General features: G+C 35.3%; 4 protein-coding genes and 1 pseudogene across 4 annotated transcripts; all 5 read left to right on the top strand.

Moving 5' to 3' along the window:
- Positions 1-4,865, top strand: part of LOC120204969 — a 7,335-nt pseudogene extending 2,470 nt beyond the window's left edge.
- A 29,876-nt stretch (positions 4,866-34,741) lies between these two features.
- LOC120204919 (1-aminocyclopropane-1-carboxylate oxidase homolog 8-like) lies at positions 34,742-35,182 on the top strand. Its single transcript, XM_039204911.1, has one exon. The coding sequence runs from the start codon at positions 34,742-34,744 to the stop codon at positions 35,180-35,182; it is 441 nt and encodes a 146-aa protein (XP_039060842.1).
- Positions 35,183-43,019: 7,837 nt separating this feature from the next.
- On the top strand, positions 43,020-43,460 carry LOC120204918 (1-aminocyclopropane-1-carboxylate oxidase homolog 8-like). Its single transcript, XM_039204910.1, has one exon. It carries the CDS (start codon positions 43,020-43,022, stop codon positions 43,458-43,460), a length of 441 nt encoding a protein of 146 aa, XP_039060841.1.
- A 1,115-nt stretch (positions 43,461-44,575) lies between these two features.
- LOC120204917 (probable 2-oxoglutarate-dependent dioxygenase At5g05600) lies at positions 44,576-45,388 on the top strand (the record flags this gene model as incomplete). The annotated part of the gene is made up of 2 exons (XM_039204909.1): positions 44,576-44,914; positions 45,027-45,388. Coding segments are annotated over 2 exons (642 nt in total), but the record flags the coding sequence as incomplete, so codon positions are not given.
- A 7,182-nt stretch (positions 45,389-52,570) lies between these two features.
- Positions 52,571-54,941, top strand: LOC120204967 (protein DMR6-LIKE OXYGENASE 2-like). Its single transcript, XM_039204944.1, has 3 exons — positions 52,571-53,049; positions 54,140-54,467; positions 54,580-54,941. Exons 1-3 carry the CDS (start codon positions 52,586-52,588, stop codon positions 54,880-54,882), a joined length of 1,095 nt encoding a protein of 364 aa, XP_039060875.1. The 5' UTR covers positions 52,571-52,585; the 3' UTR covers positions 54,883-54,941.
- Positions 54,942-72,089: the final 17,148 nt, after the last annotated feature.

The following is a 72,089-nucleotide window of genomic DNA, read 5'->3' as shown; positions in this document are numbered from 1 at the left end:
TCAATTATGGCTGCAATGATATATTGGGATTTAGGCTTCGTATTCTTGTTGACCTTCAGAGTTGAGATTGTAGAATTGATTCTTCTGTTTTACTAGGCCCACATTCTTCATTTGGTTATTGAAACACGCAGTTTTCCAAGGATTCTGAGTCACTCTTTGTTCGACATCATCGCCGTTTGGATCTCCTGATTCATCTGAACTTGTTTGGAGTTTAACAGTATGATCCCCCATTTTTTGTTGTAGCTTGTCTCCAAATTCTCTCAAGTCTAGCAACACCTCTTTCTCTGAGGACCACCAAGAAGATGTTTCATCAAATACCACATTTCATGATGTGTATCATCTTCCACTCATTGGATCACAATATTTACACCCCTTTATCTGGCTGTCATATCCCACAAAGACATCTAACATCTTCTTCTCAAACTTGCTCCGTTAATGATCAGAAACAAACACAAACATACACAACCAAATACTCAAAAGTAGCTAACTGTAGGTTTCATGTTCCATAGTTTCTCAAAGGGTGAAACAAATCCTAACCTTGGTTGAGGAAGTGTTAATCATAAAGGCTGCAGTCCTCATTGCTTCAGCCCAAAACCTTCCCCATACGTTATTTGTATGTAGCATACTTCGACAAATTTCTACAAGTTGTTAGTTTTTCTTTCCGCTACACCAATCTGTTATGGTGTGTTGGCACAAGTGTACTGATGACATATTAGACATACCCTTAGGTATTGAGAGAACTCGTTTGAGCTATATTCTCTTCCTTTGTTTGTGCGTAAGCAACATATCTTCTTTCTCACTTCTCCTTCAGCTGACTCTCTGAACTCTTTAAACTTTGAGAATTTGTTAGATTTTCTTTCATAAAGAAAACCCACACATACCTGGAGAAGTCATCAATGAATGTTACCATGTACCGCATACCGAACACATCAGATTGAACTAATTCCAACGGTTCTTTTGCTTAAACTTTGACTCGTCATATGGTAATTGGTGTGCTTTACCATACTAGAATCCCGCACAGACCGTGTCTGTTCTCACGTCTAGTTGAGGAAGCACCTTAATCATCGACTTCTTCACCATCACACTTAGCTTGAAATTGCTAACGTGACCTAACCGCATGTGCCATAGATCTGATGTCTCATTTTTCTTGTCATGTCTACATATGCAGACTTTGCTGAAATCACGTAGATTGACTCCAAACGTCATCCCTCCATTGTTGGTGTTTTTGATATTTTGAGGTCACGATAAACCTTCACGTCTTGGGAACCAAATAAGAATAATGACCTGATGATATCAATTGAGCCACAAATAGCAAATTTTTCTTCATTCCTGGGATATGGTAAACATCTTGAAGTTGCACCTAGTTAGAATTATATCGAGGCATAACTATCGTCTTACCGATGTGAGTTATCGGTAACCTTGAGTTGTCAGCTGTCACCACCACATGACCTTCATTGTACTCAGACAGGTTTTCAACTTCTTTTTGTCACCTATCATATGATTTGAGCAGCCCAAATCCATAATCCAATCTTTCTAGTAGTCAATATGTTCTGGTGTTGTTAACGTGAGAGCTAATTCTTCTTCCTCTAGCAAATATCGCTCCACCATCCCTATCATCTTCACTATTCTCCTTCGAGCTGGAAGTAGCAATATTACTTTCAACAGGTTTTTCTTGGTCCAACAGTCTTTTTCCATGTGACCCATCTTCCGCAGTTGTAGCACTTGCCATCGAACTTTCTACAATTACCGTGATTCTTGGAAGCTTCCCCTGAACGAGAGTCATTCCTTCCCCGATGACTTTTGTCTGTTTACCAGTCTTTTAGATCCGCCTTTGTTGTGTTGTCTTGAACCACCTCTGCTTTGGTTGATGTAAAGTGCTTCCTCTTCACACTTTAGTGAGACTCCTCTCATTTGCTTGGCCATAGCTTCTTGGCCTGTCAGCAAAATTTCAACTCAACAACTGATGGTTGTGTCGGCCCATCCTTGTACAGCGGCTACAAAGCTTCGGTATTCAGGTCTCAAGCCATGGACAATTATTCTTTTTATCCTGGTTTCCCCAATAACAGCTGTCAGATCTAATTTTGAAATTTCACGGCATATCGACTTCACCTTGTGAAAGTATTGGGCAACCGCCATGTCACGTTGCGTCATTGATAGAAGTTCATTCTCTAGAAGTTGCAATTTTGTATCGTTTCTCTTTGAAAGGAGTGTAACGAAGGTGTCCCACGCTTCCTTCGGTGATTTAGCATCCCGAATGTGCTCCAACATTTCTTCTATTGTGGTCTTAAAGCAAACATTGCTTTGATTGCTTTAATTTTCCACTTCCGCAAGATGCCGTTAGCATCTTCCGCTGCCAGTTGTGTAACTTCACTACCACCACAACCTCCCACAAGTCCTGACCTTGAAGGTAAGACTCTATACACGTTTCCATGTGTTATAGTTTTGGTTGTTGAGCTTCTTGATTCCTCTAACTACTTCAAGGTTACCCATCGTAACGGCAAGGCTTTGACTACACCGAACAAGCTTGAGTAACAAACGTGCAGAGTACTAAATTACTCTAAACACAAAGAAGCTCCACAAGGTTTGTAATAACCCCGACAATAATCTCAAGAAATATTTTCTGATGTGGATGATCAGTTAAAATTGCATCCACAGAGCATACTCGAAATTTCAAGAAACCTTATAATGTGGTTCTGTTGTCAACTGAATCAAAATAGAGTAGGAACTCTAATTGATCGAGAAGAAGAAAAAACTCTCTTTAGAATAATCTCACAAAATTGCAAAAGATGAAGAACTCTTAAGAAAGCTTTCAAATGCTTATAAAGATTTTATTGTTGGATGATAAAACTCAAATACAAGTAGGGTATTTATTGGTTAGAAACAATCTAAACTACTCATTAAAATAACCACAAATTAATTTAAACCATTGAAATTAAAAATGAGAAAAATACCTAATTTTTCACGTAACTAAATTGATGTAAGCAATGACATAAAAACTAAATTGATGTAAGCAATGAAATCAAATTAATTTAGGTGTGAGCTTATTTAGGCTAATATTGACTCTCAACATTGTGATGAAATGGATAAAGTTATATCATTTAGATGAGAACTATTAATGTTTAAAATGATGTCATTTTGATGACTAAACTTTAATGGTGTATCGATTTTGTGACTAAACTTTTAAGTAGTTCATTTTTTGTCACTACACTTTTTCGACCGTCGTTGATAGTCAATCACCTTCTGTTATCGGTCATCTTTCACGGCAAGTTTGATACCAAAATGTTTGTATTTCATTGTTCTTTCTTTTTCAAGGATGGTTTTCTATGAAACTCAAAATCGATGAAATATATTTGAAAGTTCAAATGCTGACACCATGATCTCTTTATATGATCGTTTAATGACTCTAGTTTTGAGGTATGTTGTTCATTTTTTCGAAATAATGCTTCTCACCATTTGAGTTTTTGAACAAACACCTCAAATCCCTCAAAACTAAGAAAGCCCCAAACCCCAAAAATGTTAGATTTTTTTTAATTTCCTCGACTTTAAGTGGATTTCAAGGAAAATTAATCCTAGGAGAAGAAAGAGGGGTGAAACAAGATCATTTCTGTACAAAATTTATTTTGAAAGACGGTCAATGGCAGACAATGATTGATTATTGACGACGACCGAAATAGTGCAATTGTAAAAAATAAAATATTCAAATGTTTAATGACCAAAATTGGTATACTACTAAAGTTCAATTCTTAATGACATTATTTTAGGCATCAATAGTTATCGCCAAAACATTGTGGTTTTGTTCAGGTCATCACATTATTTGGACTTTAATGACCTAGTGACATAATTGAATTTAAAATCAAATTCTAATGCTATAATTAAAAAAATTAAAAGTTCAATGTATAAACAATACATCACCTAAAGTATAGTGGTATCTGGTATAGTTTATCCTTATTATTATTGTGTATGAAATTTATCGAGACTTTAGCACGTACTTACCATTTGTGTATATGTTTATGCATTGAACATGTATCGAATACGTGTTTCATACAACTTGTGACATGTAATTGTTTAACAGAGAGGCGTGCGAAGAATACGCAGGGGAAGTGGAAAAATTATGTTTCAATCTGATGGAACTTATTGCCTTGAGCTTAGGCTTGCCGGCAGATTCTTTAATGGCTTCTTCAAGGACCAAACCAGCTTCGTTAGGCTTAACCACTATCCACCTTGCCCTGCTCCGGAACTAGCTCTTGGCGTTGGCCGGCACAAGGATATCAGTGCTTTAACTGTCCTCGCTCAAGATGACGTCGGAGGGTTGGAAGTGAAGCGGAAATCAGACGGAGAGTGGATCCGAGTTACGCCTACTACGAATGCATTTATCATTAATGTCGGTGACATAATCAGGTAACTCGAATCAACTAAAAATAACGAATGCGTATTTAAGCTTGATTTGAACCCGACTCGATCCATGAACAGATCGTACAAAACTTATGATATAATTTTGCACATAAACAGGTTTGGAGCAATGAAAGATATGAGAGCGTGGAGCATAGGGTGATGGTGAATTCGGAGAAGGAAAGGTTTTCGATCCCTTTCTTCTTTCACCCCGCTCATTACACCATGATTAAGCCATTGGAAAAACTGACAAGTGAAGAAAATCCAGCCAGATACAGGCCTTACAACTGGGGAAAGCTTCTTGTGACAAGGAAAGGAAGTAATTTCAAGAAGCTTGATGTCGAGAACATCCAAATCTACCATTTCAGGGTTTCGGAATCTGAGTTAGCCAACCGCCTAGAAAAAACAGTATCTGTGGCATAGACAAGATGCAGTATCTTAGCTATTTAATTGCATGTAATTAATAATTATAAGTATATTGCTCAGCAGGGCCGTGCTGGGGGCTTCGCGACAGCGCAGGGCCCAAAAAATGGGGCCTCAAAAAAATATATATATAGTAGCGTTTTACCAATAAACGCCACTATAGATGGACCTATTGCGATATTTTTTTAAAAAAATACCACTATTATTGTGGCTTTATTGATAAAACGCCATTATAGATGGATCTATTGCGGCGTTTGTCAAGAAAACGCCACTATTGTTGCCCCGAAATCGAATATATCTAAAAATAGAAGTCCCTTTATACGAATTTGTACTTGGCCCCCGAAAATCCTACCACGGCCCTGTGCATAGTATAACACTTTGATAACATATGGTTTGAATAATAATATTATAATATCTTATCTTGATTAATAGATCTATAAATCAAATAGATAATCCCAAGAAGGGTTATGACATTTCGTATTTACTTATCCTACCAAGACCTATGTAAGCACAAACGCCCCACCGCCTCTCATTGGTCTCTTAATCTTCTTCTCACAAGAATGGTTATGACAATGCATGCTTGGAGTTATAATATAAGAGGTTAGTTCACAATCACATGAGCATGAAAGGATTGTAAATCATAGTCTGAAAGGAGCTTCTTCCCGAAGTAAAGGGTAAGTCACTTGAATATATAACATAGAGTTTCATTTTGTCGAGGATATGAATTGCATAGAAGAAACCATGCTATTGATTTACCACACACTGATGTTTGCTCAATGTCTAAAGCTTCTCTTGGTAAAGCTTTTATAATTTTACTTTTATTGATGTTAATTCGAGAAAGGTTTGAGTATACTTGTTGAAAATAAAAGACCATGTGCTTAGGGCATTCAAAGAGTTTCATGCCAAGATAGAAAGTGAAACTAAAAAAAAGCCTAAATGTGTGAGAGTAGACAATGGTGAAGAGTATCGAGGCCCTTTTGAGACATATTGCAAGTGTTTGGTATCATGCTCGAAAAGACTCCACTTAAGACATCGTAATGAGAGAATGAATCGGACCATTGAAGGAGTTCAAATCATGCTTTCAAATGTCTAAGTGTTCAAGTCATTTTGGGGAGAGACAGTAAAAACAGGGGTAAACTACATAAATTACCATCCAATTAAGTGTTGGTCTCAAAATGACCACCATTTTCAAATTTACGTCAATATGACCACTGAATTATTTAAATGGTTTCAATATAATCATCTGTCGTTAACATTTAACGAAAGTGTTTACGTGACAGTTAATAAAATTGGTATAATTAGGGCGTGGATCCTTGTAAAGCTACGTATTCATGGCGCTAGAACCCTACTTTGTTTTCTTCCACTTTGGTCACTACATATCTATGATTTGTTTCCTTGGATTTTTCATTTAATGCAATTTGATCCTGACTCTATTTTTAATTTTTTCTGATACCTTAATTTGTAATTTTTAATTTGGTCTTTATATAAAATTTTAATTATAGATTTTTTTGTAAATCTAAAATAGTTTAAAGATAAATTTGTAATTTAACTTTCGTAAACTTTTTATTATTCAATGACAGAAGACAAATATTTTTGAAGAAGAAAAATTAAGGGTATTTTAATCCAAAATGACGGTAATTCAACAATACCTAAGGGAATGAGTAATGATATTTCCGGTAATATACCTAAAAAATCCACTGTTAGTAATAAAACATTATCAGGAATGAAATTACCGGCCAACCAAAAGAGGAACGTAGATTTTATTCCTCTGGTAATCTCACATTCTCCGAACTAAACACGCCCTAAATGAACACCATTAAGAATTAAATTCAAAAATTAAAACTTTAAAGTCCATTATTTCCACGGCCTCTCAAATTCAATTACTATAAACAAACAGAGAATCAAACATATGATTTAAGTTCACAAAGAAACAAAAAAAAAATCTTAGAATTCAAACAAAAACCTTGGGAGAAAACAAAAACATCTTGATAAAAAAGAGAAAACAACTCTCAAGAAAACTCTCTAAATTCTCTAGTATTGGGAGAAAGCTAGAATGATTTGGGATGATTTTGAAGCAAAATGGGTTAAGGTATTTATAGTTGAAGCTTAAAGACTAATCTTGTAAATACCCTAAAGTATAACGACTAAATTCAATTATACCATCACAAAAATTATTCCCGGTAATTTCTATTAGATGTATGGAATTTGAAGCCAAACATTGTATGGAATTAGTCCAAAATGCCGGTAATTCAACAATACCTAAGGAAAGGAGTAATGATATTCCCGGTAATATACCTAAAAAAATCCACTATTAGTAATAAAACATTACCGAGAATACGATTACTGGCCAACCAAACGGGGAATGTTGATTTCATTCCTCAGGTAATCTCACATTCGTCAAACCAAACACGTCCTAATTTAACTCTATTAGGAATTAAATTCAAAAATTAAAACTTTAAAGTCCATTATTTCCACGGCCTCTCAAATTCAATTACTATAAACAAACAGAGACTCAAACATATGATTTAAGTTCACAAAGAAACAAAAAAAAAAATCTTAGAATTCAAACAAAACCTTCTTACAAACGGTATTCTAAAACCTCGAAGAACAAAAATACAAACAGTTGGAAGAGAAGGATTATCTGTTTGTTTCACGAAAGAAAAAAAAGAGAGAGCTCAAGTCAAGGAAGAAAGCCGACAAAGGGGACCGAAGGAGCCGCGGAATGAGACAGGCGAGGCATCATCGTTATGACGGAGCGGTTACTATGGTCTTGGTGAATGACAATTCCGACGGCTTCAGCCACGACCACCACAAACTCACCACTAATTTCACCATCCCCACGCATATCTCCAATCTCTGCAGCGCCATTGTTGCATTTCTCTTATTTTGCTTTTATTTATTAACTTAGATTTGTGTGTGTGTGCGCGCGTGTGGTATTTATATATGGAAGAAACAGCGTGGGTGACTGGGAAGAAAATGATTGCTTACAAGAGTGTGTTGTAGATAATACAACCTTGAAACACCCAAAGGCCGTTTTGCCTTTTTTTGTTTCTTTCTCGGAAACTCCCATTTTCACTGACCTTGCTCACCCGTTTTCAAACGTCACAAAGCTCAACACATCTAAATTCTTTGGCTTGGCTAAGTTCAATTATTCACTTGTTTTCAAGTTCCCACCGTGGATGATGATATAATAAAGGATTTTGTTGATTCTTTTAAAAAAATTAGCTAGTGGTGAATTTTTAAAATTTGAAGAACGAACGAAAATAATTATGAATAAAAATAAATAATATCTAAAATATAATAAATTAAATTTTTCAAGAAGGCTATTATCCTGTTCCTTCCCCTCTTTGATCCATTCCTACTTCAAGTGTCTCTCATCATCTAGAGTATACCGATATTTATTAACTATAAATTTAATTGAAAGTATAATAATACTTTTCATATTATTAAACTTTTAAATATTTCTTGAGCATAAGGTCATAAGATCATAAAATTGTGAACTTGAATACTTAGAAGCAAGATGAATGTGCTTATATGCTAACTAATTATACAGTGTAGTAAGGTTTGAGAATATGCCTTTCAATTGATTGAAATAAGATTAGATGTGTGTACAATTAATTGGAAAGACTTATGATGTTTCTTAACCACATTCTGATGCAAAATTCTTAAATCTTGACTAATCCAGTAAGAATATTTTGTATAAGTTTTGATGATACGAGTGTATGACAATGAAAGCATATTTAGTATGTGTACACGATATAAGTGTATAATATGTATAGTGATGGTTGATATGTAAATAAAATTAAAACACATAACTGTTTGGCAAGATGGAAAGGTCATTTTTGTCTTTTGCTGGGAGAACTATCCCCTCATATGCATGCAAACTACCTGTCTTCCAAAGAATATTTGTGATTCCATTGAGCTTAATACGCAATTTCATTTGGGGTAGAATGGAAGATAAACGTGTTATGCATCTTGTGAAATGGGAGGATCTTTGCAAACCTATGGAAATTGGTGGCCCTGGCTTAAAGCATGTTCAGACTCAAAACAAAGCATTATGAAAATGGCGTACAATCTTATTCATGATCATGGCCAACTCTGGCGCAAGTTTTACGTTCAAAGTACAAAATTCATGAGTTGGCCCCGGAGAATCTTCACCGTTTGGGTTGTTCAAGGCTTTGGAAGGGGATGTTGGTAGTGTGGTCCGATATAAAGCCAAACATTGTATGGAATTTACGGAATGGGGCGATGATAGATTTCTAGTAAGATGATTGGCTAGGTGATTTGGGACCTTTGGTCAATTATCATCTTTTGCATGATGAGCTACCCACCAAGGGTTCAACTGTAAGCGTGATGGTCGCTGATAATGGGGAATAGGATTGGGACTTGTTACGTTTCCTTGTCCATGATGTTGTCTGCCTATCTTTCCTTGTCGTCCGACCACCACTGACCAATGGAGGACAAGATACGGTTGGCTAGAAGTGTGGACAATGGAGAGAACTTACAATGGCATTGACGTATAAAGAAAGAATGCAATACGGTTTGGTTGATCTGATGATTCCATGGACCATAACTGTGAAGTATCAGGGATTGCCTCGGATTAGAATGCTTCTTTGGAAGCTTTGCAAATGGTGGTTGCTTTCAAATGAAGACGACACATTTCAGGAGATCCTAGTTGTAATATTTGTGGAGCTTTGGTCGAGAGCACCTCTCATGTTTTCTCGGAGTGTCCATTGGCGTTATCGGTTTGGACAGCTTTGATCAAACCCATTGTTGATTGCTGTGAGTACTATAAATTGGATACAAATTATGTGCAAGTATACACAATCGCACAAGTAATAAAGAGTGAGTGAGTATCATTCTCATGAGGATTGAAGGAAATTGCAAGTTGAGTTAAAGCACGAATACTAAATTATCTAAGTATAGTCAGTGTGGTGGTATACACAAATGAAAGTATTGTGGTAAAATGGATTGTGCACAAATGTTGGTTTAATGGCATTGTGCACTTCTGATGGCAATGTGGCATGTAGCAAATGGATATGTCGTGACAATTAAATATGTATTTGAAATGTAAACAACTGAAAATGTCAATGCAAAACGAGTTGAGAATTCGAAAATAAGTAAGCATACTTAATAATCCTCACAGAACAAGTTACTATAGGAATGAATGGTGGGGTTACTAAGGAGTCCTAAGTCTTGCTTCTCATAATGATTCAAGCTTCTATGGTCTATTTTCTCGACAGAGTTTATTAAGAGTGCCCATACGCTATCTCTAGTCATGTGACCTGACAGATAAAAATATCACGGCAATACCTCTTGGTGTGAACAGTAACATCAACCTATCGAATAATCACTACTCCTTTTAGTCTTTAAAATCATATCATTCTCTCTACTGTGGATTAGGTCTTAAAAGCTAAAACCTATTGCTCTCGTTGATCCTCCCTTAGTTTCTTTCGAACACTAAAGATCATTCACCTAGTTTCTCTGGAACACTAAGTGATCTACCTAAGAATAGGCTACTCTCATAGCTCTTACAATATTAAGTTATTAAGCACAATGAGCAAAACAATAGATAAAAATAAAAACTCAAATCATTCATTAAAGCAACAAACCAACCAAGTGTGAGAAAGCGGTCACGGTGGTCGGAGATGTACCGGTGGTGAACTCTTGTTTAGTAATTAATTATAATAAAGAGATCTTAATAGGAATGTGTTTTTATACCCAAAGACCCAACTTCAGTAAACTCATTTAAAACTATAAGCACAGTTGATAACCAACTAATAACTAATTAACAAATTGTAACAAATCAATTGTATACTCTAACATCAAGATTAACTAACAGTTTTTCAAGTTTTTTAGCTGAAAAATATTCACTTTGATGATTTGACCATGTAAACAATAAGCCTTAAACTAAAACTGATTGAAGAGCAACTTATGAACAATAAAGTATAAACCTTTTCTCCCCTATCATCTAGAATAATTCCAGTTTGTACATAACCATCTGCAGAAGAATTGTGTTTCTCATTTTTTTTCCATTTTCTTTTTTAAATTTTCACCTTTGTTTGGACAAGCATTCTCTGGATGCGAGAAAAAGTACTACCATGATTTGGGTAGCGTATGAAATTACCACACCAACACGTACAATAGTTTCATTATGGGTTTAGTGAACGGTGACGTTGGGTAGCGTATGAATGTGAGTTTGTGTTGATAGAGGTTGATGGTAGACATAATGGGCCTGACCATGATTTGGTTGAGCGAATGAAAGATGGTGAAGGTGATTTTGTCCAAAGGTTGCCTTTGGTACAACTTTGCCAAAAATTCGCTGGGGTAAAAACCACGGGCAACAGTAGAAGAATTTCACTATGAGAAAATAGGAATTACAACCTCTCTCGATCTACCAAGGAGAAAACAATAATAATTCTCTCTTGATAAAAATGAGAAAATAACTCTCAAGAAAACTCTCTAAATTCTCTAGTATTGGGTGCAAGCTAGAATGATTTGGGATGGTTTTAAAGCTAAATGGGTTAGGGTATTTATAGTTGAAGCTTAAGGACTAATCTTGTAAATACCCTAAAGTACAATGACTAAATTTAATTATACCATCACAAAAATTTCAACAATTACAGCCATTTGTTGACTTCATCATTCGGTGGAATTGATTTATGTTTTCAACATTCGGTGCAACTTGCACATTCGGTGCAACTTGCACATTCGGTGCAACTTTCAACAATCTCTCATTTGAAGATTTGTTTGGAACAATCATATCTTTACACCATTATTTCTACCTTGTACCATCATGTTGCTTACATCTCTGACAGGCCACAAGAGGATCGACACAAAGTAAATTTATCAACGTTGATCGCCTTCGTCATAAAATTTGCTATGTTGTCTTTGGTATGGATCTTCTGCATATCTACCGTTCCTTCTTCTGCCTTTTCACGAATGAAATGGTATTGAAATCGTATGTGATTTGTCCTTGAATGAAATGATGTATTCCTTGCTAAATGCAAGGCGCTTTGACTGTCACAAAACAGAGATACATACTCTTGATTGTGCCCAAGCTCCTCCAATAGTATCTTCAACCAAATTGCTTCTTTACTGGCTTGTGTAGCCTCTACATATTCTTCCTCTGTTGTGGACGTAGCCACAACTTACTGTAATTTTAAAACCCATCTTACAGCTCCACCAGCAACTTTGAACACATATTATGTAGTAGATTTGCTTTTATCCAAATCTCTTGCAATGTCAAAATCGACATATCCATTGATAAGTAAGTTTGATCCTCCGTAATATAATGCAATATTTGAGGTCCCTTTGATGTATCTCATAATCCTCTTCACTATATTTCAATGCTCTTTGCCTGGATTCGCCATGTAACGACTAACCACTCTCACTGCTTGTGCAATGTCTGGTCTTGTGCATATCATAGCGAACATTAAACTTCATGCTACTGATACATATGGTACTCGAGACATCTCCATCCTCTCTTGTTCACTGCTAGGACTCATACTGGAGGATAATTTGAAGTTAACAGGAAGAGGGGTAGAAATTGGCTTACAATCTTGCATGTTGAATCGTGACAAGATCTTCTTCAATTCTTTTGTGAAAGCCAAATCTTCCTATTACTTCTGTCTCGGTGAATTTACATCCCTAGAATCTTGTTTGTTGATCCCAAGTCCTTCATTTCAAATTCCCTAGCCAGTTGTGCCTTCAATTCTTCAATATGATCTTTGTTGGGTCCTGCAACCAACATGTCATCCACATACAACAGCAATATAACAAAATAGTTATCACCAGACCTCTTGAAATAAGCATAAGGGTCTGTTGTATCCAAGGCACATAATGAAGGAATCAAATCTCATATACCAAAACCTCGGCGCCTACTTTAGACCGTACAGAGATTTGTTCAACCTGTGAACCAAGTTCTTCTTTTCGTCTTCTTCAAAACCTTCAGGCTGGAGCATATAAATCTCTCTTCTTCAAGATTTCCATAAAGAAAAGTTGTTTCAACATCTAGCTGCTCTAGATGTAAATTTAATGTAGAACACATTGCCAAGATTACTCGAATTGTTGTTAGTCGAACCACAGGAGAAAATATTTCATTGAAATCAATACCTTATTTTTGAGCATATCCTTTGACCACCAGTCTTGCACGATACCTCTCTACTTGATCGTCACCATTTCGCTTGATTTTAAAGACCCATTTGTTACCAATTGGCTTCCTTCCTTGTGGTAGTGACACAAGGTCCCATGTATTATTTTTATGAAGGGCTTTAATTTCTTCTTGCATCGCCATCATCCACAGTGAGGCATCTGAGCTGTTTATTTCCTCCTGGTATATTGATGGCTCACCGTCCTCTGTTAAAAGGCAGTATGCAACCTTTCCTTCTATAACATAATCTGAGTGCTAATTGGGACGTCTTCTCACACGATCTGATTGATGAGTTGTTGGAGCTTCAGAACTCTTTGGTTCTTGTTCATCATGTGCTAGTTCTGCTTCAGAAGAATCTCCTTATTCAACCTCCTTTTCCACATGTATCTATGTAGTCTCTGACTTTTCAACACTATCATCGTATTCTTTTCTTTGTAGTTTATATTCTACAAAGATAACATCCCTGCTGATGATCACTTTGCGGGTAGTGGGATCCCACAAGCAATACCCCTTTACACCATCAGCATACCCCAAGAATTTGCATTTCCTAGATTTTTGATACAGCTTTGAAATTTCTTGGGAGTTGTACATCACGTACACAATACTTCCAAATATATGGAGGTTTGAATAATCAGCTGGTTTACCAGTTCACATCTCCATTGGTGTCTTCAGCTCTATTGCAGTTGATGGAGCTCGATTCACCAAATAACAGGCGGTATTGACTGCTTCTGCCCAGAATGATTTTTCTAGGCCTGCATCCCTCAACATTGCTCTTGTTCTTTCTAACAAGGTTCTATTCATCCGCTCTTCCACTCTATTTTGTTGAGGAGTGTTCGCCACTGTGAACTGTCTTTTGATACATTCTTTCCTGCAAAAGTCATCAAATTCTTCGCTTGTGCATTCTCCTCCATTATCTATTCTGAAACACTTGATCTTATTTCTAGAATCAAGTTCCATCCGTGCTTTGAAGTTTTTGAAAGTTGAAAACACGTCTGAATTCTTATTAATAGGGTACACCCAACATCTCCTAGAGTAGTCATCAATAAATGAGACAAAGTATTTTGCTCCGCCTAGGGATGTAACTGGTGCTTGCCATACGTCAGAGTGAACCAATTCTAGAACACTTTTGCCTCTAGAATTTGACGTATTGAATTTCAACCAGTGTTGCTTACTTGTTATGCAATTCTCACACAAAGTAAGTGATACATTTGTTAAGCCTGGAAGTAGCTTTTGCTCCACAAGGACTTTTATTCCTTGTTCTGACATGTGTCCAAGTTTCTGATGCCATAGCATTACAGAACCTGAACTACATGAGGCAACAGAGGCTTCTTCTTCTAGCAAAGCCTCTCCCTTCAGCATGTACAAGTTTGTTGTTATCCTTTCGTCTTTCATCACCACAAGCGCTCCACGGAACACCTTCATGATTCATTTCCGTGTTTCAATCTTGCTTGATTTATTATCAAACAATCCACAGGATAATAAATTTTTCTTCAGGCCTTTCAAGTGTCGCACATCTCTAACAACTTTAATTGCTCCATCATACATCTTCAATTTGATGGTTCCCATGCCAACGATCTCTAAGGCATGATCATTGCAACTATACATAGATCCTCCTAAGACGGGTTCATAATGATGGAATCATTCTCTTCTTGAAGTCATGTGATATGTTGCTCCCGAATCAATGAGTCATATATTTGCAAATCTTTTTATCTTCCACGGTGGTTGATGCTTCACAGCATAGAGTATCTCCATCATTTGAAGTGTTTGCGATATTGCCTTGTGGATTGAAGTTTTTATTTAGACTCCAACAATCCTTCTTCAAGTGATCCTTCTTTCCACAGTTGTAGCACTTTAAATTCTTCTTGCTTCTCGACTTTGATCTACCATATTTGTGACTGCTGCTTTGGCCAAGTTCTGTTGATCTCCTTCTCATCGTTGTCAACGCTTATGCTTGTTGCAGATTTACTTGTCTGTCTTCCTTGTTCTTGCGTCGATTTTCTTCTTGTAGAATAGCAGCTGCAACGTCATCGAAGACTAGACTGGTGACATTACTGTTTGTCAAATTGATAATGAGCTGATCATACGAATCAGGTAGACTTTGAAGTAGAAGTTCATCACGTTCTTATTCTCCTATTGTACATCTTAGGGATGTAAGCTAAGAAAATAAAGTGTTCAACGTGTTTAAGTGCTCCGTCACTGAAGTAGATTCTGGTATCCGGAGAGTGTACAATTTTCTTTTAAGGAAAATTTTATTGATCAGCGATATGGTCTCGTACAGTTTGGTGAGATGATCTCATATCTTCTTAGATGTCTTCTTCTCCTCGATGCTTGACAATACTTCATCTTCTAATGTTAGATGAAAGTTTGCCATAGCATTCCTGTCCATTTCAATCCATTTGTTGTCAACTGTGAAATCTACCGGCCTTTCACTGACAGCTGCTAGACAACCGTCTTTCCTCAAGATAACCTTTATCTTCAATTTTCACACTAAGAAATTTCTCCCATTGAATTTTTCAATATCAAATTTCATTGTCATAGCTTCTATTACGGATAGCTCCCACTATTTCACTATCGTGAATAATTCTCTGAAACCTTCAAAGAATGTGTAATACCTTCTTACTTTTTTATGTTGGAGGATCCACCTTTTGGTGGCAACCACAAAGACAATAAACAGATATTACACACTCAAATCTAGCTCGGATACCAGTTGTTGCGGAAGACGACTATCGGATAGAACAAAATCGCAACTGATAATTTAAGAAAATAAAAAATAGAGATAAAGAAGACATAAATTTTACGTGGAAAATCCTTAAATAATATAGGGTAAAAACCACGGGCAACGGTAGAAAAATTTTACTATGAGAAAATAGGAATTACAACCTCTCTTGATCTACCAATGAGAAAACAATGATAATTCTCTCTTGATAAAAAAGAGAAAACAACTCTCAAGAAAACTCTCTAAATTCTCTAGTATTGGGAGAAAGCTAGAATGATTTGGGATGATTTTGAAGCAAAATGGGTTAAGGTATTTATAGTTGAAGCTTAAAGACTAATCTTGTAAATACCCTAAAGTATAACGACTAAATTCAATTATACCATTACAAAAATTATTCCCGGTAATTCCTATTAGATGTATGGAATTTGAAGCCAAACATTGTATGGAATTAGTCCAAAATGCCGGTAATTCAACAATACCTAAGGAAATGAGTAATGATATTCCCGGTAATATACCTAAAAAAATCCACTGTTAGTAATAAAACATTACCGAGAATACGATTACTGGCCAACCAAACGGGGAATGTTGATTTCATTCCTCCGGTAATCTCACATTCGTCAAACCAAACACGTCCTAATTTAACTCTATTAGGAATTAAATTCAAAAATTAAAACTTTAAAGTCCATTATTTCCACGGCCTCTCAAATTCAATTACTATAAACAAACAGAGACTCAAACATATGATTTAAGTTCACAAAGAAACAAAAAAAAATAATCTTAGAATTCAAACAAAAACCTTCTTACAAAACGGTATATTCTAAAACCTCGAAAGAACAAAAATACAAATAGTTGGAAGAGAAGGATTATCTGTTTGTTTCACGAAAGAAAAAAAAGAGAGAGCTCAAGTCAAGGAAGAAAGCCGACAAAGGGGACCGAAGGAGCCGCGGAATGAGACAGGCGAGGCATCATCGTTATGACGGAGCGGTTACTATGGTCTTGGTGAATGACAATTCCGACGGCTTCAGCCACGACCACCACAAACTCCACCACTAATTTCACCATCCCCACGCATATCTCCAATCTCTGCAGCGCCATTGTTGCATTTCTCTTATTTTGCTTTTATTTATTAACTTAGATTTGTGTGTGTGTGCGCGCGTGTGGTATTTATATATGGAAGAAACAGCGTGGGTGACTGGGAAGAAAATGATTGCTTACAAGAGTGTGTTGTAGATAAATACAACCTTTGAAACACCCAAAGGCCGTTTTTGCCTTTTTTTGTTTCTTTCTCGGAAACTCCCATTTTCACTGACCTTGCTCACCCGTTTTCAAACGTCACAAAAGCTCAACACATCTAATATTCTTTGGCTTGGCTAAGTTCAATTATTCACTTGTTTTCAAGTTCCCACCGTGGATGATGATATAATAAAGGATTTTTGTTGATTCTTTTAAAAAAATTAGCTAGTGGTGAATTTTTAAAATTTGAAGAACGAACGAAAATAAATTATGAATAAAAAATAAATAATATCTAAAATATATAATAAATTAAATTTTTCAAGAAGGCTATTATCCCTGTTCCTTCCCCTCTTTGATCCATTCCTACTTCAAGTGTCTCTCATCATCTAGAGTATACCGATATTTATTAACTATAAATTTAATTGAAAGTATAATAATACTTTTCATATTATTAAACTTTTAAATATTTCTTGAGCATAAGGTCATAAGATCATAAAATTGTGAACTTGAATACTTAGAAGCAAGATGAATGTGCTTATATGCTAACTAATTATACAGTGTAGTAAGGTTTGAGAATATGCCTTTCAATTGATTGAAATAAGATTAGATGTGTGTACAATTAATTGGAAAGACTTATGATGTTTCTTAACCACATTCTGATGCAAAATTCTTAAATCTTGACTAATCCAGTAAGAATATTTTGTATAAGTTTTGATGATACGAGTGTATGACAATGAAAGCATATTTAGTATGTGTACACGATATAAGTGTATAATATGTATAGTGATGGTTGATATGTAAATAAAATTAAAACACATAACTGTTTGGCAAGATGGAAAGGTCATTTTTTGTCTTTTGCTGGGAGAACTATCCCCTCATATGCCATGCAAACTACCTGTCTTCCAAAGAATATTTGTGATTCCATTGAGTGCTTAATACGCAATTTCATTTGGGGTAGAATGGAAGATAAACGTGTTATGCATCTTGTGAAATGGGAGGATCTTTGCAAACCTATGGAAATTGGTGGCCCTGGCTTAAAGCATGTTCAGACTCAAAACAAAGCATTTTTTATGAAAATGGCGTACAATCTTATTCATGATCATGGCCAACTCTGGGCGCAAGTTTTACGTTCAAAGTACAAAATTCATGAGTTGGCCCCGGAGAATCTTCACCGTTTGGGTTGTTCAAGGCTTTGGAAGGGGATGTTGGTAGTGTGGTCCGATATAAAGCCAAACATTGTATGGAATTTACGGAATGGGGCGATGATAGATTTCTAGTAAGATGATTGGCTAGGTGATTTGGGACCTTTGGTCAATTATCATCTTTTGCATGATGAGCTACCCACCAAGGGTTCAACTGTAAGCGTGATGGTCGCTGATAATGGGGAATAGGATTGGGACTTGTTACGTTTCCTTGTCCATGATGTTGTCTGCCTATCTTTCCTTGTCGTCCGACCACCACTGACCAATGGAGGACAAGATACGGTTGGCTAGAAGTGTGGACAATGGAGAGAACTTACAATGGCATTGACGTATAAAGAAAGAATGCAATACGGTTTGGTTGATCTGATGATTCCATGGACCATAACTGTGAAGTATCAGGGATTGCCTCGGATTAGAATGCTTCTTTGGAAGCTTTGCAAATGGTGGTTGCTTTCAAATGAAGACGACACATTTCAGGAGATCCTAGGTGTAATATTTGTGGAGCTTTGGTCGAGAGCACCTCTCATGTTTTCTCGGAGTGTCCATTGGCGTTATCGGTTTGGACAGCTTTGATCCAACCCATTGTTGATTGCTGTGAGTACTATAAATTGGATACAAATTATGTGCAAGTATACACAATCGCACAAGTAATAAAGAGTGAGTGAGTATCATTCCCATGAGGATTGAAGGAAATTGCAAGTTGAGTTAAAGAACGAATACTAAATTATCTAAGTATAGTCAATGTGGTGGTATACACAAATGAAAGTATTGTGGTAAAATGGATTGTGCACAAATGTGGGTTTAATGGCATTGTGCAATTGTGATGGCAATGTGGCATGTAGCAAATGGATATGTCGTGACAATTAAATATGTATTTGAAATGTAAACAACTGAAAATGTCGATGCAAAACGAGTTTAGAATTCGAAAATAAGTAAGCATACTTAATAATCCTCACAGAACAAGCTACTATAGGAATGAATGGTGGGGTTACTAAGGAGTCCTAAGTCTTGCTTCTCAGAATGATTCAAGCTTCTATGGTCTATTTTCTCGACAGAGTTTATTAAGAGTGCCCATACGCTATCTCTAGTCATGTGACCTGACAGATAAAAATATCATGGCAATACCTCTTGGTGTGAACAGTAACATCAACCTATCGAATAATCACTACTCCTTTTAGTCTTTAAAATCATATCATTCTCTCTACTTTGGATTAGGTCTTAGAAGCTAAAACCTATTGCTCTCTTTGATCCTCCCTTAGTTTCTTTCGAACACTAAAGATCGTTCGCCTAGTTTCTCTGGAACACTAAGTGATCTACCTAAGAATAGGCTACTCTCATAGCTCTTACAATATTAAGTTATTAAGCACAATGAGCAAAACAATAGATAAACATAAAAACTCAAATCATTCATTAAAGCAACAAACCAACCAAGTGTGAGAAAGCGGTCACGGTGGTCGGAGATGTACCGGTGGTGAACTCTTGTTTAGTAATTGATTATAATAAAGAGATCTTAATAGGAATGTGTTTTTATACCCAAAGACCCAACTTCAGTAAACTCATTCACAACTATAAGCACAGTTGATAACCAACTAATAACTAATTAACAAATTGTAACAAATCAATTGTATACTCTAACATCAAGATTAACTAACAGTTTGTCAAGTTTTTTAGCTGAAAAATATTCACTTTGATGATTTGACCATGTAAACAATAAGCCTTAAACTAAAACTGATTGAAGAGCAACTTATGAACAATAAAGTATAAACCTTTTCTCCCCTATCATCTAGAATAATTCCAGTTTGTACATAACCATCTGCAGAAGAATTGTGTTTCTCATTTTTTTTCCATTTTCTTTTTTAAATTTTCACATTTGTTTGGACAAGCATTCTCTAGATGCGAGAAAAAGTATTACGGCTAATACATCTTGTTGGAAACCATGAAATTACCACACCAACACGTACAATAGTTTCATTATGGGTTTAGTGAACGGTGACGTTGGGTAGCGTATGAATGTGAGTTTGTGTTGATGGAGGTTGATGGTAGACATAATGGGCCTGACCATGATTTGGTTGAGCGAATGAAAGATGGTGAAGGTGATTTTGTCCAAAGGTTGCCTTCGGTACAACTTTGCCAAAAATTCGCTGCCTGGTTTTGCTCACGAGAGATTTATCGGACATGGTGTTGCGGAAGACGACTATCGGATAGAGCAAAATCACAATTGATAATTTGAGAAAATAAAAAATAGAGATAAAGAAGACACAAATTTTACGTGAAAACCCCTAAATAATATAGGGTAAAAACCACGGGCAACAGTAGAAGAATTTCACTATGAGAAAATAGGAATTACAACATCTCTCGATCTACCAAGGAGAAAACAATAATAATTCTCTCTTGATAAAAATGAGAAAATAACTCTCAAGAAAACTCTCTAAATTCTATAGTATTGGGAGCAAGCTAGAATGATTTGGGATGGTTTTGAACCTAAATGGGTTAGGGTATTTATAGTTGAAGCTTAAGGACTAATCTTGTAAATACCCTAAAGTATAATGACTAAATTTAATTATACCATCACAAAAATTTCAACAATTACAGCCAATTGTTGACTTCATCATTCGGTGGAATTGATTTATCTTTTCAACATTCGGTGCAACTTTCAACAATCTCCCACTTGAAGATTTGTTTGGAACAATCATATCTTTACACCATTATTTCTACCTTGTACCAACATGTTGCTTACATCTCTGACAGGCCACAAGAGGATCGACACCAAGTAAATTTATCAACGTTGATCGCCTTCGTCATAAAATTTGCTATGTTGTCTTTGGTATGGATCTTCTGCATATCTATCGTTCCTTCTTCTGCCTTTTCACGAATGAAATGGTATTGAAATCGTATGTGATTTGTCCTTGAATGAAATGATGTATTCCTTGCTAAATGCAAGGCGCTTTGACTGTCACAAAACATAGATACATACTCTTGATTGTGCCCAAGCTCCTCCAATAGTATCTTCAACCAAATTGCTTCTTTACTGGCTTGTGTAGCTTCTACATATTCTGTCTCTATTGTGGACGTAGCCACAACTGACTGTAATTTTGAAACTCAGCTTACAGCTCCACCAGCAACTTTGAACACATATTATGTAATAGATTTGCTTTTATCCAAATCTCTTGCATAGTCAAAATCGACATATCCATTGATAAGTAAGTTTGATCCTCTGTAACATAATGAAACATTTGAGGTCCCTTTGATGTATCTCATAATCCTCTTCACTATATTTCAATGCTCTTTGCCTGGATTCGCCATGTAACGACTAACCACTCTCACTGCTTGTGCAATGTCGGGTCTTGTGCATATCATAGCGAACATTAAACTTCATGCTACTGATGCATACGGTACTCGAGACATCTCCATCCTCTCTTGTTCACTGCTAGGACTCATACTGGAGGATAATTTGAAGTTAACAGGAAGAGGGGTAGAAATTGGCTTACAATCTTGCATGTTGAATCGTGACAAGATCTTCTTCAAGTAATTCTTTTGTGAAAGCCAAATCTTCCTATTACTTCTGTCTCGGTGAATTTACATCCCTAGAATCTTGTTTGTTGATCCCAAGTCCTTCATTTCAAATTCCCTAGCCAGTTGTGCCTTCAATTCTTCAATATGATCTTTGTTGGGTCCTGCAACCAACATGTCATCCACATACAATAGCAATATAACAAAATAGTTATCACCAGACCTCTTGAAATAAGCATAAGGGTCTGCATTAAGTCTGTTGTATCCAAGGCACATAATGAAGGAATCAAATCTCTCTTATACCAAAACCTTGGAGCCTACTTTAGACCGTACAGAGATTTGTTCAACCTGTGAACCAAGTTCTTCTTTTCGTCTTCTTCAAAACCTTCAGGCTGGAGCATATAAATCTCTTCTTCAAGATTTCCATGAAGAAAAGTTGTTTCAACATCTAGCTGCTCTAGATGTAAATTTAATGTAGAACACATTGCCAAGATTACTCGAATTATTGTTAGTCGAACCACAGGAGAAAATATTTCATTAAAATAAATACCTTATTTTTTAGCATATCCTTTGACCACCAGTCTTGCACGATACCTCTCCACTTGATCGTCACCATTTCTCTTGATTTTAAAGACTCATTTGTTACCAATTGGATTCCTTCCTTGTGGTAGTGACACAAGGTCCCATGTATTATTTTTATGAAGGGCTTTAATTTCTTCTTGCATCGCCATCATCCACAGTGAGGCATCTGAGCTGTTTATTTCCTCCTGGTATATTGATGGCTCACCGTCCTCTGTTAAAAGGCAGTATGCAACATTTTCCTTCTATAACATAATCTGAGTGCTAATTGGGACGTCTTCTCACACGATCTGATTGATGAGTTGTTGGAGCTTCAGAACTCTCTAGTTCTTGTTCATCATGTGCTAGTTCTGATTCAGAAGAATCTCCTTGTTCAACCTCCTTTTCCACATGTATATTTGTAGTCTCTGACTTTTCAACACTATCATCGTATTCTTTTCTTTGTTTTTTATTTCTACAAAGATAACATCCCTGCTGATGATCACTTTGCGGGCAGTGGGATCCCACAAGTAATACCCCTTTACACCATCAGCATACCCCAAGAATTTGCATTTCCTGGATTTTTGATCCAGCTTTGAAATTTCTTGGGAGTTGTACATCACGTACACAATACTTCCAAATATATGGAGGTTTGAATAATCAGCTGGTTTACCAGTTCACATGTCCATTGGTGTCTTCAGCTCTATTGCAGTTAAACAGGCGGTATTGACTGCTTCTGCCCAGAATGATTTTTCTAGGCCTGCATCCCTCAACATTGCTCTTGTTCTTTCTAACAAGGTTCTATTTATCCGCTCTTCCACTCTATTTTGTTGAGGAGTGTTCGCAACTATGAACTGTATTTTGATGCCTTATTTCCTGCAAAAGTCATCAAGTTATTTGCTTGTGCATTCTCCTCCATTATCTGTTCTGAAACACTTGATCTTATTTCTAGAATCAAGTTCCATCCGTGCTTTGAAGTTTTTGAAAGTTGAAAACACGTCTGAATTCTTATTAATAGGGTACACCCAACATCTCCTAGAGTAGTCATCAATAAATGAGACAAAGTATTTTGCTCCGCCTAGGGATGTAACTGGTGCTTGCCATACGTCAGAGTGAACCAATTCTAGAACACTTTTGCCTCTAGAATTTGACGTATTGAATTTCAACCGGTGTTGCTTACTTGTTATGTAATTCTCACACAAAGTAAGTGATACATTTGTTAAGCCTGGAAGTAGCTTTTTCTCCACAAGGACTTTTATTCCTTGTTCTGACATGTGTCCAAGTTTCTGATGCCATAGCATTACAGAACCTGAACTACATGAGGCAACAGAGGCTTCTGCTTCTAGCAAAGCCTCTCCCTTCAGCATGTACAAGTTTGTTGATATCCTTTCGCCTTTCATCACCACAAGCGCTCCACGGAACACCTTCATGATTCATTTCCGTGTTTCAATCTTGCTTGATTTATTATCAAACAATCCACAGGATAATAAATTTTTCTTTAGGCCTTTCAAGTGTCGCACATCTCTAACAACTTTAATTACTCCATCATACATCTTCAATTTGATGGTTCCCATGCCAACGATCTGTAAGGCATGATCATTGTAACTATACATAGATCCTCCTGAGACGGGTTCATAATGATGGAACCATTCTCTTCTTAAGGTCATGTGATATGTTGCTCCCGAATCAATGAGTCATATATTTGCAAATATTTTTGTCTTCCACGGTGGTTGATGCTTCACAGCATAGAGTATCTCCATCATTTGAAGTGTTTGCGATATTGCCTTGTGGATTGAAGTTTTTATTTAGACTCCAACAATCCTTCTTCAAGTGATCCTTCTTTCCACAGTTGTAGCACTTTAAATTCTTCTTGCTTCTCGAATTTGATCTACCATGTTTGTGACTGCTGCTTTGGCCAAGTTCTGTTGATCTCCTTCTCATCGTTGTCAACGCTTCTGCTTGTTGCAGATTTACTTGTCTGTCTTCCTTATTCTTGCGTCGATTTTCTTCTTATAGAATAGCAGCTGCAACGTCATAGAAGACTAGACTGGTGACATTACTGTTTGTCAAATTGATGATGAGCTGATCATACGAATCAGGTAGACTTTGAAGTAGAAGTTCATCACGTTCTTATTCTCCTATTGTACATCTTAGGGATGTAAGCTAAGAAAATAAAGTGTTCATCGTGTTTAAGTGCTCCGTCACTGAAGTAGATTCTGGTATCCGGAGAGTGTACAATTTTCTTTTAAGGAAAATTTTATTGTTCAGCGATATGACCTCGTACAGTTTGGTGAGATGATCCCATATCTTCTTAGCTATCTTCTTCTCCTCGATGCTTGACAATACTTCATCTTCTAATGTTAGATGAAAGTTGGCCATAGCATTCCTGTCCATTTCAATCCAGTTGTTGTCACTGTGAATTCTACTGGCCTTTCACTGACAGCTGCTAGACAACCGTCTTTCCTCAAGATAGCCTTTATCTTCAATTTTCACACTAAGAAATTTCTCCCATTGAATTTTTCAATATCAAATTTCATTGTCATAGCTTCTATTACGGATAGCTCCCACTATTTCACTATCGTGAATAATTTTCTGAAACCTTCAAAGAATGTGTAATACCTTCTTACTTTTTTATGTTGGAGGATCCACCTTTTGGTGGCAACCACAAAGAAAATAAGCAGATATTACACACTCAAATCTGGCTCGGATACCAATTGTTGCGGAAGACGACTATCGGATAGAGCAAAATATCAACTGATAATTTAAGAAAATAAAAAATAGAGATAAAGAAGACACAAATTTTACGTGGAAAATCCCTAAATAATATAGGGTAAAAACCACGGGCAACGGTAGAAGAATTTCATTATGAGAAAATAGGAATTACAACATCTCTTGATCTACCAATGAGAAAACAATGATAATTCTCTCTTGATAAAAAGGAGAAAACAACTCTCAAGAAAACTCTCTAAATTCTCTAGTATTGGGAGAAAGCTAGAATGATTTGGGATGATTTTGAAGCTAAATGGGTTAAGGTATTTATAATTGAAGCTTAAGGACTAATCTTGTAAATATCCTAAAGTATAACGACTAAATTCAATTATACCATCACAAAAATTTCAACAATTACAGCCAATTGTTGACTCCACCATTTGGTGGAATTGATTTATGTTTTCAACATTCGGTGAAACTTGCACATTCGGTGCAACTTGCACATTCGGTGCAACTTTCAACACACGGACCTCTTAGTGGATGTGTTGGAGCAGTCAAACCACTTCCATTTCGATGTTATCCTCCTCAATTTCAAGATTTGGTGAATCCTATTCTCTTTGCATGGCCAATAGCTTCATGAAGTACCCAAACTTTCAATAACATGACCGAATATTTGCCCAAGCTCTAAGAAAATCCAAACAAATAACATCATCCGTATTAATTTTCTTCCAGTCTTCCATTAATAGTTGTCCTATTGGCTTATCTACTTGAATGCAGTCATCATGATGCCAATTCTATCTTCATGTGCCTCCCTCAGATAATTGTTTTCTATAGCGATCTTAGTCATTATGCTCTGTCCTGTTTATAACGATCTTAGCCATTATGAAATTAAACTAATGTTTGTATATATATATATATATATATATATATATATATATATATATATGTGTGTGTGTGTGTGTGTGTGTGGGGAAGTACACAGATGATCCCCTGACTATAGGGAGTTACTTTATTAAGTTTCTTAATAATTAAAAATTATAAAATAGTCCTCCGACTATAGAGTGTTACTTTGTTTGAGTCCCTCTACTATTAAAAGTTACAAAATGATCACCCAATTATTTATTATGTTTCAAACTCATCAGTTTCTATTAAAAAGTAGACGATAATTTAAGATGAATATTAACATGTTTACTGTGATGTGATAAAATCTAATCTTAGAATCTCAAACGACTATCATATCTCAATCATTATGTTAACGTACAGTTTAAATAATTGTCTAATTTTAACAGAAATGGAGGAATTTGAAATATAATGAATAATAGGATGATAATTTTGTATATAAAATAGGCCTATTTGAAAACATCTGGAAATTGTTAAAATATGTATTTTTTTCTCCCGGTTTCGTAATCGAATTTTGTTCTCTTGTTGCTATTTTTTCACATTCCGTAGTCAATTATACTATCGAGGCCTACGCAAGCACAAACGCCACTGCTACTCACTGGCCTCGCACGAAAGTTCAGTAATAGGATTTTGTCCATATTTTCTTTACCTAGTGTCGCAACCGTCTTTCGGTTGGTGCGCATCCGGGGAATTGGGCTTCGACTTGGCATAATTAGGTTATAGTCGCCACCGACCATTTTAAAACGAATTTAGGTGGGTCGGACACCATCTTACCTGATCTGCGTTGTACCAGAAACGTGTCGGGTTCGGGAGTCGGTTACGATCAAGGAAGGATTAGCACCCTTGAACCGCCCTTTCGGTACCAATTAATTTTTCGGTTGTCTTTAATTGCGAAAATTAAATAATTTAATTAAAATTTAAAATATTCGATTCGAATTACTTATCTCTGATTGGTTGGAATTACTACCGAAAAAAGTCAAAAAATATTTGATTTAAACATACCCAATTTCAACAACATGCATCAAATTAAGGCCAAAAGAGAGATAATTATTGAATCATCAAATTATTTCCCTATAGTCCAATTACGAATAAGAATAAGTAATGTGAGTGTATAGGTATCAAAACTAAAGTCAATTAGAACCAATTAATAAATAATGTAAGTTTAGTAACAACAGTTATCTAAATTTACAAAACAATTAATCAATTAACAAAACGTTCAAAAAAATCTGATCTAATTACTAATAATTTATTAATCAAACATGGGAATTTATCACGCTAATTACTAGCCCATTAAAACAGTCAAGACCCTAATTAACCAAATTATAACCCAACCAAAACAGTACAATTAGGCAATTAGTGGTCGCATTTTGCAGGCAAGCAATCTAGGAAATAGAACAACACCTAATCATGTAGTCAAGGTAAAATTAATCCAATTAACATTAGTATATGTTTTAATTAAATTGATTAATGCAAAAGTCAAAACATGGAAATTAAGGTATGCCAAATGTGAAAAAAAATAAGCCACATATCGATCAAATTCAAATGCAATCCCAGTTCACACCGATAGAAGCCATGAACGAAGACAAAAATTTATATAAATCGCTCATTTTGAACAAGTAAAACCGTGAAGAAGACCAGAACCTATCTCCATGGAGTACATGGTTGGACTTGCAGGTGTCACAGCTCCGGGTTTGTTTCAGCTGCAGTCTGAGTAACGGCTTTTAAGTCGTTCTTTTTCGCCTTATGTGTCCAACGCTTTCTTGTTGAAGTTCCGATCCGCTTCACGGCGGCAGGGCGCAGTTGACTTCGAAAATAGCGAGCAGCGAGTATTGGTTTCTCACATGCCAAGTACGACAACCCACACTTATAAGTTATGAGGAGGGATTTATCCTACGAGAACGTTAATAGCTTTACAAGCTTCTCCTTTTGAAGAGATGAACAAATACTTAGTGTTTTGGAAAAGAAAACTGCAGACGAATGATACTTCCCAAGTTTATAGTAAATACAACCCAGGTTATGCTAACATGCTTGAAATTGCGGCATCTGTCCGAGTACTTGATGCCATCAACAACCTGATGGCTTTTCGATGGTTTCCACGAGTATACTCAAGCTGAGCCTTCAAGAGGAGCGCCATTGATGAATCTCTCCCTCGAGCAATGTTCATTGCATGCTTGACTTCACACCTTGTTAGCTTTAAATTTCCAGTGAGTAGCAAAAACTGAACCTTGTAAAATTGCAACTTGAGCTTCAAACCAACACCAGAGATAGATCTATCAACTTGGCGTTTCAGGTTGAGGCGATGGCGAAGGAGGAGGGAGCATTCGGCGTCGGGTTCTGGGCCTCCGTCGGTCGTGGATGCACCTTCAAACATGTTACACGATTGACCAACACAGCTGTCCACTTGCTTGCAGCAGCTTCCAGCGCATACTCTGAGGATCGGTACTGGATCGACGAGAGTCCTTGGCAAGCAGAGAGTTAGGCCTCGGAAGACAGGCGTTGGATAGATCCGCCTTAACCCAGCTTCAATTTGAGTCTCGTGTTCTGATTTGTTCATAACTTCTCTGTGCTGGGCATTCCCCCCCTTTTCCTCCTTATTTTGCCTCAATTTATAGCCATGAAACTGGCTATTTTAGATAGATTTGTAGAGTCCTATTCAAACTGAAACGCTCCTTTATTCAGTTTTAGAGTCCCACTTGGACTCAAATGCCTTGATTTAGTATTTTGACTTGGTTGTTATTCTTGTTACTGAGAAATACGAGGATAGTATTGTTGGGCAAAAAATTAGTGTCTACAGTTGCCCCTCTTTGTCATTTTTCGTGGAATGAAAAATAGGACAAAGATAAAAAGACACAAATTTTGTCCATATCGAACGTCTTCTGCCGTAGAGTTGAATCCGATGCAATGACTGATCTGTTAATTTAAATTGAATCACAAAATGACTCCCTCGTCGTGAGGTTGAGTTGAACTGGAAACTTCTGAGTACGATATCCTTCGTTGTGAAGTTGAAATCAAACTCAAAGCTTTTGGCAAGTGACTCATGGATCGTCTTCTGGCTCAAGATACTTCGTCGTGAAGGTGGAACTTGACCTGAAGACTTTGGTGTTGATGTGTTACAGATGACTCATTCGTTGTGAAGTAAGGTCAACCTATTAGGGTATGATACCCTTCGTTGTGAAGTTGTATATGTATATGGCCCCTTTGTCGTGAAGTTGAGCCTGAGAATGGGATATCCTTCGTCGTGGAGTTGAAATCCAATGTAAGTTGCGTTGTTTCGAGGCCAATATCCTTTGCTGCGAAGTTGAAATTGACTCTGAAAATGGAAAGTGTGTTGACAGACATCTTCTTTGAGTTGAATATCCTTCACCGTGAAGTTAAAATCCAATCTAAAGATGGATGTTGCTTGTGTGCACGATTCCCTTCTTTGTGAAGTTGAAACCGTTGGTGACCCCTTCGTCGTGAAGTTGAGTCTGGAATTGGATATCCTTCGTCGTGAAGTTGAAATCCAAGTAAGTAGCATTGTTCCAAGTCCAATATCCTCCGTCGTGAAGTTGAAATTGGCTCTGGAACCGGGAAATTGTTTGTTGACAACCAGCCGTCCCTTCGTTGTGAAGTTGAACTTGTGTTGTCTCGAGTCCAACATCTTTCGTTGTGAAGTTGAAATTGATTCTGAATGAAATTTTGTTGACAAGCAGCGGTCCCTTCGTCGTGAAGTTGAACTTGCGTTGTCTGGAGTCCAATATCCTTCGTTGTGAAGTTGAAATTGGCTCTGAGATTGGGAAGTTATTGTTGACAAGCAGCGGTCCCTTCGTCGTGAAGTTGAACTTGCATTGTCTGGAGTTCAATATCCTTCGTTGTGAAGTTGAAATTGGATCTGAGATTGGGAAGTTGTTGTTGACAAGCAGCGGTCCCTTCGTCGTGAAGTTGAACTTGCGTTGTCTGAAGTCCAATATCTTCGTTGTAAAGTTGAAATTGGCTCTGAAATTGAGAAGTTGTTGTTGACAAGCAGCGGTCCCTTCGTCGTGAAGTTGAACTTGCGTTGTCTGGAGTCCAATATCCTTCGTTGTGAAGTTGAAATTGGCTCTGAGATTGGGAAGTTGTTGTTGACAAGCAGCGGTCCTTCGTCGTGAAGTTGAACTTGCGTTGTCTGGAGTCCAATATCCTTCGTTGTGAAGTTGAAATTGGCTCTGAGATTGGGAAGTTGTTGTTGACAAGCAGCGGTCCCTTCGTCGTGAAGTTGAACTTGCGTTGTCTGGAGTCCAATATCCTTCGTTGTGAAGTTGAAATTGGCTCTGAGATTGGGAAGTTGTTGTTGACAAGCAGCGGTCCCTTCGTCGTGAAGTTGAACTTGCGTTGTCTGGAGTCCAATATCCTTCGTTGTGAAGTTGAAATTGGCTCTGAAATTGGGAAATTGTTTATTGACAACCAGCGGTCCCTTCGTCGTGAAGTTGAACTTGCGTTGTCTAGAGTCAAGATCCTTCGATGAGAAGTTGAAATTGGCTCTGAAATTAAGAAATGTTTATTGACAGCCAGCGGTCCCTTCGTCGTGAAGTTGAACTTGCATTGTCTGGAGTCCAATATCCTTCGTTGTGAAGTTGATATTCTGAATTGAGAAATTGTTTATTGACAACCAGTGGTCCCTTCGTCGTGAAGTTGAACTTGCGTTGTCTAGAGTCAAGATCCTTCGTTGAGAAGTTGAAATTTGCTCTGGAGTTGAGAAATGTTTATTGACAACCAGCGGTCCCTTCGTCGTGAAGTTGAACTTGCGTTGTCTGGAGTCCAATATCCTTCGTCGTGAAGTTGAAATTGGCTCTGAAATTGAGAAATTGTTTATTGACAACCAGTGGTCCCTTCGTCGTGAAGTTGAACTTGCGTTGTCTAGAGTCAATATCCTTCGTTGAGAAGTTGAAATTGGCTCTGGAATTGAGAAATGTTTATTGACAACCAGCGGTCCCTTCGTCGTGAAGTTGAACTTGCGTTGTCTGGAGTCCAATATCCTTCGTCGTGAAGTTGAAATTGGCTCTGAAATTGAGAAATGTTTATTGACAACCAGCGGTCCCTTCGTCGTGAAGTTGAACTTGCGTTGTCTAGAGTCGAGATCCTTCGTTGAGAAGTTGAAATTGGCTCTGAAATTGAGAAATGTTTATTGACAACCAGCGGTCCCTTCGTCGTGAAGTTGAACTTGCGTTGTCTAGATATTTGGCTTCGAGCTAGATATCCTTCATTGTGAAGTTGAAATCTACTCTCGAGCAAATTGTGAGTTCGAGAGAAAATTTTCAATCTGTCGAGTTGGTCGAAGTGTAGCTTCTTGCTGTCGAGCTAAGCAACCACCATCGTTCTTTAAAGACGCTTACGAATCAAGTATCCTTGACTCTAAAAGCTACAAAAATCATGTATGCTAAAATGAGGAATGTGATGCACCTAAGTATGTCTAAGATGCATGCAACATGAATGAATTATGTGTTATCTCTTCGTGCTTTGTTTGCCAATCTGGTCCATGGAATCGATCGTGCCCCATTTGCTTCTCGAGCTTGGGCTTTACAGACATTTCATATCTGAGATTGTTCTGTTTGAAAATGTTTTTCTCATTTTTCTTGTTTCAGGAGAGAAAATGATAAAAATGATGTAAAATATTATTCGTAATTGAATCAAGTTATAAACGTGAGTTCAAAGAATATCAAAGGAATCAATAGCTCTTTTAACGTTTTCAGAGTTACAGCTCTTTGACAAATGTTCAAATGGATGGGTTGGCTTTAGCTTGACCTCCTTTCTAAGGTTTTGGAAAAAAATGTCATTTTTTTTAAATATCTTGACATGCTTTGGCACTTCAATTGGGTGCGGACAAAATGACGCAACTAGCATGATCACTTACTAGACCTTTTATTTCAGTCCTCTGAAATCTTCTATTTGTTCAAGCTTTGTAGGCTCCTCTAATAAAGGCAGTGCAAAAACATCGGTCTAAAAACGAAATTCTTGAGTGCTCGTGTGTAGTTGACTATAACAGGTGTTCCTTAACTCCCTTAGTCCATTTTACCGAAAATTTCTTGCTTAGATAAATTTGATTTAACTTGTCATTATCTGGCTAGCTGAATCCATAAAGCCGGGGCATTAAACCAATTGCTTTAGAGGGACAACTTAATATTATAATCACTCTTATCAAGTTAACTGAAGGGTTCATCTCATCACAGAGTCTTCGGCCTGACAAGAGCAATGGAGCAAACACCGAATTGCCAAGTGTCCGAGCAATGTCATGGTTTGAACGTAATCTACTCATAAGGCCAGGGCTTTCAAGTTTCCTCTATAACCAATTGCCTTAGCGGAATAGCTCAGTTTTTACGGATTTAATTTCTTAAGATTGTCAAGAAGAACCTGTCATAGTCTAGGTGTTTTTGAAAGTCAAGGAATCTCATCTTTAGAGTTCAATTTTCAAACAACTGACCTAAACTGGATTCACCTACTCGACTCTTTCATTTGTAAAGATCATCATCGTCATTGAACGTCCTAAATAAAAAGCATAGTAATGGTCATATGCAAATGATGCCCCATGTTGTTCGCACCTTATGAAGGGAAAGGTTACATTGGTTAATTGCAAGAGCATGGTATGGTGTTTGAGGGTATATTTTGGATAAGGTCAAAGTCCTTTTTTTTTTAAATCATGTTACTTTGTCAAAGATCCGTAACTTTGAACCATTAACAGAGTTTCTTAATTCAAATGATATTCAAAGAATTGCAAGTTTGCAAATGTGATTCATTGTTTAACATCTTTAAAGTAACATAAATTTATTTAAAAGTCCTTACAAAAACTTGAGAAAAAATGAAAAAACAAATTCAAACAAAATGTCTCAAATGATGAAATGGTCTTTCTCACTTGGATGCCCCCAAGTTATTGAAGTCGATCCGATTCTTGTTACGTATTTATGTATGATTCTCTTGATTGTGGAGTAATTCTCGATAGTGCGCCCTGGGACTCTTCTATGATTTTCGCAATGAGCGTTCTCATCATACTACCTGGGGTACGGGGCTTCATGGATTTCTGGATATGGTGACACCACGTGTGCGTCAAACAACTGTTGGTAAAGCTCCTTATATGTCATAGAATCAAAATGTTCTCATTTTTGATGAGGCATGTGAATGTAAAAAAAGGAAAAATAATGCGAATGTAAAGAAAAATAACAAAATGCACAATATGTCTGAATGCATGATGCATGAAATGTTCGAGGCATTGATCCGAAAAATGTGCCTATTATTCTGAATAATCCTTATTGGGGACAAAAATGTTACGTCTGAAGAGACAAAAATCTTTTTGATGGTATAGATCCCGCACAGTCTCTGGAAAGTTGATTCGTCTTCTGCCTTTTCACCGGTTGAATATCCTGTCGAACCATTCCGACTCCTTTGGCTAAACTTGTGCGGGTGATTAGTTGCCTGCCCCAAAAAATATCTCGAATGACTGCATCTCCGGCCTTCACTCTATGCCGAGCTCGTTCCAAACGAAAGTGCCATTGGAGCCCTCCATCCGGAGTTTGTCGACTTATTTTTGGAATTCATCAATAATGGTCTCCAGCTTAGCTAGGGTTTCACCATCTTGTTCTCGTAATTTTCGAAAGGACTCTCCGGGTCATTAACTATTTCCTCGTCTTGCCCCTGAAACCTTTGCCTCTAAGTATTCTTTGATACCGGTTGGACTTCTGAGCTTTTTATCTCTTTGTATTATAACCCCTTTGTCCATTAATGCAGATTATTCATGTTTTAACAAACACATTTTTGGTGGATCAACACCTCGTTTTAATGATGTGAATGATGAAAACAAAATGAAATAAAACAAAAAATAAAAGGGGTTAGTGAGGTAAATCAAAATAAAAAAAATAAAAATCCTACCCCACATGATATCTACCCCACATGCTTTAATTCCTACCGGACATGATCTCTATCCGTACTTAGTGTTTTGAAGAGATGAACAAATACTTAGTGTTTTGGAAAAGAAAACTGCAGACGAATGATACTTCCCAAGTTTATAGTAAATACAACCCAGGTTATTGCTAAACATGCTTGAAATTGCGGCATCTGTCCGAGTACTTGATGCCATCAACAACCTGATGGCTTTTCGATGGTTTCCACGAGTATACTCAAGCTGAGCCTTCAAGAGGAGCGCCATTGATGAATCTCTCCCTCGAGCAATGTTCATTGCATGCTTGACTTCACACCTTGTTAGCTTTAAATTTCCAGTGAGTAGCAAAAACTGAACCTTGTAAAATTGCAACTTGAGCTTCAAACCAACACCAGAGATAGATCTATCAACTTGGCGTTTCAGGTTGAGGCGATGGCGAAGGAGGAGGGAGCATTCGGCGTCGGGTTCTGGGCCTCGTCGGTCGTGGATGCACCTTCAAACATGTTACACGATCGACCAACACAGCTGTCCACTTGCTTGCAGCAGCTTCCAGCGCATACTCTGAGGATCGGTACTGGATCGACGAGAGTCCTTGGCAAGCAGAGCGTTAGGCCTCGGAAGACAGGCGTTGGATAGATCCGCCTTAACCCAGCTTCAATTTGAGTCTCGTGTTCTGATTTGTTCATAACTTCTCTGTGCTGGGCGTTCCTCCCCCCTTTTCCACCTTATTTTTGCCTCAATTTATAACCATGAAACTGGCTATTTTTAGATAGATTTGTAGAGTCCTATTCAAACTGAAACGCTCCTTTATTCAGTTTTAGAGTCCCACTTGGACTCAAATGCCTTGATTTAGTATTTTGACTTGGTTGTTATTCTTGTTACCGACAAATACGAGGATAGTATTGTTGGGCAAAAAATTAGTGTCTACACCTAGTTATCCTCTTAATTTTTCCTCAAAAGCAGTCCAGGTTCAATCTACGTTAAAACCCATATAAACCACTCTTCTTATCACTCGACTTACCATGTTCAACTACTCTTTTATTGCAAAAAAAAAAGCAAAGACAATGGGCGAAGTTGATCCAGCTTTCATCCAAGACCTCGAGCACAGGCCAAAACTCCCCACCATCGAAGCTGAAGGAATACCCTTGATCGATCTTAATTCGGCGTTGAACTCAGCTGATGCAGTTCCGGACGCTAGTCTGGTTTCCGACATAGGTGACGCTTGTAAGAAATGGGGTTTCTTCCAAGTGATAAACCACGGGGTGCCATTGAAGAAACGTGAGAAGCTTGAGAAGGCAACCAGGGAATTTTTTTACCAGCCTTTGGAGGAGAAGGTGAAGGTTAGGAGAGATGAAATGAGGGTTTCAGGGTATTATGACTCCGAGCATACGAAGAACGTTAGAGATTGGAAAGAGGTGTTTGATTTCACAGTGCAGAATCCAACCATAGTTCCAGCTTCTACTCGCCCTGATGACAAACAAGTGGCTGAGTGGCATAATCAATGACCTGAATACCCTCCCCAGCTAAGGTATATAACTGGACTATTAATTTCTTTAATTATAACATTAAATTTAGTTTTAATTTAAATTATATCATTTGTCGTTAAATTTTAACATATGATAATGTGGATAGATCTTTTTATTATTGTAATGATATGGATAAATTGATATCATTTTGACGGAAATTATTGATGATTAAAATGATGTCATTTTAACTTTAATAGTATATTGATTTTGTCACTAAACTTTTAAATAGTTCATTTTTGTCATTACATTTTTTCGACAGTCGTTGGTAGTCAATCGCCTCTTGTTATCGGTCATCTTTCACGGCAAGGTTGATACAAATTCAAAACATGGAAATTAAGGTATGCCAAATGTGAAAAAAAATAAGCCACATATCGATCAAATTCAAATGCAATCCCAGTTCACACCGATAGAAGCCATGAACGAAGACAAAAATTTATATAAATCGCTCATTTTGAACAAGTAAAACCGTGAAGAAGACCAAAACCTATCTCCATGGAGTACATGGTTGGACTTGCAGGTGTCACAGCTCCGGGTTTGTTTCAGCTGCAGTCTGAGTAACGGCTTTTAAGTCGTTCTTTTTCGCCTTATGTGTCCAACGCTTTCTTGTTGAAGTTCCGATCCGCTTCACGGCGGCAGGGCGCAGTTGACTTCGAAAATAGCGAGCAGCGAGTATTGGTTTCTCACATGCCAAGTACGACAACCCACACTTATAAGTTATGAGGAGGGATTTATCCTACGAGAACGTTAATAGCTTTACAAGCTTCTCCTTTTGAAGAGATGAACAAATACTTAGTGTTTTGGAAAAGAAAACTGCAGACGAATGATACTTCCCAAGTTTATAGTAAATACAACCCAGGTTATTGCTAAACATGCTTGAAATTGCGGCATCTGTCCGAGTACTTGATGCCATCAACAACCTGATGGCTTTTCGATGGTTTCCACGAGTATACTCAAGCTGAGCCTTCAAGAGGAGCGCCATTGATGAATCTCTCCCTCGAGCAATGTTCATTGCATGCTTGACTTCACACCTTGTTAGCTTTAAATTTCCAGTGAGTAGCAAAAACTGAACCTTGTAAAATTGCAACTTGAGCTTCAAACCAACACCAGAGATAGATCTATCAACTTGGCGTTTCAGGTTGAGGCGATGGCGAAGGAGGAGGGAGCATTCGGCGTCGGGTTCTGGGCCTCCGTCGGTCGTGGATGCACCTTCAAACATGTTACACGATTGACCAACACAGCTGTCCACTTGCTTGCAGCAGCTTCCAGCGCATACTCTGAGGATCGGTACTGGATCGACGAGAGTCCTTGGCAAGCAGAGAGTTAGGCCTCGGAAGACAGGCGTTGGATAGATCCGCCTTAACCCAGCTTCAATTTGAGTCTCGTGTTCTGATTTGTTCATAACTTCTCTGTGCTGGGCATTCCTCCCCCCTTTTCCTCCTTATTTTTGCCTCAATTTATAGCCATGAAACTGGCTATTTTTAGATAGATTTGTAGAGTCCTATTCAAACTGAAACGCTCCTTTATTCAGTTTTAGAGTCCCACTTGGACTCAAATGCCTTGATTTAGTATTTTGACTTGGTTGTTATTCTTGTTACTGAGAAATACGAGGATAGTATTGTTGGGCAAAAAATTAGTGTCTACAGTTGCCCCTCTTTGTCATTTTTCGTGGAATGAAAAATAGGACAAAGATAAAAAGACACAAATTTTGTCCATATCGAACGTCTTCTGCCGTAGAGTTGAAATCCGATGCAATGACTGATCTGTTAATTTAAATTGAATCACAAAATGACTCCCTCGTCGTGAGGTTGAGTTGAACTGGAAACTTCTGAGTACGATATCCTTCGTTGTGAAGTTGAAATCAAACTCAAAGCTTTTGGCAAGTGACTCATGGATCGTCTTCTGGCTCAAGATACTTCGTCGTGAAGGTGGAACTTGACCTGAAGACTTTGGTGTTGATGTGTTACAGATGACTCATTCGTTGTGAAGTAAGGTCAACCTATTAGGGTATGATACCCTTCGTTGTGAAGTTGTATATGTATATGGCCCCTTTGTCGTGAAGTTGAGCCTGAGAATGGGATATCCTTCGTCGTGGAGTTGAAATCCAATGTAAGTTGCGTTGTTTCGAGGCCAATATCCTTTGCTGCGAAGTTGAAATTGACTCTGAAAATGGAAAGTGTGTTGACAGACACTCCTTCTTTGAGTTGAATATCCTTCACCGTGAAGTTAAAATCCAATCTAAAGATGGATGTTGCTTGTGTGCACGATTCCCTTCGTTGTGAAGTTGAAACCGTTGGTGACCCCTTCGTCGTGAAGTTGAGTCTGGAATTGGATATCCTTCGTCGTGAAGTTGAAATCCAAGTAAGTAGCATTGTTCCAAGTCCAATATCCTCCGTCGTGAAGTTGAAATTGGCTCTGGAACCGGGAAATTGTTTGTTGACAACCAGCCGTCCCTTCGTTGTGAAGTTGAACTTGTGTTGTCTCGAGTCCAACATCTTTCGTTGTGAAGTTGAAATTGATTCTGAATGAAATTTTGTTGACAAGCAGCGGTCCCTTCGTCATGAAGTTGAACTTGCGTTGTCTGGAGTCCAATATCCTTCGTTGTGAAGTTGAAATTGGCTCTGAGATTGGGAAGTTATTGTTGACAAGCAGCGGTCCCTTCGTCGTGAAGTTGAACTTGCATTGTCTGGAGTTCAATATCCTTCGTTGTGAAGTTGAAATTGGATCTGAGATTGGGAAGTTGTTGTTGACAAGTAGCGGTCCCTTCGTCGTGAAGTTGAACTTGCGTTGTCTGAAGTCCAATATCTTTCGTTGTAAAGTTGAAATTGGCTCTGAAATTGAGAAGTTGTTGTTGACAAGCAGCGGTCCCTTCGTCGTGAAGTTGAACTTGCGTTGTCTGGAGTCCAATATCCTTCGTTGTGAAGTTGAAATTGGCTCTGAGATTGGGAAGTTGTTGTTGACAAGCAGCGGTCCCTTCGTCGTGAAGTTGAACTTGCGTTGTCTGGAGTCCAATATCCTTCGTTGTGAAGTTGAAATTGGCTCTGAGATTGGGAAGTTGTTGTTGACAAGCAGCGGTCCCTTCGTCGTGAAGTTGAACTTGCGTTGTCTGGAGTCCAATATCCTTCGTTGTGAAGTTGAAATTGGCTCTGAGATTGGGAAGTTGTTGTTGACAAGCAGCGGTCCCTTCGTCGTGAAGTTGAACTTGCGTTGTCTGGAGTCCAATATCCTTCGTTGTGAAGTTGAAATTGGCTCTGAAATTGGGAAATTGTTTATTGACAACCAGCGGTCCCTTCGTCGTGAAGTTGAACTTGCGTTGTCTAGAGTCAAGATCCTTCGATGAGAAGTTGAAATTGGCTCTGAAATTAAGAAATGTTTATTGACAGCCAGCGGTCCCTTCGTCGTGAAGTTGAACTTGCATTGTCTGGAGTCCAATATCCTTCGTTGTGAAGTTGATATTGGCTCTGAAATTGAGAAATTGTTTATTGACAACCAGTGGTCCCTTCGTCGTGAAGTTGAACTTGCGTTGTCTAGAGTCAAGATCCTTCGTTGAGAAGTTGAAATTTGCTCTGGAGTTGAGAAATGTTTATTGACAACCAGCGGTCCCTTCGTCGTGAAGTTGAACTTGCGTTGTCTGGAGTCCAATATCCTTCGTCGTGAAGTTGAAATTGGCTCTGAAATTGAGAAATTGTTTATTGACAACCAGTGGTCCCTTCGTCGTGAAGTTGAACTTGCGTTGTCTAGAGTCAATATCCTTCGTTGAGAAGTTGAAATTGGCTCTGGAATTGAGAAATGTTTATTGACAACCAGCGGTCCCTTCGTCGTGAAGTTGAACTTGCGTTGTCTGGAGTCCAATATCCTTCGTCGTGAAGTTGAAATTGGCTCTGAAATTGAGAAATGTTTATTGACAACCAGCGGTCCCTTCGTCGTGAAGTTGAACTTGCGTTGTCTAGAGTCGAGATCCTTCGTTGAGAAGTTGAAATTGGCTCTGAAATTGAGAAATGTTTATTGACAACCAGCGGTCCCTTCGTCGTGAAGTTGAACTTGCGTTGTCTAGATATTTGGCTTCGAGCTAGATATCCTTCATTGTGAAGTTGAAATCTACTCTCGAGCAAATTGTGAGTTCGAGAGAAAATTTTCAATCTGTCGAGTTGGTCGAAGTGTAGCTTCTTGCTGTCGAGCTAAGCAACCACCATCGTTCTTTAAAGACGCTTACGAATCAAGTATCCTTGACTCTAAAAGCTACAAAAATCATGTATGCTAAAATGAGGAATGTGATGCACCTAAGTATGTCTAAGATGCATGCAACATGAATGAATTATGTGTTATCTCTTCGTGCTTTGTTTGCCAATCTGGTCCATGGAATCGATCGTGCCCCATTTGCTTCTCGAGCTTGGGCTTTACAGACATTTCATATCTGAGATTGTTCTGTTTGAAAATGTTTTTCTCATTTTTCTTGTTTCAGGAGAGAAAATGATAAAAATGATGTAAAATATTATTCGTAATTGAATCAAGTTATAAACGTGAGTTCAAAGAATATCAAAGGAATCAATAGCTCTTTTAACGTTTTCAGAGTTACAGCTCTTTGACAAATGTTCAAATGGATGGGTTGGCTTTAGCTTGACCTCCTTTCTAAGGTTTTGGAAAAAAATGTCATTTTTTTTAAATATCTTGACATGCTTTGGCACTTCAATTGGGTGCGGACAAAATGACGCAACTAGCATGATCACTTACTAGACCTTTTATTTCAGTCCTCTGAAATCTTCTATTTGTTCAAGCTTTGTAGGCTCCTCTAATAAAGGCAGTGCAAAAACATCGGTCTAAAAACGAAATTCTTGAGTGCTCGTGTGTAGTTGACTATAACAGGTGTTCCTTAACTCCCTTAGTCCATTTTACCGAAAATTTCTTGCTTAGATAAATTTGATTTAACTTGTCATTATCTGGCTAGCTGAATCCATAAAGCCGGGGCATTAAACCAATTGCTTTAGAGGGACAACTTAATATTATAATCACTCTTATCAAGTTAACTGAAGGGTTCATCTCATCACAGAGTCTTCGGCCTGACAAGAGCAATGGAGCAAACACCGAATTGCCAAGTGTCCGAGCAATGTCATGGTTTGAACGTAATCTACTCATAAGGCCAGGGCTTTCAAGTTTCCTCTATAACCAATTGCCTTAGCGGAATAGCTCAGTTTTTACGGATTTAATTTCTTAAGATTGTCAAGAAGAACCTGTCATAGTCTAGGTGTTTTTGAAAGTCAAGGAATCTCATCTTTAGAGTTCAATTTTCAAACAACTGACCTAAACTGGATTCACCTACTCGACTCTTTCATTTGTAAAGATCATCATCGTCATTGAACGTCCTAAATAAAAAGCATAGTAATGGTCATATGCAAATGATGCCCCATGTTGTTCGCACCTTATGAAGGGAAAAGGTTACATTGGTTAATTGCAAGAGCATGGTATGGTGTTTGAGGGTATATTTTGGATAAGGTCAAAGTCCTTTTTTTTTTAAATCATGTTACTTTGTCAAAGATCCGTAACTTTGAACCATTAACAGAGTTTCTTAATTCAAATGATATTCAAAGAATTGCAAGTTTGCAAATGTGATTCATTGTTTAACATCTTTAAAGTAACATAAATTTATTTAAAAGTCCTTACAAAAACTTGAGAAAAAAATGAAAAAACAAATTCAAACAAAATGTCTCAAATGATGAAATGGTCTTTCTCACTTGGATGCCCCCAAGTTATTGAAGTCGATCCGATTCTTGTTACGTATTTTATGTATGATTCTCTTGATTGTGGAGTAATTCTCGATAGTGCGCCCTGGGACTCTTCTATGATTTTCGCAATGAGCGTTCTCATCATACTACCTGGGGTACGGGGCTTCATGGATTTCTCTGGATATGGTGACACCACGTGTGCGTCAAACAACTGTTGGTAAAGCTCCTTATATGTCATAGAATCAAAATGTTCTCATTTTTGATGAGGCATGTGAATGTAAAAAAAGGAAAAATAATGCGAATGTAAAGAAAAATAACAAAATGCACAATATGTCTGAATGCATGATGCATGAAATGTTCGAGGCATTGATCCGAAAAATGTGCCTATTATTCTGAATAATCCTTATTGGGGACAAAAATGTTACGTCTGAAGAGACAAAAATCTTTTTGATGGTATAGATCCCGCACAGTCTCTGGAAAGTTGATTCGTCTTCTGCCTTTTCACCGGTTGAATATCCTGTCGAACCATTCCGACTCCTTTGGCTAAACTTGTGCGGGTGATTAGTTGCCTGCCCCAAAAAATGTCTCGAATGACTGCATCTCCGGCCTTCACTCTATGCCGAGCTCGTTCCAAACGAAAGTGCCATTGGAGCCCTCCATCCGGAGTTTGTCGACTTATTTTTGGAATTCATCAATAATGGTCTCCAGCTTAGCTAGGGTTTCACCATCTTGTTCTCGTAATTTTCGAAAGGACTCTCCGGGTCATTAACTATTTCCTCGTCTTGCCCCTGAAACCTTTGCCTCTAAGTATTCTTTGATACCGGTTGGACTTCTGAGCTTTTTATCTCTTTGTATTATAACCCCTTTGTCCATTAATGCAGATTATTCATGTTTTAACAAACACATTTTTGGTGGATCAACACCTCGTTTTAATGATGTGAATGATGAAAACAAAATGAAATAAAACAAAAAATAAAAGGGGTTAGTGAGGTAAATCAAAATAAAAAAAATAAAAATCCTACCCCACATGATATCTACCCCACATGCTTTAATTCCTACCCGGACATGATCTCTATCCCGTACTTAGTGTTTTGAAGAGATGAACAAATACTTAGTGTTTTGGAAAAGAAAACTGCAGACGAATGATACTTCCCAAGTTTATAGTAAATACAACCCAGGTTATTGCTAAACATGCTTGAAATTGCGGCATCTGTCCGAGTACTTGATGCCATCAACAACCTGATGGCTTTTCGATGGTTTCCACGAGTATACTCAAGCTGAGCCTTCAAGAGGAGCGCCATTGATGAATCTCTCCCTCGAGCAATGTTCATTGCATGCTTGACTTCACACCTTGTTAGCTTTAAATTTCCAGTGAGTAGCAAAAACTGAACCTTGTAAAATTGCAACTTGAGCTTCAAACCAACACCAGAGATAGATCTATCAACTTGGCGTTTCAGGTTGAGGCGATGGCGAAGGAGGAGGGAGCATTCGGCGTCGGGTTCTGGGCCTCCGTCGGTCGTGGATGCACCTTCAAACATGTTACACGATCGACCAACACAGCTGTCCACTTGCTTGCAGCAGCTTCCAGCGCATACTCTGAGGATCGGTACTGGATCGACGAGAGTCCTTGGCAAGCAGAGCGTTAGGCCTCGGAAGACAGGCGTTGGATAGATCCGCCTTAACCCAGCTTCAATTTGAGTCTCGTGTTCTGATTTGTTCATAACTTCTCTGTGCTGGGCGTTCCTCCCCCCTTTTCCACCTTATTTTTGCCTCAATTTATAACCATGAAACTGGCTATTTTTAGATAGATTTGTAGAGTCCTATTCAAACTGAAACGCTCCTTTATTCAGTTTTAGAGTCCCACTTGGACTCAAATGCCTTGATTTAGTATTTTGACTTGGTTGTTATTCTTGTTACCGAGAAATACGAGGATAGTATTGTTGGGCAAAAAATTAGTGTCTACACCTAGTTATCCTCTTAATTTTTCCTCAAAAGCAGTCCAGGTTCAATCTACGTTAAAACCCATATAAACCACTCTTCTTATCACTCGACTTACCATGTTCAACTACTCTTTTATTGCAAAAAAAAAAGCAAAGACAATGGGCGAAGTTGATCCAGCTTTCATCCAAGACCTCGAGCACAGGCCAAAACTCCCCACCATCGAAGCTGAAGGAATACCCTTGATCGATCTTAATTCGGCGTTGAACTCAGCTGATGCAGTTCCGGACGCTAGTCTGGTTTCCGACATAGGTGACGCTTGTAAGAAATGGGGTTTCTTCCAAGTGATAAACCACGGGGTGCCATTGAAGAAACGTGAGAAGCTTGAGAAGGCAACCAGGGAATTTTTTTACCAGCCTTTGGAGGAGAAGGTGAAGGTTAGGAGAGATGAAATGAGGGTTTCAGGGTATTATGACTCCGAGCATACGAAGAACGTTAGAGATTGGAAAGAGGTGTTTGATTTCACAGTGCAGAATCCAACCATAGTTCCAGCTTCTACTCGCCCTGATGACAAACAAGTGGCTGAGTGGCATAATCAATGACCTGAATACCCTCCCCAGCTAAGGTATATAACTGGACTATTAATTTCTTTAATTATAACATTAAATTTAGTTTTAATTTAAATTATATCATTTGTCGTTAAATTTTAACATATGATAATGTGGATAGATCTTTTTATTATTGTAATGATATGGATAAATTGATATCATTTTGACGGAAATTATTGATGATTAAAATGATGTCATTTTAACTTTAATAGTATATTGATTTTGTCACTAAACTTTTAAATAGTTCATTTTTGTCATTACATTTTTTCGACAGTCGTTGGTAGTCAATCGCCTCTTGTTATCGGTCATCTTTCACGGCAAGGTTGATACAAAAATGTTTGTATTTCATTTTTCATTCTTTTCCAAGGATTGATTTTCTATGAAACTCACTAAAAATTGATGAAAATTCATTTGAAAATTCAACGTGCTGACACCATGATTTCTTTAGATGCTCATTCAATGGGGCTAGTTTTGAGGTATATTGTTCATTTTCTCGAAATAATGCTTCTCACCAATCGAATTTTTGAACAAACACCTCAAATCTCTCAAAACTAAGAAAGCCCCAAAACCCCTACAAATGTTAGATTTTTTGTATAATTTCCTCGACTTTGAGTGGATTTTAAGGAAAATTAATCTTAGAAGAAGAAAGAGGGGGTGAAACACAACCATTTTTGTACTTATCTTATTTCAAAAGACGGTCAATGACAGACGATGATTGATTGTTGGTGACGACCGAAATAGTGCAATTGCAAAAAATAAATTGTTCAAATGTTTAATGACAAAATTGGTATACTACTAAAGTTCTATTCTTAATTACGTCATTTTAGGCATCAATATTCATCGCCAAAACAATTTCGTTTTGTCGAGGTAATCACACTATTTGAACTTTAATGGCCTAGTGACATAATTGAATTTAAAACCAAAGTCTAATGCTATAATTAAAGAAATTAAAAGTTTAATGTATAAACAATATATCACCTAAAGTATAGTGGTATTTGGTATAGTTTATCCTTATTATTATTATCATGTATGAAATTTACCGAGACTTTAGCACGTACTTACCATTTGTGTATATCTTTATACATTGAACATGTATCGAATACATATAATTGTTTGACAGAGAGGCGTGCGAAGAATACGCAGGGGAAGTGGAAAAATTATCCTTCAAGCTGATGGAACTTATTGCCTTGAGCTTAGGCTTGCCGGCAGATTCTTTTAATGGCTTCTTCAAGGATCAAACCAGCTTCGTTAGGCTTAACCACTATCCACCTTGCCCTGCTCCGGAACTAGCTCTTGGCCTTGGCCGGCACAAGGATGCCGGTGGCTTAACCGTCCTCGCTCAAGATGACGTCGGAGGGTTGGAAGTGAAGCGGAAATCAGACGGAGAGTGGATCCGAGTTAAGCCTACTCCGAATGCATTTATCATTAATGTTGGTGACATAATACAGGTAACTCGAATCAACTAAAAATAACGAAAGCGTATTTAAGCTTGATTTGAACCTGACTCGATCCATGAACAGATCGTACAAAAATTTATGATATAATTTTGCACATAAACAGGTTTGGAGCAATGAAAGATATGAGAGCGTGGAGCATAGGGTGATGGTGAATTCGGAGAAGGAAAGGTTTTCGATCCCCTTCTTCTTTAACCCGGCTCATTACACCATGATTAAGCCCTTGGAAGAACTGACACGTGAAGAAAATCCAGCCAGATACAGGCCTTACAACTGGGGAAATTTTCTTGTGACAAGGAAAGGAAGTAATTTCAAGAAGCTTGATGTCGAGAACATCCAAATCTACCATTTCAGGATATCGGAATCCGAGTTGGCCAACCGCCTAGAAAAAGCAGAATCTGTGGCATAGATAAGATGCAGTATCTTAGCTATTTAATTGCATGTAATTAATAATTATAAGTATATTGCTCAGTATAACACTTTGAAAACATATGGTTTGAATAATAATATTAGAATATCTAATCTGGATTAATAGATATATAAATCAAATAGATAATCCCAAGAAGGGTTATGGCATTTCGTATTTACTTCTCCTACCGAGACCTATGCAAGCACAAACGCCCCAATGCCTCTCATTGGTCTCTTAATCTTCTCCTCAAAAGCAGTCCAGGTTCAATCTACGTTAAAGCCACGCTTAGCCGTCCACTTCTCCAAGACAAAACCGAATCAATCACCATTTTCAACTAATTATTTCATGAACTCTTTTCACCATAACATTAATAGTCTCAACTAATTAAAAAGTCCACATCAATCTTTTTTCCCACATCATTTACGTACATATTTTATTTTCTAAATCAGATTTTTTCATTAATATATATCAAAATTAAATTTAAATTCAAAAATTATTTTAGGGTCTTTATTAACGCTTTTTCTTCCCCACTAACACATAAAAGCCCTAGATCATGGAAAACATGAATTGTGAAACTAGACCTGAGAAATCTTGGCAATTTGGTCGCAGTGGACCAAGAGAAATACGGCAGGATATTGCGAAAATTTGTGTATCTGAATTGGCTCGAAATCTACATTTTGAGTCCATTAACTTCATCTTATCATGAATTTGTATATTTTATTTGCTCAATGTTAAATATACTGCCGACCACAATCCCAACAAGAACTGCTTGTACAGTTTTTGCTACGAAAAGTTGCTTTGTTCCATAGATAGGACTGAGATAAGATCACCATGGATATTGCATCAGAAAGTTTGATGAATGAAAAAAACTAGATAGAAGGATTGAGATCATTCAAACCATTTCGGAGTCAATATACTAGAGAATCAGGGAAGGAATAAGAGCCAAGAAAGATGTCATGCCAAATCTAATGATAAATCCCGTGATCAATCCAAATCATGCTCCGACATGTTTTTGTTACTATTGTAGAAAGCCAAATCACTAGAAGTAAGTGTGTTAAAATCTCGAAAGAGATCAAAAGAATAGGACAATCAAGTCCGACCAAATTGATTCAAATAAAACTATAGACAAAAGCACAACCGCAATAATTGTGAAGGAAAATGAGGCTGGGACCTTTCTATTTGGAGAAGAATATTATCTCAATATTGCACATGATGATTGCTCATATATTGTTGACTCGGGGGTTTCATTTCATGTAACCCCACATTGAGAGTTTTTCTCAACATACCGAAGTGGTAATTTTGGTTCAATGGAAATGGAAAGTCAGGTAACTAGCAACATTGTGGGTATTTCACAATGTAATTTTAAAAACCAATATTAATTGTGAAATCGTATTAAAGGATGTTCGATATGTGCCAAACATGCGTCTTAACCTTATTTTCATCCGAAAACTAGATGATGTTGGACATTTGAATCATTTTGGTGGACGAAAACGAAAACTCACCAGAACTAGTATGATCATTGCTAAGGGAAACAAGACTCCTTGTATATAATGCAAGAAAAGTTACACAAGGGAGAAGCCAATGTACTGATGACAATGCATGCTTGGAGTTATAAAATAAGAGGTTAGTTCACAATCACATGAGCAAGAAAGGATTGTAAATCCTAGTCTGAAAGGAGCTTCTTCCCGAAGTAAAGGGTAAATCACTTGAACGTATAACATAGAGTTTCATTTTGTCGAGGTTATGAATTGCATAGAAGAAACCATGCTCTTGATTTACTACACACTGATGTTTGCTCAATGTCTAAAACTTCTCTTGGTGGAGCTTTTATATTTTTACTTTAATTGATGATAATTCGAGAAAGGTTTGAGTATACTAGTTGAAAATAAAAGGCCATGTGCTTAGGGCATTCAAAGAGCTCAGTGCCAAGATAGAAAGTGAAACTCGAAAAAAGCTTGAATGTGTGAGTAGACAATGGTGAAGAGTATCGAGGCCCTTTTGTGACATATTGCAAGTATTTGGCATCATGCTCGAAAAGACTCCAATTAAGGCATCGTAATTAAATGGTGTGACTGAGAGAAGGAATCGGACCACTGAAGGAGTTCAAAGCATCCTTTCAAATGTCAAATTGTCCAAGTCATTTTGGGGAGAGACAGTAAAACAGGGGTAAACTAAATAAATGACCATCCAACTATGGGTTGGTCTCAAAATGACCACCATTTTAAATTTGCGTCAATATGACCACTGAACTATTTAAATAGTTTCAATATAGTCATATGTCATTAACATTTAACGGAAGTATTTATGTGACTATTAATAAAATTAGTATAATTAGGGTGCATGTCCTTGTAAAGTTACGTATTCGCGACGCTGGAACTCTGCTTTGTTTTCTTCCATTTTTGTCACTACATATCTATGATTTGTTCCCTTTGATTTTTAATTTAATGCAATTTGATCTTGACTCTATTTTTAATTTGTCTAATGCATTAATTTGAGCATTAACTTTAAAATATTTTATTCTGATCATGTATTAAATTTATAGATTAAATCCCTTAGATTTTAGAATTAATCAATTTGATCACAAGATTAACTTTAATTCTTAATTTTTAATTAGTTCCTAATTTCAATTTAATTTAATAAATTTATTCTTCAATCAAATTGTGACACATGTCACATTCTGATTAGAGGGTTTTTAATTTTAATTTAATTAATTTGATAAATCTAATAGTTTATTTATAATTGATTTAAGATTTTAGTATTTTTAAACAAAATTTATTGTTTTCATATTTATTTTTAATGATATATATATGTGATCATTCAAAAAATAATTTAAACTTTAAATTATAATCATAAGAAAAAAATATTTAAGATTCAAATTATAAATTTATCTTTTGATTTTAGATTTTGCTCGTGAGTTCGGGTATGTTAAATAAATTTTTAATTTAATTTTAAATATAATTTCATATATAATCATAAATAAATAAATTTAATTTAAAAATATTATAAAAATATTTTATTTGATTCCTAAATATTAGTTTTTTTAGCAATCCAAGTGTTATCATATTCTCAATTGGCCTAGATTTAAGTTCTCACTTGTCTATTTTATTTCTATCATTAACTATAATATATGGAAATATTTTTATTGATTCCTAAATATTAGATTTAGCCTATTGGTTAAGCCTTTGATTGGTTACTAACTGATCTTGGGCTCAAATGCAATTAAGTTATTTTAGTTTTATTTTTCTGCCTAAGCCTGAACAAGTGTGATAATTGACTCAGTGATTAATTCTAAAATCGAGGGGATTTAATTTACAAATTTAATACATAACTAGAATAAAAGGTTAAAAGTTAATGCTCAAATTAAGGCATTAGACAATTAAAAACAGAACTATGATCAAATTGCATTAAATGAAAATTCTAGGAATCAAATCATATACAAGTAATGACCAAAATGAAATAAAACAAAGCAGGATGCTAGAGCCTCAAATACGTAACTTTACAAGGACCTACACTTACCAATTTTGTTAACCGTCACTATTTCGGCTTGGTTACACACACTCAGGTAATAGACTGAACTTTTTTTATTTTCCTTCTTTTTTTGTTTCTGATTCTACATGCATACAAAACAAAGCCCTCAAAATAAAAATACAAAACTGAAAAATACCTTTAAGATGTATATTTGCTCTGTTTTTCGAAAACAATCAGTAAGAGATTTTTTATTGCTTTGTGTTTGATTTTTTCAAAATTGATGAGGGAAAGAGTCACCGTCTTTCTTTGATTGAAAAATAATGGGAAAGACCCCTGTTACACTATATTTCCTTTTGAATCTGGCAGAGGAAGCACCTCTTGTTACAATGATTCTCGATTTTTTGAGAAAAAAAAGGAAGATGGCACCCCCGCGTTACATTGCTTCCTTCACGAATATGAGGAAGAGTTCCCTTTACGCACACTGTTTTTTCTCTATTTACAATGAATCCCCCTCACAAAACTATTTTTCCCCATTTAATGAATCCCTGTTTTTACTGATGATGAGTGGTTTTTCCGTTTCCCCCACCTCCCATTTTCTAATGCAATTTTCTTCCTCCATAACTGCCTGCTTTGCTGTCCTCTCTACGTGGCTGGAAAAATTCATTTTATGCATTCGTTTGTTGCAGGTACACTCCAAGTTGGTTACCCAAACAGGACAGCTGGCCTCTGGAAGTTTGGATGGCATCTTCGGGAAAGCTTGGGTTAACAGCCCACTAGCTACAACCGGGGTGTTGAACATCCAACGGCCACCGCATGTCTATTATTTTCAAGTGTCTCTCATCATCTTGAGTCTACCGATATATATTAACTATAAATTTAATTGAAAGAATTATAGTATTTTTCATATTATTAAACTTTTAAATATTTCTTGAGCATAAGGCCATAAGATCATAAAATTGAGAACTTGAATACTTAGAAGCAAGATGAATGTGCTTATATGCTAACTAATTATACAATGTAGTAAGGTTTGAGAATATGCCTTTCAATTAATTGAAATAAGATTAGATGTGTATATGATTGATTGGAAAGACCTACGATGTTTCTTAACTACATTCTGATGCAAAATTTTTAAATCTCGACTATCCAGTAAGAATATTTTGTATAAGTGTTGATAATACGAGTGTATGACAATGAAAGCATATTTAGTATGTGTACACGATATATGTGTATAATATGTATAGTGACGGTTGATATGTATATAAAATTAAAACAAATAATGTCAAAATTTCAAACTGTTTGGCCGGATGGAAAGGTCGTTTTTTGTCTTTTTCTGGGAGAATTACTTTGACGAAAACGTTCTTAACGGCTATCCCCTCTTATGCCATGCAAACTGCCTGTCTTCCAAATAATATTTGCGAGTCCATTGAGCGCTTAATACACAATTTCATTTGGGGTGGAACGGAAGATAAACGTGCTATGCATCTTGTGAAATGGTAGGATCTTTGCAAACCTATGGAAATTGGTGTCCTTGGCTTGAAGCGAGTTCAGACTCAAAACGAAGCATTTTTTATGAAAATGGTGTACAATATGATTCATGATCATGGCCAACTCTGGGCACGAGTTTTACGTTCAAGTACAAAATTCAGGAGTTGGTCCCGGAAAATCTTCATCGTATGGGTTGTTCAAGGTTTTGGAAAGGGATGTCGGTAGTTTGGTCAGATATAAAGCCAAATATTGTATGGAATTTACGGAATGGAGCGATGATAGATTCCAGTATGATGCTTGGCTTGGTGATTTGGGACCTTTGATCAATTATTATCTTCTGCATGATGAGCAACCCACCAAGGGTTCAACTGTAAGTGCGATGGTTACTGGAATTGGATTGGGACTTGTTACGTTTCCTTGTCCCTGATGTTGTCTGCCTATCTTTCCTTGTCGTCCGACCACCGCTAACCAATGGAGGACAAGATACGGTTGACTAGAAGTGTGGAAAATGGAGGGAACTCAGAGTGGCATTGACGTATAAAGAAAGAATGCAATACGATTTGGTTGATCCGATAATTCCATGGACCATAACTGGGAAGTATCGGGGATTGCCTTGGATTAGAATGCTTCTTTGGAAGCTTTGCAAAGGGTGGTTGCCTTCAAATGAAGAGAGGGTTCGACGGCACATTTCAGGAGATCCTAGTTGCAATATTTGTGGAGCTTTGGTTGAGAGCACCTCTCATGTTATCCGGGAGTGTCCATTGGCGTTATAGGTTTGGACAGCTTTGATCACACCCATTGTTGCGTGTAGTGTGTACTATAAACTGGATACAAATTATATACAAGTATACACAATCACACAAGTAATAAAGTGTGAGTGAGTATCATTCCCACGATGATTGAAAGAAACTGCCAGTTGAGTTAAAACACGAATATTAAATTATTTAAGTATTGTCAGTGTGGTGGTATGCACAAATGAAAGTGTTGTGGCAAAATGAACTGTGCGCAAATGTGGGTTTAATAGTATTGTGGAATTGTGATGGCAATGTGGCATGTAGCAAATGGATATGTCGTGACAATTGAAGATGTATTTGAAATGTAAACTGAAAATGTCAATGCAAACGAGTTGAGAATTCGAAAATAAGCAAGCAGACTTGATAATCCTCACACAACAAGCTACTATGAGATTGAATGGTGGGGTGTAGTGAACGGTGAAGTTGGGTAGTGTATGGATGTGAGTTTGTGTTGATGGAGGTTGAAGGTAGACATAATGGGTCTGAAGATGATTTGGTTGAGCTATGAAAGATGGTGAAGGTGATTTTGTCCAAAGGTTGCCTTCGGTACAACTTTGCCAAAAATTCGCTGCCTGATTTTGCTCACGAGAGATTTATCCGGCACGGACCTCTTAGTGGATGTGTTGGAGCAGTCAAACCACTACGACGTTATCCTCCTCAATTCCAAGATTTGGTGAATCCTAGTCTCTTTGCATGGCCGAGAGCTTCATGAAGTACCCAAAGTTTCAATAACATGACCGAATATTTGCCCATGCTCTAAGAAAATCCAAACAAAAAACATGACCGAATATTAAACTGTGTATATGCATAGGGTGAAGTACACGTATGATCCCTGACTATAGGGAATTACTTTATTAAGTTTCTTAGTAATTAAAAATTATAAAATAGTTTTTTGATTATAGAGTGTTGCTTTGTTGAGTTTCTCGACTATTAAAAATTACAAAATGATCACCCGACCATTTATTATGTTTCAAACTCGTCATTTTCCATTAAAAAGTGGACGATATTCTGAGCTAAACGTTAACCTGTTGACTGTGATATGATAAAATCTAATCCTAGAATCTCAAACGACTATCATATCTCAGTCATTATGTTAACGTCCAGCTTAAACAACTACCTATTTTTAACGGAAATGATCGAGATTTGAATATAATGAATAGTATGATGACTATTTTGGGCTATTTGAAAACATCTGAAAATTGTTCAAATATGTATTTTTTTTTCCGTTTCGTAATGGAATTTTGTTCTCTTGTTGCTATTTTTTCACATTCCGTAGTCAATTATACTATCGAGGCCTACGCAAGCACAAACGCCACTGCCACTCACTGGCCTCGCTCGAAAGTTCAGTAATAGGATTTTGTCCATATTTCCTTTACCTAGTTACCCTCTTAATTTTTCCTCAAAAGCAGTCCAGGTTCAATCTACGTTAAAACCCATATAAACCACTCTTCTTAGCACTCCACTTACCATGTTCAACTACTTTTTTATTGCAAAACAACAGCAAAGACAATGGGCGAAGTTGATCCAGCTTTCGTCCAAGACATCCAGCACAGGCCAAAACTCGCCACCATCGAAGCTGAAGGAATACCCTTGATCAATCTTAATTCAGTGTTGAACTCAGCTGATGCGGTTTCGGAGGCTAGTCTGGTTTCCGACGTAGGTGACGCTTGTAAGAAATGGGGTTTCTTCCAAGTGATCAACCACGGGGTGCCCTTGGAGAAACGTGAAAAGCTTGAGAAGGCAGCCAAGGATTTTTTTGACCAGCCGTTGGAGGAGAAGGTGAAGATCAGGAGAGATGAAATGAGGGTTTCAGGGTATTATGACTCCGAGCATACGAAGAACGTTAGAGATTGGAAAGAGGTGTTTGATTTCACAGTGCAGAATCCAACCATAGTTCCAGCTTCTACTCGCCCTGATAACAAACAAGTGGCTGAGTGGCATAATCAATGGCCTGAATACCCGCCCCAGCTAAGGTATATCACTGAAATATTAATTTCTTTAATTATAACATTAAATTTTAGTTAATTTCGATTATATCATTTGTCGTTAAATTTTATCATGTGATAATGCGGATAGATCTTTTTATTATTGTGATGACATGGATAAAATGATATCATTTTGAAGAAAAATATTGATGATTAAAATAATGTCATTTTAATCACTAAACTTTAATAATGTATCGATTTTGTCACTAAACTTCTAAATAGTTCGTTTTTTATCATTACACTTTTTCGACCGTCGTTAGTAGTCAATCGCTTTCTGTTATCGGTCATCTTTCACGGCAAGGTTAATACCAAAATATTTGTACTTCATTGTTCTTTCTTTTCCAAGTATTGTTTTTCTATTAAATTCATTTAAAATCGATAAAAATACATTTGAAAGTTCAACTTGCTAACACCGTGATTTCTTTAGACGATAGTTTAATGAGACTAGTTTTGAAGTATGTTGTTCATTTCTCGAAACTTCTCACCATTCGAATTTTTGAACAAACAACTCAAATTCCTCAAAACTAAGAAAGGCCGAAAATCCCTATAAATGTTAGATTTTTTGTTTAATTTCCTCGATTTTGAGTGGATTTCAAGAAAATTAATCTTAGGAGAAGAAAGAGGGGTGAAACACAATCATTTTCGTACCGATCTTATTTCGAAAAAAGGTCAATAGAAGACATTGATTGATTGTTGGTGACAATTGAAATAGTGCAAAATTGGTATACTACTAAAGTTCAATTCTTAATGATGTCATTTTAGGCATCACAAAACAATTTCGTTTTGTCTGGGTCATCACACTATTTGGACTTTAATTGCCTAATGACATAAATGAATTTAAAACCAAAGTCTAATGCTATAATTAAAGAAATTAAAAGTTTAATGTATCTTTAAAAGTTTAATGTATAAACAATACATCACCTAAAGTATAGTGGTATCTAGTATAGTTTATCCTTATTATTATGTATGAAATTTACCGAGACTTTAGCATGTACTTACCATTTTTGTATATGTTTATACATTGAACATGTATCGAATACATATTTTATACGATTTGTGACATATAATTGTTTGACAGAGAGGCGTGCGAAGAATACGCAGGGGAAGTGGAAAAATTATCCTTCAAGCTGATGGAACTTATTGCCTTGAGCTTAGGCTTGCCGGCAGATTCTTTTAATGGCTTCTTCAAGGATCAAACCAGCTTCGTTAGGCTTAACCACTATCCACCTTGCCCTGCTCCGGAACTAGCTCTTGGCGTTGGCCGGCACAAGGATGCCGGTGGCTTAACCGTCCTCGCTCAAGATGACGTCGGAGGGTTGGAAGTGAAGCGGAAATCAGACGGAGAGTGGATCCGAGTTAAGCCTACTCCGAATGCATTTATCATTAATGTTGGTGACATAATACAGGTAACTCGAATCAACTAAAAATAACGAAAGCGTATTTAAGCTTGATTTGAACCTGACTCGATCCATGAACAGATCGTACAAAAATTTATGATATAATTTTGCACATAAACAGGTTTGGAGCAATGAAAGATATGAGAGCGTGGAGCATAGGGTGATGGTGAATTCGGAGAAGGAAAGGTTTTCGATCCCCTTCTTCTTTAACCCGGCTCATTACACCATGATTAAGCCCTTGGAAGAACTGACACGTGAAGAAAATCCAGCCAGATACAGGCCTTACAACTGGGGAAATTTTCTTGTGACAAGGAAAGGAAGTAATTTCAAGAAGCTTGATGTCGAGAACATCCAAATCTACCATTTCAGGATATCGGAATCCGAGTTGGCCAACCGCCTAGAAAAAGCAGAATCTGTGGCATAGATAAGATGCAGTATCTTAGCTATTTAATTGCATGTAATTAATAATTATAAGTATATTGCTCAGTATAACACTTTGAAAACATATGGTTTGAATAATAATATTAGAATATCTAATCTGGATTAATAGATATAAATCAAATAGATAATCCCAAGAAGGGTTATGGCATTTCGTATTTACTTCTCCTACCGAGACCTATGCAAGCACAAACGCCCCAATGCCTCTCATTGGTCTCTTAATCTTCTCCTCAAAAGCAGTCCAGGTTCAATCTACGTTAAAGCCACGCTTAGCCGTCCACTTCTCCAAGACAAAACCGAATCAATCACCATTTTCAACTAATTATTTCATGAACTCTTTTCACCATAACATTAATAGTCTCAACTAATTAAAAAGTCCACATCAATCTTTTTTCCCACATCATTTACGTACATATTTTATTTTCTAAATCAGATTTTTTCATTAATATATATCAAAATTAAATTTAAATTCAAAAATTATTTTTAGGGTCTTTATTAACGCTTTTTCTTCCCCACTAACACATAAAAGCCCTAGATCATGGAAAACATGAATTGTGAAACTAGACCTGAGAAATCTTGGCAATTTGGTCGCAGTGGACCAAGAGAAATACGGCAGGATATTGCGAAAATTTGTGTATCTGAATTGGCTCGAAATCTACATTTTGAGTCCATTAACTTCATCTTATCATGAATTTGTATATTTTATTTGCTCAATGTTAAATATACTGCCGACCACAATCCCAACAAGAACTGCTTGTACAGTTTTTGCTACGAAAAGTTGCTTTGTTCCATAGATAGGACTGAGATAAGATCACCATGGATATTGCATCAGAAAGTTTGATGAATGAAAAAAACTAGATAGAAGGATTGAGATCATTCAAACCATTTCGGAGTCAATATACTAGAGAATCAGGGAAGGAATAAGAGCCAAGAAAGATGTCATGCCAAATCTAATGATAAATCCCGTGATCAATCCAAATCATGCTCCGACATGTTTTTGTTACTATTGTAGAAAGCCAAATCACTAGAAGTAAGTGTGTTAAAATCTCGAAAGAGATCAAAAGAATAGGACAATCAAGTCCGACCAAATTGATTCAAATAAAACTATAGACAAAAGCACAACCGCAATAATTGTGAAGGAAAATGAGGCTGGGACCTTTCTATTTGGAGAAGAATATTATCTCAATATTGCACATGATGATTGCTCATATATTGTTGACTCGGGGGTTTCATTTCATGTAACCCCACATTGAGAGTTTTTCTCAACATACCGAAGTGGTAATTTTGGTTCAATGGAAATGGAAAGTCAGGTAACTAGCAACATTGTGGGTATTTCACAATGTAATTTTAAAAACCAATATTAATTGTGAAATCTTATTAAAGGATGTTCGATATGTGCCAGACATGCGTATTAACCTTATTTTCATCCGAAAACTAGATGATGTTGGATATTTGAATCATTTTGGTGGACGAAAATGGAAACTCTCCAGAACTAGTATGATCATTGCTAAGGGAAACAAGTAAGACTCCTTGTATATAATGCAAGAAAAGTTACACAAGGGAGAAGCCTATGTACTGATGACAATGCATGCTTGGAGTTATAATATAAGAGGTTAGTTCACAATCACATGAGCATGAAAGGATTGTAAATCATAGTCTGAAAGGAGCATCTTCCCGAAGTAAAGGGTAAGTCACTTGAATATATAACATAGAGTTTCATTTTGTCGAGTTTATGAATTGCATAGAAGAAACCATGCTCTTGATTTACCACACACTGATGTTTGCTCAATGTCTAAAGCTTCTCTTGGTGAAGCTTTTATAATTTTACTTTTATTGATGTTAATTCGAGAAAGGTTTGAGTATACTTGTTGAAAATAAAAGACCATGTGCTTAGGGTATTCAAAGGGTTTCATGCCAAGATAGAAAGTGAAACTCGAAAAAAGTTTAAATGTGTGAGAGTAGACAATGGTGAAGAGTATCGAGGCCCTTTTGAGACATATTACAAGTGTTTGGTATCATGCTCGAAAAGACTCCAATTAAGGCATCGTAATTAAATGGTGTCACTGAGAGAAGGAATCGGACCACTGAAGGAGTTCAAAGCATCCTTTCAAATGTCAAATTGTCCAAGTCATTTTGGGAAGAGACAGTAAAACAGGGGTAAACTAAATAAATGACCATCCAACTATGGGTTGGTCTCAAAATGACCACCATTTTAAATTTGCGTCAATATGACCACTGAACTATTTAAATAGTTTCAATATAGTCATATGCATTAACATTTAACGGAAGTATTTATGTGACTGTTAATAAAATTAGTATAATTAGGGTGCATGTCCTTGTAAAGTTACGTATTCGTGACGCTGGAACTCTGCTTTGTTTTCTTCCATTTTGGTCACTTCATATCTATGATTTGTTCCCTTTGATTTTTAATTTAATGCAATTTGATCTTGACTCTATTTTTAATTTGTCTAATGCATTAATTTGAGCATTAACTTTAAAAATATTTTATTCTGATCATGTATTAAATTTATAGATTAAATCCCTTAGATTTTAGAATTAATCAATTTGATCACAAGATTAACTTTAATTCTTAATTTTTAATTAGTTCCTAATTTCAATTTAATTTAATAAATTTATTCTTCAATCAAATTGTGACACATGTCACATTCTGATTAGAGGGTTTTTAATTTTAATTTAATTAATTTGATAAATCTAATAGTTTATTTATAATTGATTTAAGATTTTAGTATTTTTAAACAAAATTTATTGTTTTCATATTTATTTTTTAATGATTATATATATGTGATCATTCAAAAAAATAATTTAAACTTTAAATTATAATCATAAGAAAAAAAATATTTAAGATTCAAATTATAAATTTATCTTTTGATTTTAGATTTTGCTCGTGAGTTCGGGTATGTTAAATAAATTTTTAATTTAATTTTAAATATAATTTCATATATATAATCATAAATAAATAAATTTAATTTAAAAATATTATAAAAATATTTTATTTTATTCCTAAATATTAGTTTTTTTAGCAATCTAAGTGTTATCATATTCTCAATTGGCCTAGATTTAAGTTCTCACTTGTCTATTTTATTTCTATCATTAACTATAATATATAGAAATATTTTTATTGATTCCTAAATATTAGATTTAGCCTATTGGTTAAGCCTTTGATTGGTTACTAACTGATCTTGGGCTCAAATGCAATTAAGTTATTTTAGTTTTATTTTTCTGCCTAAGCCTGAACAAGTGTGAGAATTGACTGAGTGATTAATTCTAAAATCGAGGGGATTTAGTTTACAAATTTAATACATGACTAGAATAAAAGGTTAAAAGTTAATGCTCAAATTAAGGCATTAGACAAATTAAAAACAGAACTATGATCAAATTGCATTAAATGAAAATTCTAGGAATCAAATCATATACAAGTAATGACCAAAATGAAATAAAACAAAGCATGATGCTAGAGCCTCAAATACGTAACTTTACAAGGACCTACACTTACCAATTTTGTTAACTGTCATGTAAACACTTCTGTTAAAAGTTAACGGCAGTTAGCTATATTAAAACCATTTAAATATTTCAGTGGTCGTATTAATGTAAATTTAAAAATAGTGATCATTTCAAGACCAAACCTATAGTTGGGTGGTCATTTATGTAGTTTACCCTAAAAACAATTATTATGATCATCAATCATTCTCTTTCTAAGAGCTTTGGATGAAGATATCGATAGTAGGTTTGAACATCCATTGTGAGTGATGATGAGACGAGAAGCTATTACAAAAGAATCACATGTGAAAGAACTATGTGGAGAGGAATCTTCTGCAGAAATGTCATCAACGGAAGATCATCCTGTTGGGACTAGTGAATTTGAACCTCCATCTCAATCAGAATTGACAAGGTCGATGCATGAAAGGCGACCTTCAAACAATTACCCTTCCAATGAGTGTTTGACACTTATTAACCAGAGGGAGCCTTAAGCTCGGGTAAAGCAACGAAGGATGACCACAATAAAGATATAAGATATTTAAAAATTTTATTTAAAAAATAATATAGTATTTTGTAGAAATGTTTTTTTTATTGACAAGATAGAAATTTTAGATAAATGTATGATTAAATTCGAAATTTATCTAAAATATAATCGATTTCAATATTTAAAATTGTTTTTTATTATCATATACTGATATAAACCTTATTAAATTCAACATTTGGTTTTAACAACTTAAAATAAATAAATATTCTCATGAGATTTTTAAATTTTGAGAAAAGTAAACCAATTGAAAGTAAGAGGAAAATAAGAGCTTTAGATCGGTGTCCTCAATTGTTGAAGATGTCGTTGAAAGACGGTAAGGCAATATAGAGGTGGCAATATTGAGTTTTTGATTCATAGGAAAGAGTGATGACGGTTCAAGAAGAAGAAATAAAAAAAAATCATACTTATATCACCACTAATACTATGTCGTTTATCATTTTCTGGTTCAGCCTTTATGTTGTCCATGTCATCATACCGTTTTGATTTAACGACCCAATACTTTAATTAAAACCCAAAACAAAGTTAAGTGCTAAGAAGAACAAGAGAATGTGTGATAGAAATTCAAGGTTTATAAGGAAATAAACGAGATGTAGAACCTTGAAGAAAATTAAATCTCATCTTTTTCACCCTTCTAAACTAAGTTCATTGCTGCATATATATGATGGGCTGTATTTCCGTTGTTATTTCATAGAGAAAAACAAAAATGGGTTGGATCTATGGAAGGCCGTATTCAGATAAATTTTATAACTTTTTAATAAAAGCTGGATTTTCATTAAATAAAAAAGGGTAAAAGGTAAGGTACAACAAAAGTGATATAACCTAACATGAAAGTTCAAAGGCATGAAGAAAATAAAATTAAAACGTTCCCTTAATGCATACTTTAGGGATAAAAGAAAATGAACAACCGTGTCATAAAAGTAGATAAAAACAAACAATTTAAGGATATGCAATAAGAAAGAAATAAAATCGAGAAGGATGTTTATTTATATCTAAATAACAAATTTAAAAAAACAATGACGCTCGGACTTGATGTTTTCAAAGAAACATTAAAGAATAGAAAGAAAGAAGGAAAAAAATAGGTTATACAATACTATTTATTGTACATTATCATGGATAAATTTAAAAACTTTTTTGGTTTAATCTAAAGGTGATTTTAAGTGGTTGTGTATGTTCTAAAGACTCTCAATCATTTGATAATAGGCATTCAAATAGCCTGCAGTCGTTGGTGCTCGAGCCTGAAACTTTTAAGGATAACAAACATTTATTTAACCATTGAGATCACTTGATTCATGCAAATAAATTTAAAAACTTGATTTGCCAAAGTTTTAGAAAATTTAATATCTTCTTCCATCTCAAATGGACTAGTATTTTTTTTGTGATTATTTGCATTACTCTCTACATGACATTTGCCAAAATTCAATGTTATTTACTATTTTGAGGTGTATAAGAAAATGAGATTTCATAGGAAAACAATATTAATAGGTATTTTAAATGATTAATATATTAGATTTCCAAAAATTATAAATTTAATTTGATTGAAAATACGGCACGAACCAATTTATCTCAGTGATTAAAAGAATTGTTATTGTTCTTAGAAGTCACGAGTTTGAGTATCAACAGTTGTAGCATGGTGATTGAACGTTCATTGTGAGTGATTAGAACAAATACTACTGTATAATTAGCTTAACTTAATAAAAAAATATTAGGGTAAACTATATCAATGACCACCCAACTATAGGTCATTTTCATTTTGACCACCATTTTTTAATTATTGTCAATCAAACCACCCAACTATTTAAATGCATTCAATCAAACCACTAGCTATTAATATTTAACGAAAGTGCTGACATGATAGTTAATAAAATTAATATAATTACACATTAGATCTTCAATATTTATATCTTCTATTAATTTGGTCATAATTTTAATTTAATTTGATAAAATTTAATCTCCAATTAGACGGTGATATGCACAACTAAATTGGAAGATATTTTATTAATTTTAATTATTTAATTTATATTGTTTTACTTATAATAAGGTGGTGACACGTGTCACCACCTTTTTATTGGTAAAACAATGAAAATTGCTTATTTGTAGCTGATGAGGATCAAACCAATAACCTTTAGCTTCCTTGAGCACGCATAAGCCATTAGACTAAGCAGTCCATTTGGCATGGTTTTACAACATTTTATATGTTACTTTTTAAATTGAAGAAAAATTGAAAGAAAATAAAGCTTCTGCCAATGCCGCGGAAAATTCAAAGTTGAAACAGTGAATGATGGGAATTAAATTATTTTTTAATATAATTAATCATTATATATATATAAATAAATATATAAATATTATTAATTAAGTTAAAAATTAAAATTATACTTTAATTCTATAAAAATAAATATAGTTTAAAATCTGAATTCAAACTTTGATGAAATTAATTTTAAAACATTAAATTTATTTTTATTTGGAATATTATATTAACTATATTTTAAAATATATGAAATACACGTACTTATAAATCATTAATTAAAATTTGCTTAAATAATTTTGGGATTATACGTTCTCTAAAAAATCAAAGTTAGATTTATTTTATTGTTTTTATTAATAAATATAAAATTTTGTGATATATGGATTAAAATTGGTGTTGATTTAATGGTAGAAGCATCTCGAATGCTTTTGGAGATCCAAGTTCGTATCCCTATATAAGCTTTATTTTCTTTCAATTTTTCTTCAACTTAAAAGCTAATATATAAAATGTTGTAAAACTATTCCAAATGGATTATTTAGTCCAATGGTTTTGGTATGCACAAGGGAGTTAAAGGTTATGGTTCGATCTCCTTCGGCTACAAATAAGAATTATACATTATTTTGCCTTAAAAAGGTGGTGACACGAGCTAAACAAAATAAAAGAAAAATAATTAAAATTAATAAAATATCTTTTAATCTAGTTGTGACATATTTTACTATCTAATTGGAGATTAAATTTTATCAAATTAAATTAAAATTATGATTAAATTAATAGAATATATAAATATTGATGACCAAATATATAATTATATTAATTTTATTAACTAATATATCGGCACTTCTAATAAATATTAATAATTAGTATTCTGTTTGAATATATTTAAATAATTGGATGATCTAATTAATAAGAATTCAAAAATTATAATTAAAATGAAAAGAAAATATAATTGAGTGATTACTGGTATAATTTAGTAGCAAAATTGATTGGAGAGAGTGGACTGAGTGAACAAAATGATGAGAAATGAAAAGAGGCAAAAGAAAGAGAGAAGGAATCTTTTACGAGGCACGGGATGGGACTCATAGTAATGGTCTAATGGAAGTGTTGAAAGCACCGCCGTTGGTATGGTATGCGGCGAACTGATTCTATATCTATTTGCCATCCGACACTGGCCACGAGGTATGGTATTCCCACTCTGCGGTCTGGCAAAACTATGAACATCAAATGATTAATATTTTAAGTATTTGATTTTTTTTATATTTCGTTTTTTTTTTCAATTTTGTTTGACAAAATGAGGACGATAATGAGATGGCAAAATTTTTCATCTATTACATCTCTTAAACTACTTTTTCAAATAAGAATACACACGGAATAATATGGGTCTTCATGAAGATGTATGAACTATGAGACATCTTCTGTATAGCTCAACTAATTCATATAAAGATAATCATGCGTATAATTAGGAGAAAGACATTAGGTTATTCAATCATTTTTCTAAACACGTTATATTGTCCGGATATTCTCCGAGATATATTGTAGCAATCATTCTATCTAAAAAGATAATTTTCCTTAAATGATAATTTTTTTTTGATAAGCAAGATTTTATTATCCAAAGAAGGTTACAAAACAAAGCATCCCAAACAAGGATCAAATCATGCTATTTACAACAAAAGAATGATTATCCTATACCCCAATTGGAACTAAGCTGCATATTAACAAAATCAAGATTGTTAATAACTCCATTCCTAAGTTGAGTACTAACAATCTCCTTAATGGAAATAAGTAAATCATCAATGGTTCTAAATCGTCCTTGAAATAAACGTCTATTTCTTTATTCCCAAACATAGTAAATGAAAGAACACCAAGCAATCTTCAATATAGTTGTACGAAGTTATTTTCCTTTCCAAGTCAAAGATGCCCAAGCAAGAAAAGAATCCCAAGACATATGAGGCTTGTTCAAAAGAGAAAAATTTAGAATTCTATTCCAAAGAGCAGCAACCATAGTACAATCAACAAACAAGTGATTCCTCGTTTCAAAGGCATCATTACATAAAATGCAAGAGCCTACAGTAGTGATCCCCATTCGAATAAGTCTATCTCGAGTAGGGAGTCTATCCAAGACTGTAAACCAAGTAATGATGTTGAATTTTGGAATATAAAGGGGAAACCAGAGAAGTTTGTGCCAGAAAACTTTTTCATGCTTGTAATGTAACTCTTCCCAAATGCTTTTAGAACTAGAAACTTCTATATTAAGAATAGGGATGGCCTCGGATCTCAGTTTCAGAAGACTGTTAAAGCAGTAGCTATAAGTGACATTTTCAGACATTTGTGAGAAGTCTTTTGTTTTAATCACATATGCATAAATCCAGGCAATCCAGAGCGATCCTTCACTAGCTAGAAGATAACGAACAAGCTTTATCAAACATATCTTGTTCCACGTTTTAAGGTCTTTTAATCCTAGCCCACCTTCTGATTTAGGGCAACAAATGTTGCTCCAGCTAACTCTATCTCTAGTAGCAGCAGTATCATCACCCTTCCATAAAAAACGAGAACAAAGCTGGTTAATTCTGTTGATAACAGCTTGGGGAAGAACAAACTGTCTACACCAGAAGTTAACAAAACTTTGGAGAACAATTTTAACAAGTTCTAATCTTCCTGTATAGCTAAGGTGCTTTCCAGACCATAGGTGAATTTTAGATCTGATTTTTTCATTAAGAGGGTAGCAGTCAGTAGCATAAAGTTTTATGGTAAAAAGGGGAACACCAAGATATCTGACTGGAATGAGACCATGCTTGAACCCAGTAGAGAGTAAAATAGAGCAAGAGTTCTTGTTGAGATACCAACAACAAAAAGATCTGATTTGGCAACATTTAGTTGAAGTCCTGAAATTTCATAAAATTTCTGTAGAACAGAGGTGACTCCTATAACTAATTCCAAATTTCCTTTGCAGAAAATAAGAAGATCATCTACAAAAGTTAAGTGGGTGAGTCCAATTTGTTTACATTTTGGATGGAACCCGAATATACCTCTGGCAGCAGCAGTATTGAGGATTTTTGAAAGAATATTCATTGCAAGAACAAACAGGATGGGTGATAAATGATCACCTTGCCTTAGACCTCTTTCTCCTTTGAAGTAACCAACTAAAGAACCATTGAGAGAGATTGAATATCTAACTTCAGTGAAGCAAGTTTCAATCCGGGCAATGAATTTAGGAGACAGGTTGATGGCTTTGAGAATTGAAGAAATGAAACCCCAATGAATATAATCAAAAGCTTTCTGAAGGTCTATCTTGATAGCACATCTTGGTGAAATATTCTTTCTTCTATAACCTTTAACAAGCTCTTGAGCAAGAAGAGTATTGTCAACTATGTTTCTACCTTTGACAAAGGCAGACTGGTTAAGAGTAATGATTTCAGGCAGAAGATTAGTCAGCCTTTTAACAAGAATCTTGATAATTGATTTGTAGATGACAGATCAACAAGAAATAGGTCTATAATCCTTGACTTTTCTAGGATTTGTGATTTTAGGAATCAAGGCAATTATAGTGGAGTTAAAGGCTGTCAGCATGAAAGAGTTGCTGAAAAAGAATTTAATAGCCTTAATGACATCCTCTCCAACCACTGACCATGTAAATTTGAAGAAATAAGGAGTAAATCCATCAGGTCCTGGAGCCTTGTCATTTCCTTGAACAAAGAATGCTTCTTTAATTTCTTCAGTGGTGATGTCTTTTTCCAGATCAGCAGTAGCTTCAACAGGTAAATTAAGAATAAGAAGTTGATTGAGAGCTAGATGATCACTGCTTTTGACATTTGGATCATCCTTGCCCAATTGACTTTTGAAGTAGAGAATAATTTCAGAGGCAATTTCATCAAAAGATTCAAGTATACTGCCTTGGTCATTTTCAAGAACTCTTATAGTGTCTTTTTTATTTTTAGAAGCAATGACAGAGTGGAAAAATTTAGAACATTTATCCTCTTTAAGCCATTGAATTTTAGCTTTCTGTTTTAAGAACAGATTTTCAGTAGCTTCTAGAGTGTAAAGTTCATTTTGCAGTTTCAGTTCAATATCAATAGAGTTGTTTCCTTGGAGTGTAGAGAGTTGAAAATGTTCTAGCTCATCTTTCTTTTGTTTAACTCTAGCTGAAATATTACTATAACAATCCTTGTTTAAGTTCTTCAAGCAATTCTTTAATCTCTTTAACTTAAGAAAAAGAGACAACATAGAATTCCCATGAACTAGCTGCTGCCAAGAATTATGAACAACATAGCAATTCTTTAAATGATAATTTTTTCCATCACATTGTCAGTCAAAATTTATCATTTTACTTTATTTCATTTTTTCGTTAAAAGGGAAATTAAAAGAAGAAAGAAACTAATTTTCACATGGGTTTCTAACCAATTTGATTTAATTATAAATAAATAAATAATTTTAATCTATTCGGACTAATTTTATATATGTCGACACCATTTTTTTTACCATACTAGTAAAAACTAGAACAACTTTTGAAAAATAATGGGATTATCTTTGAAAAGATTTGTGAAATGTTGCGAGTCGCCACCAATCATTTTTAAGGTGCGATTGTAACACCTAAAATTAAGTAATTTTAATAAAATATTTATTTTATCAAGAATACCAGTTTTGTCTGTGAAAATTGGAAATCGAGTTCGGGAGTTAGTTACACGTGGATGTGGAAGGATTAGCACCCCACACCGCCCAAAAATTGTTACCTAGTCGATTACCCTATATTTAAAATATGAAAATTTGAGTTTGAGGTTTTATTTAATTTAAAAATCATTATGGGTGCAAATTTGAAAAGGATACTCGTTTATTGAGACTAATAACTTTCACCCGCAAGCATGTATGTGAAAGCTCAATTATTGAACCAAATAAACAAACATTACCTCAGAGTTTAAGAAATCATGACATGGGGTTTTGAAAAGGTTGTCCACCTACTTCAAGAAACACCAACGGTCACCCCCTGAACATAATGCGGAGGATACGCTATTAACTCCTTGAAAAATCAACATTGCCTTCTCCTTTAACCAAATGCAATCAAACACCTTTTTAAAGAACTAATTATGCTAGGTGGGTTAATTAAGACAATCCCTAACTTAAAGTGTCAAATTATGAAAATTAAAGAACTTAGAGGGCTAAACCTGAAAGTGAAGTATCTAATATTAATCCTATTTTATTTTAACCAATCATTGAATCCAATAGTCGATTTGCACCATCGAGCATCTTAATGCGAAAGCCAAATCAAGTTATTCCCTAAATTAAAGGACTAAGATAAAATTAAACCTAAAGTGAATGCTCTGATTAATAACTTAATTAATTATATCAAATAAATATTTAATTAAAAGGTTCAGGGACTAAAGAGTGAAGAACCTAAAATTAAGGCTCTAATTTTTAATCCTAATTAATCTTTACCAATTATGGAATCGAATAATCGAAATGAACCCTCTGACATCTTAATGCAAGAGTCAAATCGAATTATTCCCTAAATTTAAAGACTAAGAGGGAAAAGACCAAATCTAAGGTTTAAATCTAAAATCCAAGGCCCTAATTAAGAACTAAACTAAAGGAACCTAAACTAAAAGATTGACAAATTAACAATAATTAAAAAAGAGAATAGATAAAAACAAACATGTATTTAAACTAGTAAAAGAAAAAGATAAAATTATAGAAACTTAATTAAGGCTAAATAAGTTAGGGACTAAATTAAAAAAATAGAATAGTTCAGGGTCTAATTTAAACCAAGTATAATTTACAAGGCAATGACCAAATTAAAAAAATTAATTGAAATTAAACATATAATTCAAAATTTACATAGTGATCTAAATGCAAAAATGTGCCTAAGTCAAAGGGACTAAAATAAATATAGTTATTCCAATGTAAACCTAAAATACTCTAACATGTAAAATCTATACAATGACAAAATCAAACCGCGAAAATTAAAGTAAAATCAAAATAAACCAAACATGTGACCAGAGTGCAAATTTACGCTAAAAGTAAGGGGACCTAAGTGTAGTTATACCTAAATTTCTAATTATATTAAATAGCAAATAATTAAAATTAAAATAATGCAATTAGGACTCAAAAAATCCAAATTAAATGAAAAACACAAGGTTAAGGACCAATATGTAAAAACGTGACAAAAGTTAGGGGACTACTCAAAGATTTACCACTAAAGTTTCGGTAAAAAACACACTTTTTCTTCTTTCTTTTTTTCTTCATTTTATGCATAAACCCTAAAATACTCACATACACTCCTCTCTCATTTTCTCACCAACGTCGTTGTCTTCGTCAAAACACCACCGACCACCATCAACGGTGGACGAACGAACCTTAAATACCCAACACAACCTCCTAAAGTTTCGATCTATCCTCCTAACACCCAACCCTAAGATCGAGAGCCCTAAAATGACCCTAAAACAACCTAAAAGATGACCCGACCTTTCGACTTCTTTGCTCTGACGACCTAAATCGACACTCAAACAAGCCCCAACACCTTCGATTCACTACATGGGACCTCGATTTAGGGCTAGAATCACAAAACTGAGTTTCTAAATAATCCAAAAAAAACCCCTTCGATGCTTCGATTCCTAGGACTCCAGCGACCTGAGACGGTGGTTACCCTTCTCATTTACCTCAACGGTGAACCAGAACTCTTCGTTTTCAACTACCCCTCTTAGGTAAACTCTTCTACACCTCTTATTCTTTTTTATTTCGATTCAGATTAAAAAATGAAAAAAGCTTCTAAAGGAATCGGGAAAGAAAACCTTGAAATGTTTTTTTCTTGCTTTGTATTACTTTTTTGAAAATGGAGAGAAGAATATCCCTTTACAATGTTTGCTTTGGGGTTCTAAAGATACCTTAGTTGTGAATCGACGTTTTATATCCTATGAACCCTAGGATGAAAATTATGATCTCGATGGCCAATCGATGGTAACTACGACGACATATGACTAGGAGGATGAAAGGGACTACGTCGACGGCAGCGGTCATGGCCAGAAAGGGCGACAACGGCGAATTAAGGATAAGATTTGGGGATTTTAGTTATTTTGTGGCTTTTTATAATTTAAGAGAAATTAGGATTTTTTATAAATATAATATTTAAAAAAATAAATTTCAAAATACCAGATTGTGACACGATTCACTTTATGGGGAAATTAACTTCGTTGATGGCTCAAGCACCTAAATGGGTAACGTTTGTAACGTTAGACATCTGGATGGGTCAAAAAATAGTTCAAACACCTATTCAAGATTTTGGGTATAGTTTGGGAACTTATTTTAGTATTAAACCTATATTATATAAAATAATTTTAAAATAATCAAAAAATATTTCAACAATTATATCGGAATGGAGCAAGACGGATTTCACCTAATCGGTTCCAATCTAACTCCGAAAATTTTAATTAAAAAAAACTTCTTGTTCGATTTATCTCGACCCTCAATTTTAAAAAAAATCTAACCTAATGGATTGGTTGAATCTGAAAAATTGTCATCCCTAGAAATACAGCCCTAGAAAAAGATGGGAAGAAAAGGGTAAGATTGAAATCTATCCAACATCTTTCCATTACTCAAATCGACAAATTCTTAAAATATGACATTGAATAGCACAAAAATACGAAAGCAACAAACGATCAATAATATAGGAATGAGGACAAAAAGATACCCTAACGAAGAGAAAAGGCATGTTGAACATGAGGCAACGGGACTGTCATCACGTGAAAGATGCTTTTTTTGACAAGGAATTTAAGTGTGTCTTGTTCGAAAAATGATGGTCTCAAAAATAAGGTATCTTTGTAAGTTGTTCTTTGGATTCCATTGTTGGATGGTGAAATACTGGGGCTCTCGTTCACTGCATCTTGAAGGAAAATTTGTAGGGGACACTCAAATAAACACACCACCATCTGCATTACCATCATCAAATCAATACCTTTCGTTGTTTACTGCTGGTGGTGGTGGTGGTGGGTGAATCACTATTGCGTATTTTGCTAGATTTTTGTGATGAAAATCTTTGCATCAATTCATCAACTCATCTCATTGTCAAAACTCCTAACCTACTATACATAGTGTATATAGGATCAAATCACCGTTAGTGACGAATCTAAAAATATTTTTTTGGGTGTACACACACTTATATATTAATCATATAAAATTTTTATATAGGGCGGACATAAATATAATTTCAGTGTGGACACAATTAATAAAATAGGTAATTATCCGAAAAATTTAAATTTCAGGGTGAACATCTTAATAGATCCTCCATTGATGGAAAAAGTTAATCGAGTCTTCACAATATTAAAATAGTATAAATCAATTATTTTCGTTAATTTTATTGTCAGTTTAATTATGTAATTTCCATAAACTCATTGAACGATCACAATGATAAAATAATATATTATTATCATTATAAAATTTGGATTCAAACAATCGTGCAGGCAAAAAGTATATATATTATCAATAGATTAAAAAAATTATGAATAGATTATACCTTGTAATTCACTTCATATTATCTAGAAAAAAAGTTATAGAATATCTAAAATGTTTCTTTTATTTAGTTTACGTATATAAGAAAAAAATTATTTTTAAAATTATGTATATGAATAATTTTAAAAATAATAATAAGAAATTTACCCTTATTTTAAAAAATATCATTTGCGTGCATTCTTTGAAATATATATAAGAAAGGTTAAGATGATATAGATTTCCATTGATTTAATTTTTTATTTATTACATAAAAATTCAATAACATGTAAATTAATAATTATCTTAATTAAAGATTTCAGTTTATATGGTTATCCATGCAATGAAATTAGTTATTTTTAAATAAGTTACCTAATTGAATAGTTTAGATAATTGATAATTCAGTTAGACTAAACGGCTTACACTTATATGAAGTAATTTTAATTCAAATAAATATAAGGCAATTCAAATATATTCCTTTCATGAATCTAATATGAGAAAGTGTTGGAGTAGGTTTTTGGATCCTTCGTTCTAAAGAGTATCCTATGAAACTCAACTTCTTTGTTGGAAATTATTTTCTTAGATATTTCTCATATTTTATTTCTATGTTTAGTTTTTTATTGCTTTTTGTATTAATTTTGTTTTATTGATATAATAAATAATATGATACATGATTTGTTTACACCGTGTAAAATTTTTAGTTTCACTTTTCTTAAATTGTTGGATGAGTGAAATTAAAGATCGGGTTTAACAATAGAAAATGAGAAGTATTCGCATGAAAAGAGCAAGAAGATAACATCAGCCATCTATTTTCACTCATCTAAGTATCCTAAAAAAACGTAAAAGTAAAAGTGGTACACTAGGTGTAAGTGAATCCAAACCCAATATGAGACACGATCTATTCACACATTGTAAAAAAAAAATTAGTTATACACATTTTAAGGATCATTGAATGAATAAAAATAAACGAACGAGATTAACATTAAGAAATGAGAATATGTTCCCATGAAAAGAATAAAGAGAATTATACATCATTCTATTTTTTTCAGTAATTTAAAACACTAGCATTATATTATGTATGGATTAAACAAAATTAAAAATTGATATGATTTGAATAAATATATATAAGTATATATATTTGAATATTTTGGGTAGATTAAAAGATAATAATTATTTAGAATTTTTCTTAACCATTAATACAAGTGTTTGAGGCTGAAACTTTTAAAAAGAAAAATACTCTCTTTAATCAATGAAGTCGTTTAATATAAATATAATTATCTAAATTTGAATATAAGTAAAAAAAGATCTAAAATAAAATCAAATACGCTTTACAATTTATTGTTCAAGATCAAATAAAAATCTCTCATGTGGACGTTAATAAACCACTGAATCCTGGTGGGTCGGATTATTAATTAGTTGATGAAATTTGAACTGAAGGATGACTAGAGCAGGGTGCTCATTGATGGCCCTTGGGTGATTGTTTGGTAACGCTTCAAACTTGGTCGATGGAGTGGATTTCAATACAGAGACTGATGTTCTGCTAGGTTAATGGTTATCAGCTTTAATTGTATGGTGGCCGTCGAGAAATATGATTTCGGAATGGCGAATGATCGGCGGCCAAGAATCTTCAGATATACACAATTGCATGCTTTTATGTTCTTTCCTTTTCTTCATTAAAAATGGTGTGGATGAATTTGTTTGGTTACTGTTTTTTTTGCAAGCCCATGTAGTATGAGTTTTATTTTCTTTTGTTTTTTAGGGTTGAATTAGAGGTTTGCCACTCCGGATGACATTTATTTAGTTATCTCATTGATCTGTAATAGTTTTGAATCCTTCGGCTGTATATAATTAGAGGTTTACAAGCATTAAAAATATATCGGGTTGAGATATCTTAAGGTGAATTTGTCAACGAACAATCATGGTTATATGCAATTTTTTTAAATTCTTGTTGATGATGTTTATCATTTAACATTGATAATGATATTTCTTAGTATCTATCATTTATCAGAGTAGTTAGATTAAACTTTAACAATTTTTTTTATATATATTTCTATTAAGGGTGAGTAAAACTCGACTCGATTAAAAAATCATTGCTTTTCAATTTCGAGTTATTCGAGTCAACTCGAATTATCAATTTGGTTTTCAAGTTCAAGTATAGTTAAAATTTTGAAATTTCGAGTTACTCGAAAAACAAAAAATTTGACTAAGTATGTTGACAGTTTTATGATTTAGTCACTGATTTCATTATTCATCAATTTCTCATTCATTTTAAGTCTATTTTTTAACAAATTTGAATCACATGCTCGTAAAACCATTGTAGAATACGTATGTAATTTCAATCTCTCTTTCTATTTTTTCAATTTAGTCCCTCAATTTTTCATAATTTCCTTATTTCTTCAATTCATGCTTTATTTTAAGTTCGGTTTTTACCAAATTTGAACCA

The sequence above is a fragment of the Hibiscus syriacus genome, unplaced genomic scaffold (genome assembly GCF_006381635.1).
Source record: "Hibiscus syriacus cultivar Baekdansim isolate YM2019G1 unplaced genomic scaffold, ASM638163v2 tig00011761_pilon, whole genome shotgun sequence".
Classification (NCBI taxonomy): domain Eukaryota; kingdom Viridiplantae; phylum Streptophyta; class Magnoliopsida; order Malvales; family Malvaceae; genus Hibiscus; species Hibiscus syriacus.
Note: the sequence above shows the minus strand (reverse complement) of the source record. Positions and strands in the feature narration are given on the sequence as shown.

Bases quoted from the DNA above. Each gene is read 5' to 3' on its own strand.
- LOC120204919 (XM_039204911.1), top strand. From the start codon at position 34,742: ATGGGCGAAGTTGATCCAGCTTTCATCCAAGACCTCGAGCACAGGCCA.
- LOC120204918 (XM_039204910.1), top strand. From the start codon at position 43,020: ATGGGCGAAGTTGATCCAGCTTTCATCCAAGACCTCGAGCACAGGCCA.
- LOC120204967 (XM_039204944.1), top strand. From the start codon at position 52,586: ATGGGCGAAGTTGATCCAGCTTTCGTCCAAGACATCCAGCACAGGCCA. The intron at 53,050-54,139 runs GTATATCACTGA...ATTGTTTGACAG, and splicing joins GAATACCCGCCCCAGCTAAG to AGAGGCGTGCGAAGAATACG. The intron at 54,468-54,579 runs GTAACTCGAATC...GCACATAAACAG, and splicing joins ATGTTGGTGACATAATACAG to GTTTGGAGCAATGAAAGATA.